The sequence below is a fragment of the Dasypus novemcinctus genome, chromosome 11 (genome assembly GCF_030445035.2).
Source record: "Dasypus novemcinctus isolate mDasNov1 chromosome 11, mDasNov1.1.hap2, whole genome shotgun sequence".
NCBI lineage: Eukaryota > Metazoa > Chordata > Mammalia > Cingulata > Dasypodidae > Dasypus > Dasypus novemcinctus.
Window position 1 is genome coordinate 1,993,828 of NC_080683.1, and position 72,089 is coordinate 2,065,916.

Sequence of the window (72,089 nt, forward strand, 5' to 3'; positions counted from 1 at the left end):
CAATTGGCATTTATATAACTAGACTACCATTTTCAGTCACATTCCCATTTATAAACTAGCTGTTACTGTGTGTTACCATCCACTCTATACATTTCCACAATTTTACCGTAAAGCTAATTAAAACTTCTGTATACCTTAAACATCAGTAGTCCACTCATTCCTTCTCTTATCTCCTTTAAGAATCCACCACCTACCACCACTACTTAAAGATATTTTCCAATAATTTCTTCCAGAAGTTTTAAGGTTCTTGTTTTTATTTTCAGTTTTTTGATCCATTTTGAGTTAATTTTTGGATAAGGTGTGAGATAGGGGTCCTCTTTCCTTCTTTCAGCTATGAATGTCCAATTCTTTCAGCACCATTTGTTGAATGGATTGTTCTGCCCGAGCTGTGTGAGTTTGACAGGCTAGCCAAAAATCACTTGACCATATCTGAGAGGGTTTGTTTCTGAACCTTAAATTTGGTTCCATTGGTCTATGGTTTCTGTCTTTAGGCCAGTACCATGCTGTTTTTACCACTATAGGTAGGTATTATGGTTTAAAGTCTAGAGATGAGGGTTCACTTTTCCTTTTCATGAAGTTTATGGCTATACAGGACTCCTTACCCCTCCAAATAAATTTAATGATCGTGTTTTCAATTTTTTCTTTAATGCTCGTGGAATTTTTATCAGGATTGCATTAAATCTGTATATCAATTTGAGTAGGATTGACATCTCAATTATATTTATTCTTCAAATCCATGAGCATGGAATGTTCTTCCAGTTATTTAGGTCTACTTTGATTTGTTTTAACATTGAGTTGCAGTTTTATGAATACAAGTGCTTTAACATCATTATTTAAGTTTATTCCTGACTATTTGAGTTTGGTCTGTCCTATTTTATTTTCACCACTCTTTTGACACTTTTAATGATATAATCTTCACTTGTAGACTCTCTTCCAGGCCCCTCTCTCCTGTCTTTTCAGGCTCTAGCATGCCCTTTAGTATTTCCTGAAAATTTGCTCTCTTGCTTAGAAATTCTCTCAGTTTCTGTTTATCTGTGAATATTCTAATTTTGCCCTCATTTTTTAAAGAAAGTCTTGTTGGATATAAGATTCTTAGCTGGAAGTTTTTCTCTTGTAGAATCTTAAATATATAAGATCACTGTCTTCTTGTCTCCATGGTTTCTGGTGTGAAATCAGTACTTAATCTTATTGAATATCCCTTATATGTTATACATTGCTTTTCTCTTGCTGCTCTCAGAATTCTCTTTGTCTTTGGCCTTTGACATTCTGATAAATATGTGTCTTGGAGTTGGTCTATTTGGATTTTTTTAGATGGGAGTATGTTGTGCTTCTTGGACAGGGATATCTATGTCCTTCAATAGTGCTGGGAAATTTTCTACCATTATTTCTTCAAATATTCCTTCTGCCCCTTTTCCCTTCTCTTCCTCTTCTGGGACACTCATGACATGTATGTTTGAATGTCTTTTCCTGTCATTTAGTTCCCTGAGACCTTGTTCAATTTTTTTCATTCTTTTCTTCATCTCTTCTTTTGTATGTTCACCTTTAGAGGCCATTTCTTCAAGCTCACCAATCCTTTCTTCTGCCTCCTCAAATCTGCTATTTAATGATTCCAGTGTTTTTTTAATTTCCTTTATTGCACCTTTCATTCCCATAAGATCTGCTATTTTTCTATGTATGCTTTCAAATTCTTCTTTGTGCTCATCCAATGTCTTCTTAATATCCTTAATCTCTTTATCCATCTCATTGAATTTATTAAGATTTGTTTGAACACTTTTAATTAGTTGTCTCAACTCCTTATGTCATCTGGAGGCTTATCTTGTTCCTTAAACTGGGCCATAGCTTCCTGTTTCTTGGTGTGGATTGTAATTTTTGGTTGGTGTCTTTGCATCTGGTTTACTAGAGTATTTTTTCTGGATGTAGTTTTTCTCTTTAGTTTAGGGCTTCCTATCCTTTCCCCCTTGCTGGTTGTGCAGTTGGAGCCAAGCATGTAGTTGGTGCTATAAGCTGTGGAGGCTCAAGTTGCCCTCTTTGCACCAGGGACCAATGAAATGTCTTCCAATCTTCTCCTTTGCCTGGGGTAGGGTTACAGCTATGTGGAATAATCCAAGTGCAGGCCTAGGCTGTATTTGCCCAGAGAGACTGATGAAACTTCACATCCCTTTCTCCCCTGCCTGGGGTGGGGATGGAGCTGCAGGTGTAGGCAGCAATCTATGCAGATGCCCACAGTTGTCCTGGTAGATTTCTGATTTTCAGTTTGTGCCAAAGTTACCTCCAGTTACCTGTATAGGCTGGTGCAGGGCTCCTCAGCCTCCTCCCCACCAGAGGTGGGGCTGAAGCCTAGGCAGGCTGCAGGCTGGTCTGGGTGAAAGAAACTGGTTCCTGCCAACACTGAGAGTTTCAGTCAGCCTGACTTCCCCTCAGGCTGAGGGCAGAGTCAGAATGGCAGCTACCGGTCTCTTTCTGACTTGGCCTGGTTCACACTACAGCTGTTCCCAGGGTTATCTCTTAGCCAGCCAAGTCTACCAATCAGTAGCTGAAATCGACAGCCAACCATCTCCTCCTCCCCTGTTGCTGGGAAATGGAGCTTCCAATTCCAGCCACAGAACAGCTCCTGGGGTGGCTCATGCTGCCAGAGTAGGATAATCACCAGCCTCCGTGGCTTGGCCATTAATTTCTTAAGAGGTTGGCGCAGGTCACCACAGCTTCCTCCCTGCTGGAGGTGGCACTGGGGCCTAGGCTAGAACTGCAATCTGACCTGGATGGGAAGAAGCTAGTCCCCACCAGCACTGGGATTTTCAGTCTGCCCCGTTTCCCCTCATGCCAGGCATGGAGTTAAGATGGCAGCTCCTGGCCTCTTTCTGACCTGGACAGGCTCAAACTTTAGCTGTTCTTAGGATTATACTGTCGCCTGCTGAATTTACTCATCAGTAGCTGATATTGGTGCCCAACTCTCTCTTCCTTGCCCATTTTGGGGAAATGAAGCTTTCAATTCCAGCCACGGAACAGCTCCCAATGTGGCTTGTGGAGGATGGGCACCGGCCTCTGTGGCATGGAGCACCTCTACTTATGAGTCTTCTCTGCAGATGGGCAGTCTCCTCCTTCTACTCCTTCAAGTTGTAGGATGCTCTTCTGGTCTCCTGGAGCCCCCAAACAGGTGCTTCAGCTAGCTCCAGAGAGCTCTGGGTGTTTGCTAACTACCTGGCAGCAGGAGCTGACTCTAGGAGCTCCTTACTCTGCCACCATCTTGCTGGTTCTTATTTATATAAATTTTTAAAGATTTATTTTCATACCAATAGTCATTTTGGCATTATTCACAAATGGACAAATGAACTAGGCAACCAAGTTTTCATCAAACAATGAAAACCAGAAGTTAGACTTAAGAAATTTAAACATTCAAGAGGGAAGTTTATGTAAATGTATTTTCATTTCTTGAGGAACCCAAATAGGAAAGGAAGAAATAAAACTATTGCTATCTGCTGATGATATGATCCTATATCTAGAAAACCCTGAAAACTGCATGATAAAGCTATTAGAACTAATAGGCATATTCAGCAAAGTGATGGGGTACAAGATTAATTGTAATAATCACTAGCATTTCTATAATGTGCTAATGAGCAACCTTAGGAGAAATCAGAAAAAAAGGCCATTTAAAATGGGGACTAAAATAATCAAATATTTAGGAATAAATTTAACCAGGGACATAAAGGGCCCATATATCCAAAACCTACAACTAACATTGTATTCAAGGGTGGCAGACCAAAAGTTTTCCCTTTGAGAACAGAAGCAAGGCAAGGATGCCACTGTCATGACTGTTATTCAACATTGTGCTAGTTCTAGGTAGAGCTTATTAGACTAGATTTAAAAAATTAAAGGATCCATATGCAGAAAATTAAAAAACAAAAACAAACAAACAAAAGAAACATTGCTGAAAGAAACCAAAGAAGACGTTAAAGAAATGGAAGGACATTACATGTTTCTAGATTAGAAGTCCAAATATAGTTAATATGTCAATTCTATGCAAAGAGATTTATAGGTTCAGCACAATCTCAATAAAAATTCCACAAGACTTTTTTGCAGAAATGGAAACGCCAATAAAATTTAGTTGAAAGGGGACAACCAGCAAGATGGTAGCAGACTAAGGAGCTCTTAAGTCAGCTCCTGCTACATGGCAGTTAGTAATCACACGGCAGTATCTAAAGCACCTATTTGGGGGCTCCAGGAGACCAAAACAGCATCCTGCAACATCCTTGAAAAAATGGAAGTAGGAGACTGCCAAACTGCAGAGACGATTTATAGGTAGAGCATTCCACATGCCAGAGGCTGCTGCCCATCTTCCACTGGCAGTAAAGCTGCCTTGGGAGCTATTCCATAAGTGGAATTGGAAGCTCCAGTTCCCATAAATATGGGGGAAGGAAACAGTTGGGCACCAACTTCATCTACTGATTAGGAAATTCAGCTAGGTAAAGTATAATCCTAAGAAGTTAAAGTTTGAACCTGCCAAAGTCAGAAAGAGGCTCGTAGCTGCCATTTTACCTCTGCCTCTGGCATGAGGTGAAGCTGGATGGGTAAAAATCACAGTGCATATAGGGACCAGCTTCTTTCCATCCAGATCTGATTGCAGTTCTAGCCTAAGCCCCAGCCCTACTTCTGGCCTGGCAGGGAGGAAACTGGGGGAACCTGCAACAGCCTCTTCAGAAAACTACAGACCATACCTTGGAGACCAGTGATCATCCTCTTCTCATGGCACAAGTTGCCTCAGGAGCTATACTGTGACTGGAATTGGAAGCTACATTTCCCTAAAATGGGAGATAGTTGGGCACCAATTCCAGCTATTGATTAGTAAACTTGGCTAAAGTATAACCCTAAAAACAGCTAAAGTTTGAACCTGTCTATCGGAGGAGGCTGGTAGATGCCATTTTGACTCTGTCCCTGGCATGAGGGGAAGCTGGGTTGATTGAAAATCACGGTGACAGTAGGGACAAGTTTCTTTCCACCAAGATTGGACTGCAGCCATAGCCTAGGCTTCAGCCCCACCTCTGACAGGGAGGAAGCTGGCAGGACCTACACCAACCCCTCAGGGTAACTGCAGGTACATTTGACTGGGACAGACTAAATAGTCTGAAGTCTACTGGGGCACATGTAGTCATTCTGGATGTGCACAGCATGGTTTGCTGCCCACACCTGCAGCTCCATCCCACTACAGGTAGGAGAGGAAAGGTGTACCTTCATCAGTCTTTCAGGGCAGCTATAGTCTATATCTGCAAGATTTTGTTTATTTCATATGGCTGTGACTCTGTCCCTACTCCTGGCAAAGAAGAAAGATGGGAAAAGCCTCATGTCGGCAGCTTTAGCCACCACAGCTTATAGCACCAACTACATGCTCTGCTCCTACGATACAACAAACAGAGAAAAAGCTGGAAAGCCCTAAACTAAAGAGAAAAACTGCACCCAAAATAAATATTAGTAAGCCAGATGCCAAGCCACCAACAAAAAATTACAAACCATATCAAGAAACAGGAAGGAAGGGTTGGGGCAAGATGGCGGCTGAGTGAACTTCCCTGTTAGGGTCTTCTGCAGGGAATCAGCTGGGCGGCGTTGGAGACTCTTTGGGACCGGGTTGTTTCGGGATTTTCGCTGGTCCAGAGGTGTCTGGACATCGATTTGGAGGGAAAGTAACAGAGAGGATCCTTCTGTGAAATATACACGGAGATCCCAGCTACGTGTGGAGAATTCCCTCCTTGGGTAGGCGGAGCCGAGGCATCTAGCCCCGCAGCGGCGGGCCTGAGCCAGGCCGGGCCGCAGCGGCGGACGTCGGAGCCAGCCGGGCCGCGGCCGAGGCGGCAAGCGGAGCCAGGCGGAGCCGGGCCGGGCCGTGGCGGAGTACAGAGCCAGGCGGAGCCAGGCCATGGCGGCGGGTGGCGGACGCCGGAGCCAGGCCGGTCCGCAGCGGCGAGCGGAGCCGGGCCGCGGCAGCGTACGGAGCTGGGCGGAGCGGAGCCGGCCCGCAGCGGCGTACGGAGCCGGGCGGAGCCAGTCCAGGCCGCGGCGGCGGGCAGCGGACGCCGGACGCCGGAGCCGGGCTGGGCCACTGCAGCGAGCAGAGCCAGGCGGAGCCGGTCTGGGCCCCGGTGGCGGGCGGTGGACACCGGGACCGGGCCGGGCCGAGGCGGCGTACGGAGGCGGGCGGAGCCAGGCCGGGCCGCGGTGGCGGGCGGAGTCAGGCCGAGCCGCGGCGAGCAGTATCGCGGGGTTTCTGTTCTTAGTTTTTTGTTTGTTTGTTTGTTTTTTGTTTTTGGAGCCTCTGCAGTACTGGGGAGTTCGTGGGCCCTGGGCGGCCTATTGGGGGTTGGTGGGAAAAGGGAGGTGCTTGCAGACCCATTTGGGCAGACAGACGTGGTTTTTAGGGCAAAGCGGGGGGAATTTGTGATTGCGGACACAAATAATAGCATTTCCCTCTAGAGCCACACCCCCCCTCCCCAAGCCGGGCTGCTGACCTACAGCAGTCTCAAAGTGATAGCAACAAAGAGACGCTACCAGGGTCTCATGGGGTGGCAGATGTTTGGAACCTGATTAGGGGAATATTTTGCGAAGCGTGGGAATTTCGGGTTTGGACTCTGTTATTAGCGTTTCTGGCTGGAGCCCCTCCCCCGGACCTGGATATTTGATCTGAGTCATTAAATTGGCTGCAGCCTAGAGGAGCCCCCAGGTGGACGTTCCTGGGGACCACAGGGTGGGAGGGTTCCTGAAGTCAATTGGTGATATATCCACACAATAGACCCTAGTAAGTGAGTGAATTGTAGGACACAGAACACGAGATAGAGCTTGTGAATGAGACATCACCCATATGGCTGGCACCCAACTGCGGGGATCCCTGAAGGCTGTGATGCACTGTGGTGCTCCCAGGATTCCCGTTAACTAGACTTGAGGTTGCCAGGTCTGAGTTCCCTGGACTCTGGCGTCCCACACGCCAGAGACTCACACCTCTTGAGGCATCAATACCTCAGACTGTCCATCCCTGAATCCACCACGCCCTAAGGTTCATCTGAGGCCCTTGAATATCCTAGCCCTCAACGTTTGCATTTTTTCTTCCTTATTTTGTTTTGCTTTTATTTTTATTCTATTTTTTTTCTATTCCAGTTTTTTAATGTTCTGATTCCTGGCATTGCATTATCCCCTAGTCTTTTCTCCCAGCATATACCCCAAAGTCTCTTTTTCCTTTTTTTTTTTTTTAATCCTCTCTTTTTTGTCCCCGATCTTCTTCTTATTCTATTTTATCTTAACAATACAATAGCTCCTGCAGGAAACACCTCACATTTGCTGGGTTTCCTCATCCTCCACTGCCTCATTTCTCTGTGAATAGATTTAGGCTATCTATACTATCCCCTTTCCCCTACAACTTGATATCCTCCACCATCTGCTATCTCTCCTACATTCCACCTCCCTTTCTTTGATCCACTAAGCATCTAACTCTTAATTTCTAAACCTTTGTTTAGTTTTCCATCTGGTATCTGCCCTTGAAATGATTACCTTTTCTTTTCTCTTTCTCTCTCTCACGAAAAAAATAGCTTCTTAGTACGTACCATATTCCTCCCATATTCAGTCATCTACCTCATTATAGGTACTTTCCTACTACTATAACTCCACACAATTTACATGATCTAAACTCCATCCTCCAAGAACTCATATTGATGCTTTGTTAACATATATCACAAATACTACTTTACACTTATTCCCTCCTTACACAATTGCCTTTCCCCAGCACTAATACTTTCCTTTAAAGTGAACTTAACCAGCAATAAGAAATTTGAATAGGAAGAACAAAGTGACAAAGAGAAGATATAACACTTATGCAAAAAAAACAACAGCTAATTAATCTCCAAGACTAGACAAAGAAGATACGGATCTGATTAAACCCGTCAAGGAAAAATGATGACGAGACAGCAACAAAAATCTACAAACCAAACCAGTAATCAGGAAAACATGACTGAATCCAATCAACAAACTAAAAATCAGGAAGGGGAGCAGAACTTCGCACAAGCAATGAAAAATCTCAGAACATTTATCACCGACAAATTTGATGAAGCAATGAAAGAGGTTAACAACATGAAGACAACACTTGGAGGGGAAATTGCAGACATGCGCAAAAAAATAACAGATATGATGGAAATGAACACCACAATTTGAGAAATCAAAAATACACTTGCAGCAAATGTCAGCAGATTAGAAGAGGCAGAGCAGAGAATTAGTGATGTGGAAGACAGTGCATTGGAAATCAAACAGATAGTAGAAGTGGTCAATAAAAAGGTAGAAAAAATCCAGATAGGACTTAGGGACCTGAGAGATAATGCAAAATGCTCAAACATACATATTATAGGCATTCCAGAAGGAGAAGAGAAGGGAAAGGGGTCAGAAGGAGTGTTGCAGGAAATAATGACTGAAAACTTCCCAAATCTACTGAAAGAGACAGATGTACATATCCAAGAAGAACAGCGCACTCCACTGGTCATAAACCCCAACAGGCCCACCCCAAGACATATACTTGTCAAATTATCCAATGCTCAAGACAAAGAGAAAATTCTAAAAGCAGCAAGAGAAAAGAAAACCATCACATACAAGGGAAGCTCCGTAAGATTAAGTGCTGATTTCTCATCTGAAACGATGGAGGCAAGAAGGCAGTGGTATGATATAGTCAAGGTACTAAAGGAAAAAAATTTCCAACCAAGAATACTCTACCCAGCTAAACTAGCATTCAAAAATGATGGAGAGTTCAAAATATTCACAGATAAACAGAAACTGAAAAAATATATCATCAAGAAACCTCCCCTTCAAGAAATTCTAAAGGGAGTTCAGCAGGAAGAAAGGAAAAAACAGGACAGTCAGAGATGGAGGAGAGTGTAAGAGCAACAAAAAAGACAAAAATAGAAGGGGAAAATATAATAATACAAACAAAATATAACAAACACAAATCCAACCAAAAATGGCTACCACAAATAATTCTCTGAACGTAATAACACTGAATGTCAATGGATTAAACTCACCTATCAAAAGATTCAGACTGGGATACTGGATAAGGAAATATGACCCATCTATATGCTGTCTACAAGAGACACATCTTAGACCCAGAGACGCATGGAGGTTGAAAGTGAATGGCTGGAAAACAATCATACAAGCAAACAACAACCAAAAAAAGGCAGGAGTAGCTATATTAATATCAGACAAAATAGACTTTAAATGTGAAACAATTGTGAGAGACAAAGAAGGATACTACATTTTAGTGGAAGGGACAATCTGTCAAGAAGATCAAATGATCATAAATATTTATGCTCCTAACAAGGGTGCCTCTAAACACGTGAGACAAATGCTGGAAAAACTAAGTGAAAAAATAGATGCATCTACAATTATAGTGGGGGATTTTAATACACCACTATCAACTCTGGACAGAACATCTCCAAAGAGAATCACTAAAGAAACAAAACATTTGAACAGTATATTAGAAGGGCTGGATCTAATAGACATATATAGATCATTACACCCAAACACAGCAGGATATACATTTTTCTCAAGCACAATGGAACATTCTCCAAGATAGACCATATGCTAGGCCACAAAGAGAGGCTTAATGAATTCAGAAAGATCAAAATCATACAAAACAATATCTCTGACCACAGTGGAGTCAAGCTGGAAATTTGCAAGGGACGGAGGCCCAGACTTCACACCACGATTTGGAAATTAAACAGCACACTCTTAGAAAAACAGTGGGTCAAAGAGGAAATCTCAAAAGAAATCAATGACTACCTTGAAACAAACGATAATGATAACACAACATACCAAAATTTATGGGATGCAGCAAAAGCAGTACTGAGAGGGAAATTTATAGCCATAAATTCACATATCAAAAAAGAAGAAAGAGCAAAAATTGAAGAACTAACTGCACTTTTGACGGAATTAGGAAAACAACAACAAAGTAACCCAACAGGAAGAAGAAGGAAGGAAATAACAAAGATAAGAGCAGAACTAAATGAAATAGAAAATAAGAAAGCACTTGAAAAAATAAACAAGACCAAGAGCTGGTTTCTTGAGAAGATCAACAAAATTGACAAACCTTTAGCAAGACTAACAAAGAAAAAAAGAGAGAAGATGCAAATACACAAAATAAGAAATGAGAAAGGCGATATCACCACTGACCCCACAGAAATAAAGACTGTCATAAGAGGATACTTTGAAAAACTATATTCCAACAAAAATGACAATCTAGAGGAAATGGACAAATTCCTAGAAACACATAAGCAGCCCATATTCATGAAAGAAGAAATTGATGATCTTAACAAACCAATCACAAGCAAAGAGATAGAATCAGTCATTAAAAATCTCCCAACTAAAAAGAGCCCAGGGCCAGACAGCTTCACAGGTGAATTCTACAAAACATTCCGGAAAGAACTAACACCAATCCTTTTGAAACTATTCCAAAAAATCGAAACAGAAGGAACATTGCCTAACTCCTTCTATGAGGCCAACATTATCCTAGTACCAAAGCCAAACAAAGACACCACAAGAAAGGAAAATTACAGACCAATTTCTCTAATGAACCTAGACGCAAAAATACTCAACAAAATACTTGCTAATCGTATTCAACAACACATTAAACAAATTATACACCATGACTAAGTGGGATTTATTCCAGGTATGCAAGGATGGTTCAACATAAGAAAATCAATCAATGTGATACACCATATAAACAGATTGAAGGAAAAAAATCACATGATTATATCTATAGATGCAGAAAAGGCATTTGACAAAATACAGCACCCCTTCTTGATAAAAACACTCCAAAAGATCGGAATACAAGGAAACTTTTTGAACATGATAAAGAGTATATATGAAAAACCTACAGCCAACATTGTTTACAATGGCGAAATCTTGAATCCTTCCCTCTAAACTCAGGAACAAGACAAGGATGCCCATTGTCTCTGCTCCTATTTAACATTGTCTTGGAAGTACTTGCTCAAGCACTGAGGCAAGAACCAGATATAAAAGGCATTCAAATTGGAAGGGAAGAAGTCAAAATTTCATTATTTGCAGATGACATGATCCTATACATAGAAAACCCTGAGAGATCTACAACAAAGCTTCTAGAACTCATCAATGAGTTCAGCAAAGTCGCAGGTTATAAAATCAATGCGCAAAAATCAGTAGCATTTCTGTACACCAATAATGAGCAAGATCAGGAGGAAATCAAGAAACAAATACCATTCACAATAGTAAATAAAAAAATCAAATACTCAGGAATAAATTTAACTAAAGAGGTAAAAAACCTATACACTGAGAACTATACAAGACTGTTCAAGGAAATCAAAGAAGACCTAAATAAATGGAAGAATATTCCTTGTTCATGGATAGGAAGACTGAATATTATTAAGATGTCTATCCTACCAAAACTGATCTACACATTTAATGCAATCCCAATAAAAATCAACACAGCCTTCTTTAAGGAACTAGAAAAACTAACTATGAAATTTATTTGGAAAGGAAAGAGGCCCCGAATAGCCAAAGACATACTGAAAAAGAAAAATGAAATAGGAGGAATCACACTTCCTGACTTCAAAATATACTACAAAGCTACAGTAGTGAAAACAGCATGGTATTGGCATAAGGAGAGACACACAGACCAATGGAATCAAATTGAAAGTTCAGATATAGAACCTCATGTATATAGCCATATAATATTCGATAAAGCCATCAAACCCTCTCAACTGGGAGAGAATGGCCTATTCAACAAATGGTGCCTGGAGAACTGGATAGCCATATGTAGAAGAATGAAAGAGGATTACCATCTCACACCTTATACAAAGATCAACTCAAGATGGATCAAAGACCTAAATGTAAGAGCCAAGACCATAAAGACCTTGGAAAGCAGTGAAGGGAAACATCTACAGGGCCTTGTAATAGGAAATGGCTTCATGAATATCACACCAAAAGCACGAGCCACAAAAGAACAAATAGATAAATGGGACTTCCTCAAAATTAAAGCCTTCTGCACCTCAAAGGAGTTTGTCAAGAAAGTAAAAAGGGAACCCACACAATGGGAGAAAATATTTGGCAACCATATATCTGATAAGAGACTTATAACTTGCATATATAAAGAACTCATATATCTTGAAAACAAAAAGATAAACAACCCATTTAAAAAATGGGAAAAAGATTTAAACAGACACTTCTCCAAAGAAGAAATACAAATGGCTAAAAAGCACATGAAAAAATGCTCCAAATCTCTAGCTATCAGGGAAATGCAAATCAAAACTACAATGAGATACCATCTTACTCCCATAAGATTGGCAGCTATGAAAAAAACAGAAGAATACAAATGCTGGAGAGGATGTGAAGAAAGGGGAACACTCATCCACTGCTGGTGGGAATGCAGAAGGATCCAACCATTCTGGAGGACAGTTTGGTGGTTTCTCAAAAACCTAACCATAGATTTGCCATATGACCCAGCAATACCACTGCTGGGTATATACCCATCAGACCTGAAAACAAGGACACAAACCGATATATGTACACCAATGTTCATAGCAGCATTGTTCACTATCGCCAAAAGTTGGAATCAATCCAAATGCCCATCAACAGACGAGTGGATCAATAAAATGTGGTATATACACACAATGGAATACTACTCGGCTGTAAGAACAAATACAGTACAATCACAAGTGATAACATGGATGAATCTTGAGAATCTTATGTTGAGTGAAGCAACCCAGGCATTGAAGGACAAATATTACATGACCTCAATGATATGAAATAAGCAAACTGCCTCAGAGAGCTAGAGTCTATAAAAGAGGCTTACAGGAAATCCGGGGGTGGAGGAAGGATATGAGTTAACATCTGCAGGGGTGGAATCTGTGATGAGCTGGCGGTAAGTATGAGCACAAAGAAGGGACAAAATGGGGGCAAGGGGTTGCCTTCGGGTGGGGCTTTGTGGGTTTGAGTGGGGCTGGGGATGGGAAGAGGGGTAATATTGTCCAAAAATTCGGGGGGAGGAGGGGCAACATACAAACATGGGAGAGTGTCAGGTGTCCATTGAGAACAAAATGTTGAGAAAATCCTATCAAAGTATAAGTAGGAGGGACACCTGGTTAGGATGCTCAGGGAGTATGGTCTGATGCGGGATGGACTCCGGGGGAATAGCTGAAGGCTCATTTTGCCAAGGTGGGTTGTACCATTGGGAAGAGACCCAAGAAGTGAGAGTTGGGGTGGACCCACAATCTGGGGAGGACTAATGCTGTCAAATAGAGAGAACTGTATCTCTCGTGAGAAAGGATGGCTCCCAGGGCATTAGGGCAGTTGAGAAAGTCAGGTCCTGAATACTGCTGCAAGTATCTCTGGACATGGCTTCTTGGGAAATGGAGATTGGCTGGCGTTGTGGGCCTCAAGGGGAGGGGGAAAATGGATGTGGAATGGATGGAACCAAGGTAAATATGGGGGCAAGAGAGGAGTTCTGTGAGAGTACACGAGGATGAATATAAAACATGTAATATTACACCAGAAACATATAGGGGATGACAGACTAATAATGTAAACCATAAGGCAAAAAATGGGATAACTAAAAAATTTAGAAAACTGTACAATCTAAAGTATGGACCACATAGTAAGCACAGATGTCACCTTGTTTGAAAGCTATTGTCCCGGAATCTGTACATCAGTATCAGGAAATATGATATGAATAAGCTAAAAGATTATCGCTGTGGAAGGGAAAAGGTTTTATGGTGGATCTGGGGAAGTACTGCATATTGTATATATGAATTTCGGTGATCTAAGACTCTTGTGAAGGTGACATTATGTTGGGGTTCACTTTACAGGAAGTTTTGGATCACAGAGTGGTTCAACAATGGCAGCGGAGGAATACTGATATAGGATGTTATTGACAGGATATATATGGCTGACAGGGAGTTATACAGGGCATATGCCCAGGCTATATAGTAATGTCTAGATATACTCATGGTGGAAACAATTAAAAACAACAACTGGGGCGGGTACTGGGCGCCTGGCCGGAGGGTCATGGTCATGGACCCTGGGGAGCAGCAGCAGTCCCCCAGGGGCAACGGCAAGAACCAGGAAGGAAGGAGGGCCCAACAGTGGGTTCCTGATACCAATGGCTTTGCTTTTGAGCCTATACATCTGCAATAAGAACAAGGCCTAGAGTAACACTGTGCCTGGGAGTTTCCTCCTGACAACCTTCATGTTACTCAAATGTGGCCACTCTCACAGCCAAACTCAGCATGTAGATGCTATGCATTCCCCCCAACGTGGGACATGACACCCAGGGATGAGCCTCCCTGGCACCGAGGGATCACTACCACATACCAGCTGAAGATGCAACTAGAAAATGACCTTGAATTAAAGGTTCAATACGGATCAGCAGAATATCCCTGTCTACATATAATAACATTACTTCAAAATGCTGTTTGACCTAATATAAGGGGGAAATGGAAAGGAGAAATGAGAATATAAGGCTATGAGTCTCTAAAAAAGAGTCTGGAGGTTGTCAGAAGGAATGCCCTTATGCACAACTGAGCAGAGTCTAAGAGAAAAATAAAGTAGATACAACCCCAGGTATTGGTTCTTTTGAGGGATAAAAAGACCCACAGGTTCTGTGGTCATGGCAGATGGGGTTCACTGCCATGGCAGATGGCCCTTCTTTGGAGCTAGTGTTTCTACATGATGGAATTGGACTCGGAGGGGATCTCTTCCCACAAGACTTGCATGCTACTTTATTGGAATTGTAGTTGGTGCTGGGGTTTAAGATATATTTAGGGAATTTGAATCTCTGGACTGATAATATGACACCCAGGCCCAGAGCCTCAACAGACTTCAGCTCCTACACTTTGATCTAGTGGACTGACCCCACTCAGCTAACATGGAGTTGAAGAAGGTCAACCACCACACCATGGAGCCTAGAGTGTCTACAACTGAAAGCAGGAGGAGTGCATCCATTATCCATGTGGAATCTAAGCCCCCACTTGACATAGATGTGCAACGGACACAACCAATCCAATGTCCACAGAGAAAATGCGGAATGGGTGTGGGAAGGGTAGCCATGGTGGCTGCTGGGTTTGGGGAATGGGAGGAAGAGATGAGATGTGGAGGCGTTTTCGGGACGTGGAGTTGTCCTGGGTGGGGCTTCACGTACAATTACAGGACATTGGAGATCCCCCCAGGGCCCACTGGATGGAACGTGGGAGAGTGTGGGCTATGATGTGGACCATTGACTACGGGGTGCAGTGATGTTCAGAGATGTACTTACTGGGTGCAATGGATGTGTCGTGATGGTCAGGGGGAGTGTTGCGGTGGGGGGAGTGGGGGGTGGGGGCGGTGGGGTTATTGGGACCTGGTATTTTTTGAATGTAATTTGTAAAAATAAATAATTTTAATAAAAAAAAAAAGATCAGTTAACATTCAAAAAAAAAAAAAAAAGAAACAGGAAGGCATGACACAGCTAAAAGAACAAGATAAGCTTCCAGATGATATAAAAGAGTTGAGACAACTAATTATAGATGTTTAAATATTCTTAATAAATTCAATGAGATGGCTAAAGAGATTAAGGATATAAAGAAAACATTGGATAAGAGCAAACAAAATTTTGAAAGCATACATAGAAAATTAGCAGATCTTATGGGAATGAAAGGTGCAAAAATGAAATTAAAAAAAACCACTGGAGTCATATAACAGCAGATTTGAAGAGCCAAAAGAAAGAATTGGTAAGCTTGAAGACATAGCCTCTGAAAGTGAACATAAAAAAGAAGAGATGAAGAAAAAAATGGGAAAAAATAGATCAAGGATTCAGGGAACTAAACAACAGTAAGAGACATGCAAATATATGTGCCAAGGATGTCCCAAAAGGAGTAGAGAAGCAAAAAGGGGCAGAAGGAATATTTGAAGAAATAATGGTAGAAAATTCCCAAACACTATTGAAGGACATAGGTATCCATGTCCAAGAAGCACAACATACTCCCATCTGAATAAATCTGAATAGACCAACTCCAAGACACTTACTAATCAGAATGTCAAATGCCAAAGACGAAGAGAGAATTCTGAGAACACAAGAGTAAAGCAATGGATAATATATAAGGGAAACCCATAAGATTAAGTGCCAATTTCTCATCAGAAATCATGAAGACAAGGAAACAGTGGTATGATATATTTAAGGTACTGCAAGAGAAAAACTTCCAGCCAAGAACCTTATATCTCGCAAGATTGTCTTTAAAAAATGTTGGGGAGTTTAGAATATTCACAGATAAACAGAAACCGAGAGGGTTTATAACAAAGTTCCTTGCAGGAATTATTAAAGGGTATGCTGTAGTCTGAAAAGACAAGACAGGAGAGAGGGGCTTGGAAGAGAATCTAGAAATAAAGATTATATGAATATAAGTAACAAAAATTCTGAAAGAGTGGTGAAAATAAAATATGACAGGTAAAACACAAATGTAAAAATGGAAGAATGAGAACTGCCTTTACAGTAATTACATTGAATGTTAATGAATTAAACTCACCAATCAAAAACACAAACTGGGAGAAGGGATAAGAAAATATGAGCAATCTATGTGATTTCTGCAAGAGACTCACCTTAAACCCAAGGATGCCAATACATTGAAAGTGAAAAACTGAAAAAAGATACTCCACGAATGCAGTAACAAAATGGAAAAAAAAAAAAAAGCCAGAGTAACTATACTTATATCAGATGAAATAGACTTCAAAATCCACTAGGAATATGATATCTGAAGAGGAAGTCAGGGAAGAAATCTATTTACAATAGCAATTAAAATAATCAAATAAGTAGGAATAAGCTTAACCAAAGATGGAAAGCACTTATTTTCAGAAAACTACAATGCATAGTCAAAAGAAGTAAAAAAAAAGACCTAAATAATTGGAATAACTTTCCATGCTCATGGTTTGGAAGACTAAATATCATTAAGATGTCAATTCTACCCAAATTGATATACAGACTCAATGCAGTCCTGATAAAAATTCCACTAGAATTTTTAAAATAAATGGGAAACACAATTATCAAATTTATTTGGAAAAGTAATGGGTCTCAAATAGCCAGAAACATAAAAAGGAAAGGCAAAGTTGGAGAACTCTCACTTCCAGATTTTAAATCATATTACCTAGCTGCAGTGTAAAAATAGCATGGTATTGGCATCAAGACAGACATGTAGACCAATGGCACAAAACTGATGGTTCATTAACAGACTCTTACTTCTATGGTTAAGTGATTTTTGACAAGCCTCTCAAACCCACTTGCTTGTGCAGAATAGTCCATTCAACAAATGGTGCTGAGAGAACTGGGTATCCATAGCCAAAAGAAAGAAAAAGGACCCCTATCTCACACCTTATACAATATTTAACTCAAAATATATTTAAAACCTAAATATGAAAGCAAGAACTGTAAAACTTCTAGAAGAAAATGTAGGAAAAATCATCAAGACCTGGTGGTAGTTGGTGGATTCTTAAAGGAGGTAAGAGATGGACTACTCATGCTTAATGTATGCAGAAGTTTTAATTAACTTTACTGTAAAACTGTGGAAATGTATAGAGTTGATGGTAATATAGTATAGTGAGTAACAGCTGGTATATAAATGGGAATGTGCCTGGAAAGTGTAGTCTAGAGATATAAATGTCAATTGAAAGAAGGCTAGAGAATAATCTACTGAATAACAGTAAACCCAGAGGTGGGTGAGAATTGTGATTGATGGTATAGAGGCAAGAGTGTCCTTTGTGAGCTAGAGTAGATGTACATCACTATTGCAGGGTGGTGAGAATGTAGAGAAGGATGGGAAAAATACAACTGGAGTGACCTATGGTCTGTGGTTAACAGGAATACTGCAATATTCATGCAAAAATGCCAAAGATGTACTGTGTTGATAATGGAGGAGTATGGAAAAAGTAACCAAATGTATGCAGTGGACCAAGGTGAGTGGTAATAGTCTGACATTATCTTATAATCTATAATAAATGTTCCACCATGGTGTGGTGTGTTGATAGAGGGGTGTTGTATGGGAATTCTGCACATGTACGTGATTGTGTTGTAAGTTCAAAACTTCTGTAATAATAATATAAAAAAATAACAATTTGGGGAAAAATACACCAAAGGTAAAATATAGACTATGGTAGTACTAAGATTTTGACAATATTCTTTCATAATTTGTAACAAATATCTCACAACAATGCAAGGTGTTAGTGGTGGGTTGATGTATGGGACCCCTGTATGATGTTATGCATGTTTGTTTTATAAGTTCACAATTTTCCTACACCTTTATTGTCTATGTTTGTTCATATATAAATGATATAAATAATAATAATACAGTGGGTTGGGGGAAAAATACACCAAATGTAAGATACTTTGGTTAGTAGTAATATTTTGAGGATGCTCTTTAATAATTATTTAAAGATGTTTCACAACCATGTAAGGTATTGGTGGTAGGGTGAGTTATGAGAACACTGAATGATGTTATGTATGTTTGTTTTGGAAATTCAATTACTATAGATTTATTGTTTATGTATGAGTGATATTCCTCCATAGATTTTTCAAAAATGTAAAGTAGTTAGGTTTACTTAATATATTGAGAGTTGCATGGGATGTGCTGGCAAATTAATAGGAATTTTCTAACCTTCTGTTGTTAAATTTGAGTGAATAAAAAGTTATTTATAGAAGTGTTTCAGAACTTATATGATGTTCTTAGAGAGCTGTCAAAGTCTCTACTCTCCATTATGTAACCTAGTACTGATCTTCATGATCTTAGACAGCAGTAAAATATTACTGGTTATAATTTTGGTTATTTTTTTTTAATGTTGGATGCCACATAAACAACAAAGTTTCTTGATCAGTTAAATTGTATTACTCTGGTGTTTCTCTGGAAGGACTGGCAATCAGCTACATATCAGTGCTTTGTCTTCAGCAAATAAATGACTTTAAATGAGAAGCAAGGCTAGTGTATAAACCTTGCTCCATGGGTCAATTTCACAACCCTAGTAAAATTGAAAATGTAACAGGGTCAAATACCTTGCAAACAAAGCCATTTAAATAGCTTCAGTCTCGAAGCCAAACTCAGCATGTAAATGTGTTGTCTTCCCCTCAGCATGGGACATGACTCCTGGGGATGAGCCTCCCTGGTGCTAAGGGATTACTACCAGGTACCAGCTGATGGTGTAACTAGAAAATGACCTTGAATAAAAGGGTCAACTCGGACCAGAGAATATCTCAGTCTACATATAATACCAGGAGTTAAAAATGTTTTTTGACCCGAATAAAAGGGGGTAATGGAAAGGACAAATGAGTTTATATGGCTATGAGTCTCCAAAAAGAGCTGGGAGGTTATCAGAGGGGTTGCCCTTATGCACACCTGAGCAGAGTCCTAGAGACAGATAAAGTAGATACAAGCCCAGGTATTGGTTCTTCTGAGGGCTACAGAGACCCACAGGTTCTATGGTCATGGCAGATTGAGTTCAGTGCCATGTCAGTTGGTCCTACTTTGGAGGTTGTGTTTCTGTGTGATGGAGCTGGACTCAGATGTGATCTTGGTCCATAAGTCTCTCCTGTTACTTTTACGGAGCTGGACTCAGATGTGATCTTGGTCCATAAGTCTCTCCTGTTACTTTTACCAGAACTGTAGTTGGTGCTGGGGTTTATTTAATGTATACCCAGGGGACCTGAATCTCTGGACTGACCATGTGATAGCCAGGCCCTGAGCCTCAACAGACTTGCAACCCCTACACTCTGGTTTACCCCACTCAGCTAACATGGAGGTAAAAAAGATTAACCACCACACCAGGGAGTCAAGAGTGCCTATGACTGAAAGCAGGAGGATTGCATCCAGCATCCATGTGGAATCTAAGCCCTCTCTTGATATAGATGTGGAGTGGACACAACCATTCTAAGGTCCACAGGATGGAGGAATAGAGTATGGATTAGAGTGGACTTACTGATATTCTATTCATGAACTATTGTGATTAGTAATCGAAGAAAATGTGGCATTGGTGTGGAGAAAGTGGCCATGGTGGCTCCTGGGGGTAGGGAGTGGGAGGAAGAGATGTGATGTGGGAGCATTTTTGGGGGTTGGAGTTGTCCTGGGTGGTGCTGCAGGGACAGTTACCAGACATTGTATGTCCTCCCATGGCCCACTGGATGGAACATGGGAGAGTGTGGGCTATGATGTGGACCACTGACCATGATGTGTAGCAGTGCTCAGAGATGTATTCACCAAATGCAATTAATGTCTCATGATGATGGAGGAGGTTGTTGTTATGGGGGGGGGGAGTGGGGTGAGGGGAGTGGGGGGTATATGGGGATCTCATATTTTTTGAATCTATCATTAAATAGATAAAGACAAAAAATAGAAATAAAAATAAATAAATAAATAATTAGCTTCAGATGTAGTTAATATAGTCTGTACAAACTCTCAACCAAGCTTATACCCAATTACAATTAAACTTGCATTGTATATTTATGAAAAACAAAATCCAACTTTAAGAGTCCTCATGGGAAGACATGGGTGTCAATAGAGACCCATAGCGTAGTCCAGTCTACAACTGGATGTGGTGCCTATAGCATTCCCAGCTGGCTAAAGGTAGTAGTTTCCTGCCAAATTAGTTGAGGTGTCAGCTGATTTGGCCCAAGGTCACTCTTTATTGTTAAAAGAGCCAAGCACTGTTTGCTAGTATCTAATCCTAAGAAAATCCCAGCATGTGTCAGCTAGAACGCTGACCTTTTATGAAATCCAATTGGTTTCTCTTTCTTATATGCAAATTCTCCACTGTAATACTTTAAACCCAATCATCCTTGTCTGAAGCAGGTGTGCCTCAATATTGTGAGGTTGTGGATTCTCAGTTCTCATCCCTAGGTCCAGACTTATTAAAAAACAAAACACACACACACACCTTATTACTGGAAAACTGGTCACCAGATAAAAATGCAGCCGACTGTACCCAAGATCCAACATTGATGTCACTGGCTTTTAATGCTGCTACAGTCTGACAGACCTTTTTTTCCAACCACTTTAGTGTCTTCTCTTTGCTGTATTTGTAATATTTCTTGCTGTCTATTTCTTTTCCCTTTGTCACATGGTGAAGTAACTTCTCCATTTGGGGAAGTTTCAGCAATAATGTGCAATTTGAAAACATGTCATCCACCACCACATGATCTAGGGGCTGAAACTTGCCCTCTTTATCAGTCTTTTTAATATAGTGGAGAACCAGAAATAAGGGACCCATTGGTGTGGAAAAGTGAAGATGACCTTCTGATTGAACTGACTGGTTTATAAACCAAGAATGGCATTTTTTCTTAAAAACTTTTATTTCAAACAGCTACTGTAGACACATATTGAACAAGTAAATAGCTCCTTCCCTTGTACATGGGTTAACTAATTTTACAAACATGAGCCCACTTTTGATCTTCTTTAGAGCATTTTTAAAATAATCTGGGAGCAGGAGCATGTGCTGCAGGGCGCATGCCTCGCCCCCTGGCTCCCCACGGACCACCATGCTCTCCCTGGCTGGGAGCCCAGCTGACCACGGCCAAGCAGGGCCCATTCCCGCGGAGCGCAAGGGGCCTGGAGGGCCAGGGGGCGGGCGGCCTGGGCATGCATTTTTAACAAGAAAATAATTTTTGTTATTGTTCACTACTGAGATTAGGGTCATAAATTAATTCAGCATTTAAAGACAAAAAGGTGATTAAATATGGAAAAGAAATAAGGTTATTTCTACATATTCTATTTAATCCTTAAAAAAATTGGATCACTTCGTCTTTTAATATTCCCAAGACTGTAGCTTTATATCGTGTACAGTGTAGAATTAATATGCATCAATGTTATACTTCCGCAACAAGGTTCGACCTTCCTAACTGCTCAGTATTTAAGAGCCAGCTTCTTTTTTTTGTCTTTATTTATTGTTTTTTTAATGCTACATTCAAAAAATATGAGGTCCCCATATACCCCCCACCCCACCCCTCCCCCCATAGCAACAATCTCCTCCATCATCACGAGACATTCACTGCATTTGGTGAATACATCTCTAAGCAGCACTGCACCTCATGGTCAATGGTCCACATTATAGCCCACACTCTCCCACAGTCCACCCAGTGGGCCATGGGAGGACATACAATGTCCAGTAACTGTCCCTGCAGCATCACCTAGGACAACTTCAAGTCCCAAAAACGCCTCCACATCTCATCTCTTCCTCCCATTCCCCACCCACAGCAGCCACTATGGCCACTTTCTCCACACCAATGCCACATTTTCTTCGATTACTAATCACAATAGTTCATGAATAGAATATCAGTAAGTCCACTCTAATCCATAGTCTATTCCTCCATCCTGTGGACCTTGGAATGGTTGTGTCCACTCCACATCTATATCAAGAGGGGGCTTAGATTCCACATGGATGCTGGATGCAATCTTCCTGCTTTCAGTTGTAGGCACTCTTGGAAGAGCCAGCTTCTTGTGAGCGCTTGGCCCTACTGAAGACTTAATGCCCAACCATGTTATAGAAAGTGACTACCATGCCAGAGATGTCCTCATGATTGAGTTCGATGTATCCATTACTTCACCAATGGATTTTGTGCTTTCTACTCTAAAAAATTTTACCTTTACATCTCCTAATTTCCAGAAGAATGGGTGAATGTTATATTTCTAACCTGGGAAACAGATATCAACCAAACCTGAACTGATGACTGTAACATGGTAATGTAGGGAAAAGTGGGAAAATAAGGACTTTGTGACAAGTGAATGTTGTGGAATTCTCAATACTAGGCCCGGCACTGTTCTGAGGATGAAATAACTGATATCTAAACATATTCCATTCATTTTCTTTTCTGTCACCATTAAAAATATTATTTTTGGTATGTAATGTAAGCATCTTTATTTAGTATATTTCCTTAAAATCTTCAAAATTCTTTCAATCCAAGATAAATGCATTCATCTCTTATCCTGAAAATACAATAGAAATTATAGTGAAGAAAACTTTAAAATGTTATGAACATCCATGGTGAAGACAATGTAAATGCACTCAGGAATTAATCCGAATACATTTCTTGAAGGCAGCCGGTCGGCTGCACCACGGGGGAGCAGCGCAGCAAGGTGGCTCATGGACCGGTTCCGCCGGGGGAGAGGGCCTTCCTCATGCTGCTGGCGTGGATACAGGTTGTCAGGGCGATGCTCTGCCTCACTCAGGGAACCGCCGCCGGGCCGCAAACTAGCTGCGGCGATGAGGACCACGCTACAACCTCACGTGGACACTGGCCAGAAGAAGCAGGAGACTTTATTGACAGAGGCTGGAGAGCCAGGGTGCACGAGCTCCTGCGTGATCTGTGGGCGAGTTCGGGGAAGAGGAGGGGAAGGGGGGTTATATAGGGATATGGTAATTTAGGGGCTTGCCAGTCAGGCTGGCGAGGTGCATGCGCCTTGGCCTTGCCCCATGACTCAGCATCCATGACTCAGCATGACTCAGCACCTATGACTCAGCACTGTGACTCAGCACTGTGACGGCACCCAGGCCCACAACACGGCCTAGGCTCCCTTCAATTTCTGAATACATTTTGGAAGACAATATCCAAAATGTATTCACCAAATGCAATGAATGTGCCATGATGATAAAAGAGGTTGTTGATGTGGGAGGAGTGGGGTGAGGGGGGTGGGAGGTATGTGGGGACCTCTTATATTTTTTTAATGTAACATTAAAAAAAAACAAGGGAAAAAAACTGGCTTTGATTGAATGAGAAAGGAAGACTTAAGTGATATTATATAGAAAAGCACTAAGAGTGGTTGAGGTTGGGCAATTTAAAAATCAGAAATGTGGAGCTTAAAGTTGAGGGAAAGAACATGTGATTCAGAAACCTTGTACAGTGTCTTATCCTTTCATTAAAGAAACCTTAACTCTGTGAGCTTTATCATTTAACACAAGGAGTACTCAGCAGGCATCCATGTGCATGTCTGAAAATACCTATTTAAGGTTGCTTCTCTATTGAACTAGAAAATTATGTTGTCAGGGAAACCAGGGACAGCTTTTGTGGATTGTAAACATATTTTAGATGATGCAAATATAATCAGGCAATTAATGAGACAGTGGAACATTTAAGACATCTTGTAAATATACTTAAAGTGAAGAAGGATGTTTTGAGCTGTTTTGCTATAAGAAAAAGAAATCTCAGATTAAATATAGTTAGATTGCTAATGCTACTAATGTAAATTACATATATATAATTTCAAGTATTTGAAAGTATATTTGAAGAACATTTATTATAATACAGAATTAAAACAAAAATATTGTGTATATGAATGAAATAAATAATATCTATTCTGAGATAGAAATCAAATTGATGATAATACTCATTTTCTAAATCTAGGAAAAATTCTTGAGGAAAACACTTAAGTCTCAAGAATAATAGCCTACCTCATTCCAACAAAATAAATAAAATACACACTCAGAAATATCAATACTAAATATTAAAAATCTGTAAAATTAATATCATATAGTAGAGTGAAAATTGAACAAAAATAAAACCCCAAACCCATATCTGGATATCTGGAAAGGTGCTGAAATGTATCTCCTGGCTTCCTAAGTGTGGCACTTGGCCTGTTACGTTGGCAGTGATGTCTTTTCCCAGGGAACAGCTATGCAGAAGACCCAGGTCTGAACAAACCAATTAAAAAACCTGCATTATGGAGTTCTCAATTATTACAATATTGAAAACTAAATGTAAGGTTATATTTTAGAAATTGGAGGACTATTAAAAAATCAGGCCTTTACTAGGATTATTATTTTTGGAAAACTTAAGACTTGTATTAATAGAATATTTGCTTCTATAATGAATAAAAGGTACTGAGACATATTAAGCTTGGCAAGTTCTTTGTAACAACTGCAGATAAAAGATTGAATAAGGGTAATTTCATTAAGGATGAACATTCTCTAGATAAGGATTTTAAAGTAGAAAGCCAGCCTTACAGTTATTGAATAACAAAATATTAAAAGGTTAATATGTTTTAACTTCAAATTCTAGCTCAGACTTTGGGAAAGAATGACAAACTCCACCTTGAGAGGATATGTTTGAAAATCTTATTTGTGGGAAAAGTGTATCAAGGGTACAAGCAATGTGGTGTACTCAGAGAAAAATTGCATACCATTTATTGCTCCATCTCACCCCACTCTGAGTATTGATTCCCTGTACTTCATCATGAAGAAAGCTTAAATGAACTGAGCATGGCATGCATCTGTTCATCAAGAGCTCAGGAAGAGACAAAAAGATTTCTGATAATAACTGAGTTGAAGGGCAGGCAGGTCTTTAAGAGTATATCTTTCCAATGAGGGAAGCAGCTCTTCCTGTTTTTCAACTTTAACTTTTCCTCATTGCACAGTTGTGACTCCTTTCTATTATTTTATTAAATAGCTGCTACCCCTGTACAAGAATGAATGCAAAAAAAAGAAAAAAAAAGAAATTTAAACAGTAGATTTCTCTAATCCAAAGCACTCAATATTTTCTTCTAGGATGGCAGTATCCAGGAACTTAAAGTTCTTTCAAAGATATAGGCACCTGTTAAGATATTCATATAAAGACATAGTATTCTCCACATGATGGCATTCTTTATTTTTAGTTTAAAATTATCTCAAATATTGAAAGACATATTACAATGTGAGATTTATTTTAAGAAGAATGCATGAACTTAACTAAGGTGGTATTGGGTATGAAAAACTTTCACACAGGTATATAAAATCACTAGCTTACCTGTAGCCAACACACAAAAAAATACAAATGGACAAAAAAACTACTTAAACTAGGCAATTTTAAGAAAACATCAAGTATAAATAAACTTCTTTGGAATTCATTTTTAAGAATTTTTTAATCTGTAAATTCCCTGCTTGGGAACTAAATACATTTATTGAAAATTCTGTCTGGATAATGTAAAACTCTCTTTCACAGTCTATAGATGATAGGGTTTATTAATGCAGCACCATGGAGGAAAACACGGTGTGAGGAGTTTTAGGAGAAGCTTTCTTTGCAATGGGACCTAAGACAGCAGTCACCCCAGAAGTTACAAACAAAATGAGAGTCGACAACTCAGGGGGACATGTGGATAAGACTTTGTTCTAGAATTAGCTACAGGCTTCCACAGAATTCTTCCTAAGCACCTTTGAAAATGTATAAATATGTGACATAAACAAAAATGCAGAATATACTAAGACAATGCAAGCACTCACAGGACAAAAGCCTCAGAAAATCTAACATTTGAAGAGGATATCTGAAAAATTTTAGGTGAATCACAGAAATATTGGTGGATCACATCTGATTCTGTGAAGGGAAGCCTGAACATTGTCCCAGCATGATGGACAGGCATATAATAAATAAATAATGATCAACAGACATCTAATAAAGCCATGTCTCTTTAATTCCATGGGAATAGAACTCAAAGGAGGATTTTGGTGGGCAAAAAATGCCAAAAATATACTACCTGAGGTTTTCTGGTCTTTTGAAAATATAATTTAATGGAATTTATATACTATCACTTCTCAATTTTTTGCGCATTTTTTGCTATCCTTTGCACTCTTAAAAGTAATGAAGACACAATGAAATTTCCATTAAGTGGCATATATATTTACCATATTAGATATTAAAAGGTGTACAAGTGTAAATACTTATTTAATTTATTAAACAAATGAATCCTGTATACATTAATATATTAACACATTTTGTCTAAAATATGTTTGTTTTTAAAACCAAAGCATAGTGAGACATTGTTTTGTACTTATGAAAATCTCTTTAAATGTACCGTGTTAAGAGAGAGCTGGAATTTCCTAGCTGTGTCTTTATTCATTCTTTGGAGTAAAGACAGCCTCACACAGATATATTGCCAAAAAATGGAAACAGTATTTGATTAGCACTTTCAGATAATCATTAATACATCTTCACAATATTGAAATTCTACAAAAACTTCAACAAGTGGTTACTTATAAAGAATACTTGCAGTTTATAATCTGAAAACATGCAAAGAACTTTCATATTGTGTTAAATTTAAATTTGTTGAAATTAAAACATTGAATGTTTTCACGCCCATGCATGATTTTGTAACACTATATATTGCTCATCTAGAAAATACTGGTTTATGTATTTGGTGAACTTTCAGATAATGGAATTGTGATCAATTTTATTGCGTTTTGTATAACTCAAATATTTTATTTTGAATTCATTTCTACAGAGGAAATTTGTAGTTGCTTTGCAGTATTTCCCTTCAGTTATGGAATGAAACATATCCCACACAAAGATATGTTCATGTCCTAACTCTTGTTCTAGTGAGAACTCATTTGTAAATAGCACCTTCCAAAATCCTCCTTACTTAAAATAAAGCAAAAATAAATCATAATTGGCCCCAACCAATGTGACTGGAGATCTTTAAAGAAGAGATCTGGACACAAGATGAGCAGATGGAGAGGAAGATGGTCATGTGACAGAGGTAGAGACTGAGTCATGGAATTCTGGTAAGTCAATAATGTATAAGTCTACAGTTTTCAGAGAATGTATGATCTGCTGACACCTTCACTTGAACTTCCAGCCTCTAAATACATTTCTGTTGATTAAGCCAACCTGTTAGTGATCCTTTGTTACTAAAGTGCTGGCAAATTAAAACATCATTCTTCTCTTTTGGACTATGGCTAGAATATTGCAAATTTATTTTCTAAAATAAAATTGAGCTGCCCTGTGGGCCATTTTGCTAGGAGGCTTCTTTCCATGCCTCTGCACTCTCCTGGTTCCAGACTTTGGGACCTCCCTCGGCCAGCCTTTGGGATTCTGTCTTCCTGCTGTCCTCTCTCTCTCTCATGGCAGTATCAATACGGTGACTTCTTTTTCCTCTCTCTCTGTTTATATCAGCTCTAGTAAGAAGTTGGAGATTCAACCTGACACAAGCTTAACTAATGTAGTCCAATGAAAAGGCCTCACACCCACACTACTGGATTCATTCAAAAACATAATATTCTCTTTTTGGGATCCATAAAAGAACTCCAAACTGTCACACTCTATCTTCTGGATCTCAGAAACACATGTTGTTTCCATGTGCAAGACACAATCATTGTATCACAATATTTCAGAATTTCATATCATTTCAGTACACATTAAAATCAGTTATTTTGGGAGCCCAGGGAAGATGATCAGCCGCCAGTAGCTGGTCAGGGCTTCCCCTTTCTTGTGCCACCAGCTGCATGCAGCTCCTGCCCCTTGAGAGGCCACAGGGTCTCAAACAAGGACCCCACCCCCATCCCAGCAAGTAGATGCCCTAGAAATAATGCAATGATCTTCACAATGAAGACTCTGGAAAATTCTCACTGGGAACTGTGGAAATTGAAGGAAAGATTTTCAGAAGGAAATAGTTTTGTTTTATTTGTTTGTTTTTTATGTACTTTTTTTTGAAGATACATAGATCACAAAAATGTATTAAAAAAATATGAGGCCTCCATATACCCCACACACACCCTCACCCCACTCCTCCCACATCAACAATCTCCATCCTCATTGTGGCACATTCATTGCATTTGGGGAATACATTTTGGAACACTGCTGCACCACATGGACAATAGTTTACATTGTAGTTTATGCTCTCCCCCAGTACATTCAGTGGGTTATGGTAGGATATACAATGTCCAGCAACCATCCATGCATTATCATCGAGGACAAATCCAAGTGCTGAAATGCCCCCACATCACATCCCTTCTTCCCTCTCCCTGCCATCGCCAGGGACCATAGTCACTTTCTCCACATCAAAGCTACAATTTCTTCCATTATTAATTAAAATAGTTCCACAGTAGAATATCAGCAAGTCCACTCCAATCCATATTCCATTCCTCCATTCTGTGGACCCTGGGATGGTGATGTCCACTACACCTCTACATTGAGAGGGGGCCCAGACTCCACATGGACAACAGATGCAATTCTCCTGCTTGCAGTTGTAGGCACCCTCAACTCCCTGATGTGATGGTTGGCTATGTCCACTTCCCTGTTAGCTGACCTGATAAGTCCAATGAAACAAAGGGCAGAAGTTGCAACTCCTCTGAGGCCCAAGGCACAGCTGGCACATGGCAAGTCCAGAGATTCAAGTCTCCTGAGTACACACCAATCCCAGCACCAACCACAGGCTCAGTAAAAGTGACAGAAGAGACATGTGTAGAAAGGTCACATGTGAGTCCAACTACATCAAATTCAGGAAAAAAAACTCCAAAGTAGGACCAACTGACATGGCACCAAATCCCAGAGCCATCTGCCATGACTATAGAACCTGTGGGTCTCTGTAGCTCTCATGAGAACCAGTTCCCAGGGTTGTATCTACTTTGGCTGTCTCTGGGGTCCTGCTGAGGCATGTGTAAATGTGACCCCTCCAGTGACCTCCTGACTCTTTTTTGAAGACTGTTAGCCATATAAACTCATTTGTTTTTGCCATTTACCCCTTTTATTCAAGGTCAAAAAGCAGGTTTTAACACATGATCCTACATGTAGGCTGAGATATTCTGCTGGTCTGAGGTGACCCTTTTATTCAAGGTATTTTTCTAGTTACATCACCAGGTGGTGCTTGGTAGTAATCTCTCAGCACCAGGGAGGCTTATCCCTGGGAGTCATGTCCCATGCTGGGGGGAAGGTAATGCATCTACATGCTGAGTTTGGCTTAGAGTGTGGCCACATTTGAGCAACATGGAGGCTCTTAGTCACCCTGCAGCTCTAGGTCTATTTCATATTTCAGGCACACAGGCTCATAAGCATGGTCATCAGTATCAAGGGCTCATCACTGGACCATCCTTCTTCAATAGTCTATGCCATTGCACTTGGAGGATTGTTGCTGTTCCACTGGGGAATGTCATAGAGCTCCCCTGGCTAGGAACTCAGCACTCCCTCAGTTGTCCTTTGTAACTATAACTACTATGAAAATACCCAACATATACCCAAACATTTCTATGAACCCTATATACATGCCATAGAGAACTCCCTCCCAACCATGTGCCCCCCATCAATAACACCCCACACCAGTGTTCCTCCCCTGCCATAGTTGAACTTCTCTGTCATCCAAAACTTCTTCAATATGAAGCCTAATACATTGCCAAATTCAATTAATAGGAAAATGAAATATAGTGATGGGTTTAAAGATTAGAAGTAGAATCCACGCTAATTTAGAAAAACTAAAATAAAGTAAAAATAAATTGAGGTATTAAAAAATGGAAAGTATTATAAAGCTTTGTTTTTGGTGTTTTGCCTTTCATCACTGCAGTAAGTGTTGCCCTGTATGAACAGTGGCAAGACAATTTCTTTCATTTCTTCCTCAGTGTCTACATCTTTTTTTTTTTCTAATTTTTAATTTTGCCTTCGAAAAAGTTTTAGACAATAGTAGTTCACATATACAACATAGAGGACTCCATATATCCAATATAAACCCTTTTCCCTCTTCCCTAGCAATGACTTTTTTACATGTTCATGCTATATTTTCTGAAGCTGATGTAGAGGTATTGAAACATATCTACCATACATGGTTCCATTTTGGTTTACATTATCATTTATATTTTAGACTGTACAATTTTCTAAATTTTTAGTTACTTTATGTTTTACATTATGGTTTACATTTTAACCTATAGACTTTTATACATTTTTGGTGTAATTTAACATGTCCTATATCCATCATTGCACAGTCTGGTGGAACACTTCTATTGCCCCCCACCCCCAGTTACCCTGATTCCATCTATTCTATACCTCTCTCTCCCTCCCCTTAGGGCCCACAGTGACATTCAATCTTCCCTGCTTGAATGACCAGATTCATAGATACTTGAAATAATGCTGAAGGCTTGACATAGTAGACTGCCCTAACCCATTGGGAGCCACCAATTCTCTCTAGAGACACAATTCCCTCTGTTTGAGAACATCAGGCTTCCCCATGGTTTGGGTACACTTTCACACTCATTGTATGGGTCTCCACCCAATGATATAACCCACTATGACAAAATGAGCACCCACACACTCCCTAGAAGCCTGCCCCTGTGCCACACGCCCCTCCTTAAGCACCTTAAACAGGTAATCTTTCCTTATTATATTATCTAAAGAGTTTTCTCAACATTATAATTTCAACCACATACTTGACAATCTCTCATGTTCAAATGTTCCCCCCACCCTTCCCCTCAATTCCTTGGGACATCTGACCCATCTTCCCAACCCTAGCCCCCCTCAAACCTGCAAGACCCCACCAAAGGTATCCTTATGCTCCCATTTTATCCTTTCCCTGTACAAATGCTTACCTCCAGCTTATCATAGATTTCACCCATGTAGGTGTCAGCTCACAACCTTCCTCTCCCCAAGTGCCTTTAATCCTATCATCCAGTCTCTAGCTCTCTGAGACAGCTTGTTTTGAAAGTATTTACAACTAATATGTTGTATACAGTTTTTATGAGTTTTTTTTTTTATTATTACTAAAACACTTTAAGAAGATTGTAGTGATGGTCAAAGGAAACTGTACTAACAATGAGGCAAAAGACTTTTCCTGCCACGACGTGTCTGGAAATAGGTATTGATTGCAGGAAGGGTTAAAGCAGTCATCCAAGTCTTCAGTGCAGGGGTTACCTGTGGGACCAAACAATGATGCTTCTCTGGACACCAAGATTTCGTGGGGCAAGGATGCTGCCAGACAGCAACAGCTGAGATCTAACTCAAAGACTGGACCTTATCAGAAAGCTTTGAGGGAAATCAGATATTCTCTGCTGCCTTTTGCTAATGGGTCGGGCACTTCCGCAGCTGCAGAAAAACTGACAGATGCTGCAGGAACTGGCGAATGCAGGTATGGCCGTCTGAGCCCTCAAGCGACATGCAGCAGGAGCATCAAGGTCGCTCTGGAGTGCACAGGCAAGATGGGCTATTTAGGTCAGAGAAATCAACAGATTTTGCAAGTCATCAAGCAGACTTCCCCAGGAAAGGGCATCGTGCTGGCCAGCCTGACTCAGAGGCTATGTTTTGACGAGACTGACGATTCCTTCCCCTCTTATCATTTGCTGAGTGGGGCAGCCTAGGAGGGACCCAGCTTTGGCATAGAGGGCATGGCCAGGCTGGAGGAGGTCTCCCACTAATATATGGACTACGGGTTCTCTGGGCACCAGCCCCTGCTCTGATCCCTGCTAGACAGCTGCCTCTTGGGCTTGGCACTCCCACCCTGTCCAGTGGCCTACAGCATCACCCAAAGCATGTGCTGTGGGCATGGAGGCCACCGTGATGGGCTACCCTGTGGTCCCTGAAGCCAAGCCCTCCAGCTCCAGGGCCCCCATTATGGAACCACATCTGCTCCTGCTTGGGGAGCCGACGGGCTACTGTGTCAGGCACAGCCCCTCCTTCCAGAGCAAGCTGCAGCTGGAGGAGGGTGAGTATGCTGAGCTCCCAGCCAAGGACCTGGACAGCCAGCCAAAGGCATGGCACAGGTTCCAGCAGGCAGGCACAGAAGAGGACTGTAAGTGCTGCCTCCCCACGACAAACGGGTCAGTTCTGCCTCCCACCAGATGCAGGGGATGGGCTCTCAGGGGAAGCATTCACCAGTGACAGCTCCCTGCAGAGCCTCCTCACCCAGTCCTGAAACAGCCTGAACCTGGACTTGTATGAAGTGAGCGGTTCCCCTGTCCAACTCTGGCAGTCCACACACTCCCACAGGGCCTCGCTTAAAAACCCAGGACCGGAAGCGCCCCACCCCCAATCCGTGTCCGTCCAGCCTGACGGTCCCATCCCCAGCAGGACTAACTCTTTCAACAGCCACCAGCAGCCAACAGCTGAGCTCATGAGGCCAGAAGCCCTCAGCAAATCGAAGTGCTCCCTGCCTTCCCCCAACACAATCACTGTGGTCACTTCATCTCACATCCTGCATCAGGTCAAGAATGTGAGGGTGATGAGACCAGAGCCCCAGACGGCTGTGGGGCCTTCCCATCCGACCTAGATGCCAGAAGTCACTCCAGCAGTGGAAGGTCCTGACTCTAAAGAGGAGCACCCTCTGCCCCTGGGGAGCTCCAGTGCATACCCGCTGGACATGGAGATGAGGTGTCCGCCCCTGCCTTACCCCAACCATTACCTGCTTCAGAGTAAATTGGAGTAGTATGACATCACCAGATGTGGACATGGAGCAGGGTGTTCGAGGGCCGCCTCCTCTAGCCCACCTACAGGAACCACAAGAGCCACAAGGTCACCAAAAGGGAGAAAGTCGGGAAGGATAAAAAGCAAATCCAGTGTGTGGAAGAACAGCAGAGACTAAAAGAAGAGAGAATCAGGCATCAAGAGCTGCTAGCCTTTGGCGTTCAAGTTCTTCATGGAGCAGAATGTGGAAAATGTCATCAATACCTACCAGCCAAAGGTCAACTGGAGGCTTCACCTGGAGCAAGAAATGACAAAAGCTGGAATCTGTGAAACTGAACAGGACAGGTAAGGAAGATCTTTCAGGAGTCCAATTGCAATAGGCTGAAGAGGGCTAAAATGGACATCTATGTTTGTGAATATCAAAAGCCTGGAAATTGGACCCTGGCCTGTAAGGTTGATATCCAGTCTCTGTATGCCATGAAGACCCTGAGGAAGAAGGTCATGCTGAAGAAGAACCAGGGGGCCCACGTCAAGGCCAAGAGGGATGCTTGGCCAAGGCAAACAATGAATGGGGGGATTAAACTCTACTATTCCTTCCAAAAAAAGACAGCTGTTGTTGCAGTGCCATCCAGTGGCTCCACTCCCGAAGAGGTAAGGACGAACAGAGCAAGACAACACACAGTAACCGCTCTGGAGACGCAGGCTGGTGGCGCAGGTCTGATTTATTGAGGAAGTGTAGTAGCTTTTATAGACTGCGAGGCAATGTGCAAGCAGCTTACTGGCTATGCTAATTTAGCGAGGCTGATTGGTTCATGTGCTCTAGTTGCTGGAGGGAAGGCAGATTTCCGAGGGACATGCCCGGGCATGCCTGGGCATGTCTGCCGCATGCCTCGGTGCCATCTTTTGGGTGGAACTCCAAAGGCCTTATAGTTAGAGGGGTTTTCCTACGTCTAACAAGGCGTCGGCCGCTTGCCCACAGCTTGTACTTCATGATGGACTACATCCTGGGGGTGACATAATGACCCTGCTGATCCTCATGGAGCTCTTTCCTAGCACGTGGCCCTCTTCTACATTGCAGAGCTGATGCTGGCCATGGAGAGTATCCACAAGATGGACTTCATCTACTGGGACATCAACCAGACAACATTTTGATAGATCTTGATGGCCACATCGAGCTGACTGATTTTGGCCTCTGCACTTGATTCAGGTGGACTCACAATTCCAAGTACTATCAGAAAGGGAACCACATCAGAGAGGACAGCATGGAGCCCAGCAACTCCTGGGATTGCATGTCCAATTGTTGGTGTGGGGACAAGCTGAAGACCCTGGAGCAGAGAGTGAGAAAGCAGCATCAGAGGTTTCTGGCACATTCCCTGGTTGGGACTCCAAATTACATCACTCCTGAAGTGCTTCTTCATGAAGGACACACTTAGCTGTGTGACTGGTGGAGTGTTAGAATAATTTTCTTTGAGATGCTAGTGGCACAATCCCTCTTTTTGGCATCTACTCCCACAGAAACCCAACTGAAGGTGATTAACTGGGAAAATACACTCCACATTGCAGCATGCCAATATGAACTCTGAGGCCAGAGAACTCATCACCAAACTGTGTTGTGTCACTGAAGACCTGCTGGGGAGAAATGGGTCGATGACTTCAAGGTCCATCCATTCTTTGGCTCCATTGACTTCTCCAGTGACATCCAGAAACAGCCAGCTCCCCACATTACCAAGATTAGCCAATCCCATGGACACCTCAAATTTGACCCTGTAGATGAAGAAAGCCCTTGGAACAATGGTAGGTAGGAGAGCACTAAGGCTTGGGACATGCTCATCTCCACAAATAAACACTCTGAGAATATCTTTTATGAATTTACTTTCTGAAAGTTCTTTGATGACAACAACTATCTCTTTAGGTGCCCAAAGCCCTCAGAAGAAGAAGTTTCACAGTCTGAGGACACAGACTTAGAAAACTCAGATCTGGGGGATCAAACTGAAGGCTGCCAACCAGTGTGTGTATAGGCAACAATTCAACAGAGTCCCGGGAAACTCCTCCTCTTTTGACATACAGGTGCCCATAAATGATCTCTGAATGGTAAGATGGAAAAGCTGACATCAGCTTTGTTGTAAATTGGCCCATTGATTACTGCACTTGATATCTTGACATTCTGGTCTGCATCAAAAACAAACAAAAAACACATCTTTTTTAAAAAAACACTAAAGTTTAGCAAATCTTCATTTCTAGATTCTGCTTGATGGGAAAGAGGGATTCACATTACCTTCAACATTGCCTTTGAATTGGTTTTTGAGGCCCTTCAACACATTAAAACAACATTTTTTAAAAAATCATTACCAGTGAGAAAGAGCACTAACTTTGTTTATGTTCATTTTTTCTTAATTAACTTTGACAGATCATGCTGTTATTTTCTACATTTGCCTTCTATACATAGCACTTACTCACATTTAGGAGAAGACATAAAAACTGAAGAACATGTGATAAGAAATCTCTGTGCAATAATGTTAAAAAGAAAGACAAAGCTAACATTCTGCTTTGATATTGCTGATATTCATGCGATGGTTTTTGTTTCATACTTTTTCCCACATTTGAAAATTATGATATAACATTAAACGCTGCTTTTTGTTTGCTATTTGCATATTAGAGTATACTAGGAAGTGTGAGCAAGGTATTTATGTGGGTGTGGTTTCAGATATCTGGTGTGTGCAGAAAGCTGCATGAGCAGCATTTTTCTGTTATGAAGTTACCAAGAATCACCATTGTCAGCAGGTCCTGTGAATAAGTTTTTAATATCTTTAAATGAGGTAATCTAGATGGTGTGTTAATAATGAATCCTTCCTACAATTGTATCTTATTGTTTTGTTAAAGAAATGCAGATATGAAAATGAGAAGTGATTGTTTTGCAGGTGTTTTGGGATAATTGGATTCTTTTGGATAAATTTATCATCTGTCATATAATAAACTTCTATACATCAAAAGAGATTAATTTAGCTATGCCAAAAATTTTTCAGTTAATCATGGATGTTTCTCTATTCAGTAAGATGTTGCATTTGCCAGATAAGTAACATATGGAATTCAATAGCTATGACCCAAGTACTTAATTTATTCACTGACATATGCCCACACTGAAAGGTCCAACTAAAGTAATATTCTTCATCTGTCATCCCCCCCCCCCCCACACACACACAATTTGTGATAGCCTTTATTGCTTTAGGGACACAGAGAAGTCTTAAATTTTTAAGTTAAAATATGCATGTATCTTTATCTGAATGGCCTGTATGACTTTAGTTGTGCTTAGATTGTCCTTCCCAAACCTGTATTCTCTTCTAACTCATTTAAAATTTGTAATCATCTGAAATAAATTTTAGAGTATCGTATGAGGTACAGACATACCATTTTTCCTTCCAAATGAAGTTCAGTTGTCCCTATGCTATTTTTCATATAAGCACCTTTTTCTGCACTGATTTTTCCAGGCCTCATTTTCATATACTAAACATTGTTTGATGTTTTCCTAGATTTTTCATTCTGTTTCAGTGATCTGTTACCTATTCTTCAGCAAACACCATCAGGTTAGTTTAACTATTGCAGCTTCATGGTACATTTTAATACATTAGGGGAGAGTCTTGCCTTATTCCCTTTATTTTCTAGCTTTTCTTGGCTATTTTTGCTCATTTTTAATTCCTGAAAGACTTTAGAATCATTTTATTAGATTCTGTGTCTGGGATTATGTTACAGTTTTGGATTATGTTGGAGAGGATTAACATTGTTACAACATACTCTGTCCTAAAACAAGAGTATGCTATTTTGCTGGCAAAGATAGCAGTGCCCGCCATTTATTCCACTGCTTACCTACATTTCCTGGACATCCTTGCATTCCAGTTACATTGGGGTCATGTGATCAGTTCTGACCAATGAGCAGTGAGTATAAGGGACACTTGCCACTTGTGGTTAGAGGATTTAAAAGCAAGCATGAGACTTTTACACTTTCTCTTCCCCTGAGGTGATAACTACAGAGGCCATATGAGAATGGCAGAAAGCAGCCTGCAAATACAACGTTAAGAAGGAAAAATTAAAGGTCAAGAAATCGACAGAGAAGAAGAATGAAAGAATCATATTCTTCATTCAAGAAAGAAGGCTGGGTATGCTACAATCGTCTGTGAGATCACTAAAAGCATACCTAAGGAGAATATGGAATATGTAAACCAAATTCAGAAATGTTCTTTCCAGAATGAATAATAGTATGATAATGCCAGGTCATTTTTAAATGGATGCATTTGTGCATATAATACACTTTTGTAATGTAAGCTTCTATAATTTAAGTACTCTACCTTCTTGTCTGTAGTAATTCCTTATACTTTCTGAATTACTGCCATAAGCAGGTATTGATAGCTTGTGTCAGTTGGGTCCTCTGGAAAGCGGATCCTGAGACAAAATAAGGGGGCAGGAGGGATGAGTTGTTTATTGGAGAGGGATGGGATGTCAGGATTTTCCAGAGAAACAGACACATACACACACACACACAAGAAAGAGTGAGAGAGAGAAAGAGAGATTTATTACAAGGAATTTGTTCATGCAACTACACGACATGGGAAGTTTGAACTCCACAGGATAGGCTGCAAGCTGGAAACTTAGATAAAGATAATGCCAAAGTCCCTAGCCCGTAATTCCCCAGGGGAAGTGGCTGGCTGAAAGTTCTGGCAAAAGCCAATGACAAGTTTGAGGCAGAAATTCTTCTTCCCACCCCAGTTCTGGACTTGAAGACCTTCAACTGACTGGATGAGGACCTTTCACATTGCTGAGGGCAATCTCCTTTGTTGTCTATAGATGCCATCGATCGACTGTAGATGCAAATCCCATCTCACAGCAACAAGTAGGCGAATGCTTGACCAAACAATTGGATGTCATAACCTAACCAAGTTGATACATAGAATTAACCCTCACTTCTGTGAGCAATAAAAGAGGAAGGAAACAGAATTGGGCAGGGATCTCTTTCAGACCGTGATGCTGACCTGACACCCATAAAGGAAAGAAGGGAAGGAAGACGGATTCAGTAGGGGAAACCTCAGCCTGTGAGGAAGCCCTGACAACACTTAGTCCAATCCAGTGAGGAGCCCTAGAGCAAAGACTGTCCATTGGAGGAGTTGCACGTTGGGCAGAAATGGTCAGGCCCTAGCTTTTGCATCATGTGCAGTCAGTGGTTGGGCCTTCCCAGGAAGAACATGGCCTTGGGTTGGATGGTGAAGGCACTGCAGCTGGGAGGTCCTGGCCAGCTGCATTGCTTGCAGGTGAATGGCAGGTTCTTCCTTGAAGGAGATCTGAGCAGCACACCTCTGTGACTGCCACAAGCTCAGTTTCTAATAGATGGACTCTTCCTCATGGTAAGCAAGCCCATTTCTCAAAGCCGAGTTTGAGAAGAAGCATCCGTATTAGGGCAGAGTGACTTGCCCTAGGTCAGAAATTAATTGAGATGTACTATTAACAAATTAATTGATCTCTTAAAAAATGCATCACTCTTTTGTTTTTGAGATGGAAAGTATCCCAGAGTTCCCACAGACCCCTATCAGAAAAGAATACATGTTGGACTTTATGCACAGTGTTCCTCATTTCCTGGGTCGCTGATTTTTCTTCCTATTCAGCACCCACTATCCCAGGTGAATCCTGTGCTCATATTTTCCCATAGCTGCTCAAACTCTTCCCTCCAGCACCCTCACCAACCCCCTTTCACTCTGTAATTCAAAACATGCTGCAAAGAAGTTCCTCAAGCTTCATATCTTCCCTGACACTCTTATTTCCCTTAAAACTCTACCTGCCCTGTTTTCCACTTCCTTCATAAATGGATGACAAGTGAGGCTGAAAAGTGAATCGACTGCAGCTATAGAATTTAACCCAAATACATGACTGGCTAATTGGAGAATTTTTAAAAATTTGAGTGTGTCAATCATGGTGAAAGTTAAGACAGAAAGATATATATTTGGCATTTAGACTGGGAAGACAGCAGCTCACAGTAATTAGATAATAGTCAGTTGCAGCTTTTACTTTCAAAACAAACTTATTCCTCAGCAAATGAGCAACTAATATTAATCAGCACATTTGGACATTTTAATATTCTCTCCTGTTGTCTAATACAGCTGAAGTGTTATCATAATGAAATTCAGTAATCTTAGATTTCTTTCACTATTTTTTCTGGTGTGCTTTCTGAGTGCCAATTTTTTTTCCAAATTGAAGACCTTGTTTGTGGGAAGAAAGCTCAACTAATGAGCTGCATTGGCTCTCCTTAGGTGGTTTTTTCTTTGTTCATTGTTTTTTGTTTTGTTTTGTTTTTAGGAGGCACCAGGAACTAAACGCAGGATCTCCCATATGGGAAGCAGACACTCAACTACATGATCCATATCAGCTTCCTTGAATGTTTAGTTTTAACTCGACTTTTAAAGATTCATTTATCTAATCTTTGTAAGGAAAAAAAGTGAGGATTATTCAATGTGGCATTGGGATATGAAAGTAATAAAGCCATACATATTTTCCTAGAGGTACATGTATATATAAAACTACATAAATAAACATAAAAAATATTTGAGCCCTATTTAAAGTGATTTATATTTGAGTAAAAAGGTCAATGCCTTTTTGCTTTTTAAAAATATTATGCATCACATTTTTCATTATTCCACATATTTTCCTTGAAGTTTTTAGAATAATGTACCCATTATTTAGTATATATCTAGGCAACCACTCTTATAAATTTATCAATGTCTGAACTAAATAAAATGATTCCCGTGTACTTGTTTACATTGTTAATGAATGGCATATTCTGAAGTCTGCTGTGCTTGTTCAGTGACTGTCGGTATTTTTCACTATTTTGTAATTTACAGCAAGCTGACATAGTGTCTGGTGGTAGGTTCTTTCTTGGGAACTCAATTTAACTATTATTGATTGATATATCATTGCCTTTGAAAACCTTCTACTGCCACAATTTATTATTAAAAATTTTGATTGAAAAAAAATCTGTTATAGGCAGGCAGTTTGTCCTTATACAAAGTTCTTCTGCAGCTGTAGACCTGTGAAGCTTAGAAAACAAACTATCTAGTTCCAATAAGCAAAGGAGGAACAGTTACAGGATAGACATTTGCATTATTCTAAAGAGAAATCAGAAGGAAAACAGGTGTCATGGATCCCAAAGACTTCTGAAAACTTCCAGGACATACTCCATTTGATTTCAAAGTCTGAGAATCATCTCTAGAATGATGTCTTCTTCTCCTCAGGGTCTTGTGGAGGTTCACCCTTTCCATGTACTTCCCCAATGATCATCTTCTTGACTCCACCCTCATCAAGAATGTGGGTGGGGACATTGTAAATCCTCCCAGGGTCCACTGGATGGAATGGGGGAGAGTGTGGGCCATGATGTGGACCAATGACCATGAGGTGCAGAGATGCCCAGAGATGTACTTACCAAATGCAATGGATGTGTCATGATGATGGGAGTGAGTGTTGCTGGGGGGGGGAGGGGTGCGGTGGGGGTGGTGGGGTTGAATGGGACCTCATATTTTTTTAATGTAATATTTTTACAAAATCAATTAAAAAATAAATAAATAAATAAAAGAATGTGGGTGGCTGCTGAGCTCCTGACCTCACCCTCCAAGAACACTGAGGTGATAGCCAAACTTTCCCCAGTCTCTGGGGGACAGTCTCAATCCCATTAGTACAAGTGGGGTGGTGGCAACATTCTCCCTGATGTCCAGCATACAGGCCTATTCCCCTCAGTACAGTGGTGTGGTGAGCTAATTATCCCTAACCTATGGGGAAAAGAGCCAAACCCTTAGAACAGTGGGGTGGTGACCTAATTTCCCCAACCAATGAGGAATATGTTATGTTTCACCATCTCTGTAGCCTGGGGCAACCAAACTCTCTCTGAACAATGGGGTGAAAGATCAACCTTCTTTAAATGCTGGACAAATTCACACTTTCCATACACATGGGTGCAGTCCTTCTCCTGGCCTGAGAAGATATCCCAAGTCCAGACCTCAGTGTCCACAGTTTTCCTCCTGAAGCCATTTTTCAGTCAATTTCTCCCTTCTCTGTCCCTTTTACTCCAAGTTGACAGTAGTTTAGTTCATACAGATCTCATAAATTAGTTATGTAGTTCATAGGGTTCCAAACTGCCAGAGAATAAGATTTTCCACAAGTCCTTCCTGGTTAATTACATTTCCAATCTTGACTTACAAGTTCCAAGTTTAGTTAAGTCCTCACCTGGGGCATTATCCTCTGGGGACTTGTTTTCCAGGATCTTGGAATTTACCAAATCATCAGTCTCTTGTTTCTTCATGCCCAGTTTTCAGTTTAGCTTTTTTCATCTTGAATTTTGCTATAAACTGCAAAGAGAAGCCAGGATGAATTTTTGACATTTACTTTGGAAATCTCCTCAGCTCAATATCCAAGCTTATCATTTTCAAATTTTGCCTTTTACCTAACATCAAGAGTCAATTTTGCCATGTTCTCTGAAACTTTAAAGCAAGGATCACTTAATTTCCAGCCATCATTTCTGTCTAAGTGTTTATCAGAACTATCTTTATCATTCATATTTTTGCCAACAATCTCTTCAAAGCTATCTAGGCCTTTTCTACCAAACATCGCATAGCTCCTCCAAAAATTACCCTTTACCCATTTGTAAAACTGTTCCAACATTTTTGCTAATTGTTGGTAGCATGAACTCCATTCTTCTGGTATTAATTTCTGTCTTCTTTTGCCACAGGGATGCTGATGCAAAGTACTAGAAAAGGGGTGGCTTTTATAATGGGAATTTTATTTAGGGTAAAATCTTATATTCTGAAGCTGTAAAATTTCCAAATCAAGGCACTATCAGAGATATTTTCTCACCAAAATCAGCTGCCATCTCCTACATGGGAGAGAAGCACTCAATCACTTGAGCCATCTCTGTTCCCTGGTTTGTTGTGTCTCTCATTGTCTTTCCTGAGTCTCTTTTTTGTTACATCATCTTGTTTTGTCAGCTCCCCATATGGGCCAGCTCTCTACATGGGCCAGCTCTCCATGCTGCATGGGCCAGCCAGCTCTCTGTGTGGGCCAGCTCATGCTGAAGCAAGATGGGTGGTTTCTGCCGAGGTCTCTGCCTTCTGCTCCAGGCTCAGTCTCTCACAGCCCAGCTCCCAGAGCTCAGCTGTGAAAACTCGGCATTGAGTTTGTTTCTTTCTGGTCTCCTTTCTCAGTCTTGGCTGCTCCACTTTCTTCCTGAGTTAGCTGTGAGCTCTCAGGCATATGACACAGCTTGTTTCCTGAGCCTTGAGCTGTTCCATGTGCCCAGCTGCTTGGGGGCTGCTTTCTGTGCCTCTGTGTTATGCTGGCTCCAGACTCTGGGATCTTTTTTGGTACTCAAGTCTTCTCTAATTCCTTCAGTCCTCCCTCTCACATGACATGATCAATATCAAGAGTTCCTTTACCTCAGTGTATATTCCTCTCTGTGCCTGCATTTCTACCAGCTTGAGTAAGAGGACAGAGACTCAACTTGACTCACCTCATATCTCACTGACATAACCCTATCAAAAGGTCTCATACCCACAGGAATTAATTAGCTCAAAAACATAAGCATTATTTTTGAAATTCATAAAAAATCTTCAAACTGTCATAGAGACTAACTTGCTGTCCAAAGTGGATGCTAATGATTGTGATGGTTTCACTCTGTGAAGATATTGTCAGTGGGGTGTATTTGTGCACCATGTATATGGAAATAGCTGGGAAATATTTGGAACATGCAGAAGCTAGTGATATTTTGTGACTTCAATGATCCTGAATGCTCATGGTTTTTTTTTTGTTTTGTTTTGTTTGCTTTGCCTGGTTTCCTTGCATAAGAGAATATGCATTATGAATCCCATGAGGCAAACAGGAGTTTCAAAATTTTAAGAAAGATATTTTTTCCCTGATGAAGCAAAAAGAAATGATTGGTTTTTTTGCAAGTCTCTGTCAGAGATGATCTTCAGTATTGCTTCTTAGACTGTTTAGTAAAAGCTTTCTGGTAGTTTAGTGATAAGCAAAAATCTCATAGGTTTCTGGATTATTAAATCATGAATTTCTCCATCCATGTTTTCCTGGAAAAGTTGTTAGCAGCAATATAGCAAAAGGAAATGCGATATTGCAGCATAAAATATTAAGTGTTTTTTAAAATGAAAAAAGTTTTTTTAATCAAGAAAACAATAAAATCTGATGAAAAATATAAAAGACATTTAGAATACTCTAGGGAAAATGATGAATTTTCTTAATATCTTTAAATAGTTGAAATTGTTACTGAATATTGTTATCATCGTTTGTTCCTATGGTGCAGTTTTATCTAACACATGAAAAACATAAGTAATGATTCTTTAACAGGATAAGGTGGTTCTTGTGCCGTGCAATATTTGAGATATAAATTATATATACATTATAATATATATAATATATAAATTATATATACATTATAATAGAAAATTAAGGGATTACTCAGTAATTGATGCTGGATAGTTATATACTTAGGGAACAGTGAAAGATAAACACTTCATTATATAGAAGCCCACTAAATTTCAGAGGATTAAATTAAAAATGTGATGTATTAATTTAGAGTACAATGAGAAGAAATCAAATAATGACATTTTACTCATTTTATTACAAGAATAGATTTCTAGAAAAATATTAAGTAACAGCAAAGACAGGACTATACATTTCACATCATATAAAAATATCTATACATGTAAACTATAAACAAAATGAAAGAAAAATGACCTACTAGGAAAATATTTGTAATATATTGATCATATTCTCATATTCCTAATAAAACTAATAATATGGTAATAGCTAACAGCAATGAGCATTGTCTTATGAGCTCACTGTCACTCACAAGTCTGTGGGAAATTTCAGAGAAGTTGAGATGAGGGTGAAAAATACTCAGGAAAATGTGAACCAAAGCAATGTTGTGATTTTAGGCAAAATTAAAATAAAACTCCTTTTTTTCTCCTTGTTTCAAACATTTATAAATCACTTCTAAAATCAGATGTATGGAGAAAAAAATAACTTTAATAATGAAGAAGTAAAAAGTGAGGAAACATAGGTTGCCTGTGATCATTTGGTACCACCTATGAACTATCCCAAATTCTAGTATAGATTTGGGAAAACTCAGTGAGAAAATGCCTGGATCTGTAAGGCAGACAGACAAACCCAGTATTACTGTGAAGATAGAAGAAAAGAAAGAAAATAGTGGCATTAAATTACTAGGACTGGTCTAACAAAGTACCACAAATAAGATGATTTTAACTAATGGGAACATTCTCCCATAGTTCTTGAGGCACAAGTCTAAAATGAAGGTGTTGGCAAGGCCATGCTCTCTTTGAAGGTCTAGGAGAGAATCCTGCCTGACCTTTTCCTACCTGAGAGAGTCAACTGCAATCTTTCTTTACCTTGACTTGTGGAAGCACAATTCTAACATTTGCCTCTCTCTTCACATAACTGTCTTCCTTCTATACCTATGTTTAAACCTTACCTTCTTCTAATAAGAAGACCTTTCATATTGAACTTTTGCCTGTGCTAATCCATTATGACCTCATCTTAACTTGATTTATTTCTTTTATATACTTTTTTATTTTTTAAAAAGAAACTTAAATTACATAAAAATTATAAGGGATTTCCATATGCCCTGCTCCTTAGCTCTACCACATTTTCCCACATCAACAACATCCTTCATTAGTGTGGTACATTTGCTACAACTGATGAACACATCTTGGAGCATTGCCACTAAGCATGGATTATATTATAGTTTATATTTTAGTTTATACACTCTTCCACACATTTTTGTAAGTTATTACAAGATTTGCAATGGCCAGGATCTGTCATTGCAATGTCATTCAGGACAATTCCCCAGTCCCAAAAATGCCCCCAAATTAACCTATTTTTCCCTCTCCCTCCCCTCATAACCTCCAGTGGCCACTGTCAAGTTCTTCCATTGCTAGGATCATATATAGTCTATAGTAGAATACCAGTAAGTCTGCTCTAGCCCATTGTTTATTCCCCAATTGGAAAATTCTGGGATGGTAATGCCCACTCCACCTCTAATTGAGAGGGGGCTTAGATCTCAGGGGAAAGATGGATGGAACTATCTTGCTTGCAGTTGTAGACTCTCTCTGTTCCTTGGGATGGCATTGGCAATCATCATCTCCTTGTTAGTTGTCCTTGGTGAGTCCAATGAACTGGAAAGTAGGTGTTGCAATGCTATTGAGATTCAGGACCCAACTGATAGATGGAAATCCCAAAGACTTAAATTTCTTGGGCATAAATCTATCAACTCTAGTACTAACTATAGATTCAAATAGAAGGGGCAGAAGAGCTACATGTAGGGAACCCACAACTGAGTCCAACTCTGTCACACTAGGGAGCATAAATTCCAAAGCAGAACCCACTGGCAGGGCACCTTATTCCTGAGCTGTCTGCTCTGCCCATACTGTCTGAATATCTCCAGAACCCTCACCTGATTTAATCTGCAATTACCCTGTTTCCAAACATCATCACATTCATATGTGCTGCAGTTAAGATATCAACATACATATTTTGAGGCTCATAGATCAATCAATAATGCTCCCTTACTCCTTACAGTTCCTTTTATACTTCAGCTGCACAAAAATAAAATGCTTATGAGGTAATGCATTCTTCCTTCTAGGAGAAAACGAACTGGTCAAGAAACAATTTGTGGCATGAGACTTCCAGGAAGATGGAATATTAGAAAGGAACAAAAATGACTTTTCTTCCAGAAAAATAGCTAAAAGACAGGCAGAAACTGCCTAAAAAACTGTTCTAAGTGTTTGGACACCAAGAGAAAGCTGGACACCAGCAAGAAGAGAGAAGGGCATACAAAAGGAGTCTCAGTGGGGAAAATCTAAGAGTAAGGATGCAGTATCAGCTGCTGGTGCCCATCCTCCTATGCTCAGAGAAGGCAGCCATGGCTTCTACTGTCCCTGGCCAGTGGCTACAAATGGAAGAGGTCACAGGGATCTACTCCCCCAGGAAAATGGAGAGAGGGACAACTCAGCTTCTGACTGATTCAGGTTTTGTCCAGTGAACTTGGTTTGTCCTTTGGAAATCCCAAGCATCCCAAGGGTCATATCCTTCCACACTTAGTGGGAGTGCAACATAGTTTTCCCTGGGAGCCCACAAGGAATCAAAAAGAATCTGCATTCTCAAATACCCTCCCTGCTAACTTGGACTGATGAACTAGATGCAGTGTGAAAATTTAATTCCTCAGTGGGAAAAGGGAGAATGAAGCCAATAGAAGGCTTCTGAGCAAGTTTGATTTGTAAGGCTTCGAATAGCCCACCATGAGGGGAATTTTTCACAATATTGACCTAATACTGCCCACCCAGATAGGGTTCCAGTGGACATATTCTCCTCTGGGTCTGAGGGGAGAGTTCTGTTTAAAATCACCATCTGTTCTCAGGCCAATAAAAGTACACTGAAAAAAATAATAAAAAATAAAAGAAGCTTTTGAGTACCTTTATTGCCCCCTTCATCAAAGCCACTGGAAAGTGGTCTGCAGCACATTACTTACTCCATGACCCTGATCTGAGCAGTTGAGCAAGGGGCAATACTAATAACCTAGAAAAAGTTAAACCAAGAATAAAAGAACAGCAGCAACTCACAATACTAAAGCCTGGGGGAAAAAAGAGAAACTATCAGAGTAAAATCACTATCTTAATCAGATTGCTAGACATAAACATATACGTATACATACATACATATACATATACATGTCTTACTAAGAAATAGGAAAATATGTCTCAGGCAAAGAAACAAATCAAAACTCCAGATGAGACACAGGATATGAAGCAACTAATCAGTGACATTCATATAAATCTCTTAAATCAAATGAAAGAGTTGTAAGATAATATGGATAGATAAAAGACTTTTAGAAGATACTAGGTTAACATAAAGGAGAATTTGAAAGCTTGACTAGAAAAATAAGAGAGTTTATGACAATGAAAGACACATTAGATGAGATTTTAAATATGTTAGAGGCATACAGTAGCAGATTTAAAATCACAGAAGAGAGAATCAGCTACATAGAACACAGAACAACTGAAATTTAAAATGGCAGAAGAACAGAGAAAAGAATTGAAAAGTTGATCAAGGGCTCAGGAATTTGAATGATATTATGAAGTATACCAACATATGTGTCATCAGAGTTCCAGAAGGAGGAGAGGAAAGGGGGCAGAAAAGGTATCTGAGGAAATAATGACCAGAAATTTCCAAACTCTCATGAAAGAAATGAATGTAAAAGGCCAAGAAGCACAGCAGACTCCAATCAGAATAAATCCAAACAGACTCACTACAAGATACAGAATATTCAGAATTTCAAATACCAAAATAAAGAGAAAATTCTGAAAGCAGCAGGGGAGAAGCAAATCATCAGATAAAAAGATGCCAGTGAAGTCTTTATTTAATGATTTCTCATAAAAAACCATGGAGGTGAGAAGACAGAGGTATGATAACATTAACATATTGCAAGAGAAAACTGTTACCAATAATTCTTTATCTAGCAAAATTGTCCTTCAATTTGAAGGCAAAAATACTCTAAATGCAAAAAGTTATGAGATGGAGAAAGCCATTATATACTAATAAAAAGGATAATTCATCAGGAAAGAGGAACAGTCATAAATATCTATGCACCTAACAAAGTTGCTAAAATTACATAAGGCAGTCTCCGGCAAAAATTAAAGAGAAACTGCAAGCAGGAGGATTGCATCCATCATCCAAGTGGAATCTAAGCCCCCTCTCAATATAGAGGTGGAGTGGACATAACCATCCCAGGGTCCACAGAATGGAGGAATAGAGTAGGGATTAGAGTGGACTTACTGATATTCTATTCTGGAACTACTGTCATTAGTAATGGAAATAAATGTAGCATTAATGTGGAGAAAATGGCCACGGTAGCTGCTGAGGGTAGGAAATGGGAAGAAGAGATGTGACGTGGGGGCATTTTCAGGACTTGGAGTGGTACTGCAGGGACAGTTACTGGATATTGTATGTCCTTCCATGGCCCACTGGGTGGACTGGGGGAGAGTGTAAATTATAATGTGGACCAATGACCATGTGGTACAGCCGTGCTTAGAGATGCATTCACCAAGTGCAATGAATGTCCCATGATGATGGAGGAGGTTGTTGTTATGGGAGGAGTGGGGTGAGGGAGGTGGGGGGGTATATGGGGATCTCATTTTTTTAAATGTAACATTAAAAAAAAAATAAAGAGAAAAACAAAAAAATAAAAGAAAAAAGAAAAATAGACATCACTACAATAATAGTTGGAGGCTTCAACATGCCACTTATGTCAATAGATAGAAAGACTAGACAGGATCAAAAAGGAAACAAATAATCTAACAATATGATAAATGGTATTATGAAGAACGTTTCACCCCAAATGAGCTATTTATACATTCTTCTCAAGTGCCCATGGATCTTTCTCAAGGATAGAACAATTTTTCAGGCCCAAATAAAAATATTGAAATTATACAAATTATCTACCATGACCATAATGAAATGAAGTTGGAAAGAAATAATAGGTTGGAAAAGGGGGAAATTCACAAATATATTCACACACTCATAAGCAAACTGTTGGTTAAAGAAGAAATTCCAAAAGAAATTAGTAAATATCTTGAGATGAATGAAAATGAAAGCAAGGCTTATCAAAACATATGAGATAGAGCAAAAGTAGTTTTGAGAGGGAAAATGAAAACCTTGAGCACATATATTAAAAAAGAAGAAAAAGCAAAATCACAGACCTATCTGGTCAACTGGAATCACTAGAAAAAGAGTCATTTCCAAAGCAAAGAGAAATAATGATTAGAGCAGAAATCAATGAACTTGAGAACAAAAAAGCTATTAGACACCAAAAAAATTAAAAGCTGTTTCTTTTAAATAAGATCAATAAAATCAACAAGTCCTTAACTAGAATAACATAAAGAGAAGTTGCAAATAAATATTATCAGGAATGAAAGTGGGGATATTAGACTGACCCCACAAAAATAAAAAAGATAAAAAGAGGATTTTATGGAAAACAGTATGCCAACAAATTAGAAAGTCTAGATGAAATGTACAAATTCCTAGAAACACATAAACAACCTACATTGACGCTACAAGAAATTCAATAACTCAACAAACTAGTCACTAGTAAAAAGATTGAACCAGGTACCAAAAATCTTCCAACAAAGAAAAAGTGCAGGACATGATGGCTTTAGAGGTGAATGCTATCAAACATTTTAAGAAGAATTAATAACTATCCATTTAAACTCTTCAAAAAATTGAGGAGGCAAAAGTTCCCTACACATTTTATGAAGCAATATCACCCTAACACCAAAGACAGATAAATACTACAGAAGAAGAAAATTATAGACCAATCTCTTTAATGAACGTGGATATAAAAATTCTCAACAAAATACTTTCCAAAAGAATCCAACAACTTATTAAAATAATCATACATCATGATCTGCTGTGTTTTGTTCCTGGTATGCAAGGGTGGTTCAGCACAAGAAAGTCAATTAATGTAATACACCTCATTAACAATTCAAGAAAAAAAATCTTGATTGACATGGAAAAGGCATTTGACAGTATCTAGCATCCTTTCTTGGTAAAAAAAATTCGTTAAAGATAGGGATAGAAGGAATGTTCCTCAGCATGATCAAGAGCATTTATGAAAACCCTACAGCCAGTGTAGTACACAATGGGGAAAGATTTAAAGCTTTACCACTATGTTTGAGAACAAGACAAGTGTGAATCTGTCAATACTGTTATTCAACCTTGTACTAGAATTTTTATCTAGAGCTATTAGGCAAGATAAAGAAATAAAAAGCACCTAAATTGGAAAAGAGGAAATAATCACTACAATTCACAGATTGCATGATCTTACTCTTAGAAAATTCTTAAATATCCGCCATAAAGCTACTAGAGCTAATAAATTAAATCAGAAATGTGGCAGCATACAAGATCAATGTGAAAAATCAATAATGATTTTATACACCAGTAATTAACAATCTGAAGAGAAAAATCAAGAAAAAATCCCATTTACAATAGCAACACAGAGACTCAAATATCAAGGAATGAATTTAATCATGGATATAAAGGAATTGTATTCCAAAAACTATAATGCACTGCAAAAAATCAAAGAAGACCTAAACAAATGGAAGGATATTCCATGTCCATGGATTGGAAGACTAAACATCATGATGATGTCAATTTTACCCAAACTGATTTATAGATTCAAAACAATCCCAATCAAAATTCCAACAGTCTACTTTACAAAATTAGAAAAGTCAATTTACCAGATTTATTTGGAAGTAAAATGGACCCCAAATAGCCAAAAAACATCCTTAAAAAGGAGAGCAAAGTTGTACTACTAATGCTTCCTGATCTTGAAGTGCATAATAAATCTACAGTGGTAAAAGCAACACACTATTGGCATTAAGATAGGTACACTGAGCAAGGGAATAAAATTGAGAGTTCAGAAATAGACCCTCACCTCTATGGTCAACTGATTTTTGATAAGCCTACCAAATCCACTTTTCTGGGATAGAACACTCTCTTCAACAAATGGTGCTGGACGAACTGGATATCCAGAACCAAAAGAATAAATAGGGAGTATAGCAGTTTGATATTATTGTTGAATTCCAAAAAAGAAATATTGACTTATGTTTGTAAGCTGATCTTTTCCTCTGGGCATATTAGATTTTTTTTGGATTCAGAGGTTTACTTGATTAAGTAATTTTGTAAACCTCTTGTGCCAGTAGGGCATTGGGTCCCCACCCTTTGGTGGGTGGGGTCTCACAGATAAAAGGTATGACAAAGGACAGAGTTGGGGGTTCTTAACATTGGAGTTTTGATGTTGGAGTTGGGTGCCGAAGACTTAAGCTGGAAACCCAGGAAGTAAGTTCACAGAGGAATGAGAAGCCAAGCCTCAGGAAGAAAGGAAACTTGAACCCAGAAAGAAGCAAGACCATGGAAGGGAGGAATCCAGGAAGCCTGAACCCTCACAGCTGTCAGCAGCCATCTTGCTCCAACAAGTGAAAATAGACTTTGGTGAGGGAAGTAACTTATACTTTGTGGCCTGGTATCTGTAAGCTTTTATCCCAAATAAAAACTCTTTATAAATACCAACCAATTTTTGGTATTTTGCATCAGCACTCCTTGGGCCGACTAATACAGGGAGTTATAAAATCTATGAGCTGTGGTTCTTGGAGAACATGCACTCTTTCAGCAATCTTCCCAATATCCCTTCCCAATTGAGATATTCACTTCCAGGACTTTTTTTCCTCATTTTTCTAACATCTATACCAGGATTCTCTTGCCTTTCTTATCCTTTTTGCCTTTTCTTTTCTGAACTTTTCATAAGAGATTTTAATCTGTTCATTTTTGGTTTGTTTTCCTACCATTAAGGTAATACTTTGCCCAGCTATTATTGTCATATCATCTTGAAACTCATTCAGTATTTCATTGAGTATTTTATATGATCCAAAATTGCTGAGATTACCTGTAAACATTCGGGTCACCAATCACAGTCTTTATAGAGAGGATCCCAACTGGACTTACTCCTCTCAATCCTCTTTAGGACCCTTCTACACACAGGGAAGTTAAGGCAGTTGATTTTCTTCAACTGTTGACTCAATTTAGATAGTCTTTTTAAAAATTTGGTGGTTTGGGAGAATATACACAAAATGTAAGATAGGGACTATAGTTAGTAGTAACATTTTAATGATGCTATGGCATTGTTTGTAGCAAATGTTTCACAACAGTGCAAGGTGTTGGTGGAGGGTTTGATATTATGCATGTTTATTTTCTAAGTTCACAACCTTTATCATACACTAATTGTTTATGCATGTTCATGTATGAATGATATACTTCAATAAAAATATATCAAAACAAACAAACAATGGAACAAAGGCCTTAATGCAAATATTGCTATAACTCAATAGAAAACAAAAGGTAAATCTTTCTTATCTCAGATTTTAAGAAGCAAAACTTCTGTGGGTTATTTAGAGTTTATCCTTGGGTGGGTACTAAAAATACTTCTATAACTATTATGGCATTGTAAGTAAAGATTCTCTACATCTTCTGTAATGTCGACTATACAAAAGATTCATGATGGGAAATTAATAGGCTTTTTAGGTGAATGAAAGTGAGACCTAGAAAATAATTTGTGCATTATATCCTTTGTCTCTGACACAAACTCAGACATCACTCAATGTTCACATTGAAAATAAATTAATTTTAAAATAATTAGTGCATTTAGCATAAAGAAAAATTCAAAATTCCATAAAGGGCTATTTGGAGATAATATGCTAACTCATAGTAAAACTAAATATTATTATTTTTTAACCTAAGTGTCATCTTTTTTTTTTTTAAGATTTATTTATTTATTTTTCTCGCCCCCACCGCCCCAGTTGTCTGTTCTCTGTGTCTATTTGCTGCATCTTCTTTATCTGCTTCGGTTGTTGTCAGTGGCCCAGGAATCTGTGTTTCTTTTTGTTGCATCATCTTGCTGTGTCAGCTTTCTGTGTGTGCAGCATCATTCCTGGGCAGGCTGCACTTTCTTTCGTGCTGGGCAGCTCTCCTTACAGGGCACACTCCTTGGGCGTGGGCTCCCCTATGCAGGAGTGTCCCCGCATGGCACGACACTCCTTGCGTGCATCAGCACTGCGCATGGGCCAGCTCCACATGAGTCAAGGAGGCCCAGGCTTTGAACCATGGACCTCCCATGTGGTAGACGGATGCCCTAACCACTGGGCCAAGTCTGCTTCCCTGAAGGGACTTCTCATATCTCTGTAATTAACAACTTGAATGTGTTTAACTATGAATGATTTTGTAACATCAAGCAGTGCTCATCTGGGGAGAAAATGCAGGACTTTAAATATTGATCATCTTTGAATTCTTTTAGTTGTTTGAATTGTTATTTGTTTTAGACTTTGAGGTGGTTTCACTGAAAGAAGAAGGTATAAGTTATGCTTAGTTTCATAGTTAGGATATATCATCCTAAAATTGGGGTGTCAAACAATTCCAAATTTTTTAGCTAATTTTTTAATGTCCTGCTTTCACATTGAAGGGCAAAGTGTGCATAATATTGTATATTTTAAATGACAAAAAAGAAGCAGCAGAAATATCTTGTTCTCTAATTCATAGGTAAGTTTAGTATGTTATGGAAATTGGTATTTTTTTATTTTTTATTTTTTATTGATTTTGTAAAAATATTACATTAAAAAATATGAGGTCCCCGTTTGTGGAATACTAATCCCTATACGTTGCCTTCACGCCACATTTAGTCCTTCTGAGCACTTTATCAAGAGTTGGACCATTATCGTCCTTGTAAGAAATATTTAAACATATATTTGGTGTTTTTTTTTAAGCCATTATTTCTTCCCTTCCTTGCTGTGGCTTAGGGTAGAAAGGACAGTTTGGTTAGGTAGTGTTAATACTTTGATCTTAGTATTTGAGTTAAACTGCTTTTTGCTAATAAGTGTGCTGGTTTGTAGCAGGTTTATTTTCCTGCTGATTGTTGCTATTGGTATATTGGTATTAATTTTTAGAGTATAGCTGGTGAGATTAATTTATTTTAATATCACAGCTACAGATATGGCCTTTAACTGACCTCAAGATATTTGTTCTGATTTACTGTTATTTTTTTCTCCTATTTTTCTTTGGTAAACCCAGTTTTTGTCAACATTGTTAAAAACCGAGTTCATGTCCTTAAAATTCAGGACCCCTAATTAAGTCTGAAGCAGGTGCTTTCTCTTGGACATATTAAAAAGAACTTAAAGAAAGTTTAGATGGACTTGTGGTACACACACATACATGCATTTAATGTCAGCTAATTCCCTGCAAGTCACAAAACCTGTGGCTACTGAGGGTTTAATTATATAGGACATAATATCCAGGCAGTATTTTTGAGAACAAAACTGTGCTATTGCTTATCTGTTGGTGAACATCCTAAATTTTATTGTATTCTGTGCCTACAATGTAGGGGTTAAGGATTTGGAGGATTGTTAAACATATTGCTTCTATTCTTGGAAAAGTAGAAGTCTAGAAGTGTTAATAATGCACATGTTATTGTGACCTCCTCTACAGACCGAAATGATTTATGCCCGAACATTTTCTGGCAAATTAACAAGAGACCTTAATAGGTTGATAAAATTTTGCAGTATGGGAAACCTCCAAAATTTTCTTGTTTTTCTCCTTTAGTACCATTTAACCATAGTTAAATGTTTAAAAATTTAAACATTTTTAAATTGCCAATTCTGATGCCCCAATACAATGTCTCATTAGATTTTTAAAATTTTATTGATCATTCATACATGAACATACATAAAGTTTATAGTAAAAGTTGTGAACTTACAAAACAAAACAAATATACATAATATCATACAGGTGTCCCATACATCAGTCCATCAACAACACCCTGTATTGTTGTGAAACATTTGTTCCAAAATTTGGAAGAATATCATCAAAATATTACTACTAACTATAGTCCATATATTACATTTGGTGACTTTTTCACCCAAACCACCCTATTATTATTATTTTTTAAATATATTTTTATTACAAAAGATGTGCTCTCACAAAACAGTCATGCCTATGTGTAGAATTCCCATATAACACCTCTTCACCAACACACCACACTGGTTAAACATTGTTACAGATTATGAGATAATATCATTAGACTATTACCACCAACCATGGTCTCTAGTGTACACTTGGCAATTTTTTCCATACACTACCATTATCAAAACAATACATCTTAGGCATGGGTACAAGAATATTACAGTGCTGCTGTTAATTACAGTCCATAGGTCACACCAATTGTATTTTTCCCATGATTCTCCACATTCCCACCATCCTGCAATAGTGATGCACATCTGTTCTAGTTCACAGAAGAACACTCTTACATCTGTACCATCAACCACATTTCTCATTCACTTCTGGGTTCATTGGGTTATTCAATCCCTAGATTATTCTCTAGCTCTCTTTCAATGGACATTTACACCCCTAGACTATCCTTTTCATCCACAATCCTATTTATAAACCAGCTGTTACTCACTATAATGTGTTACCATCAACTCTATCCATTTCCACACTTTTACAGTCAAGTTAAGTAAAACTTGTATATCATTATGCATCAGTAGTCATTCTCAGCCCTTCTTTTATCTCTTAATAATTTATACTCTAAGTTTTAACTCCATGCATTTATTCTTCACATTTAGATCATATTAATGAGGCCATGCAATATTTGTTCTTTTGTGTCTGGCTTACTTCACTTAACAATAATCTTTATATTATCATATAGTCTTGCTAGATTTTAAAACACTGCATACAGCTTGAGGTTTCTGTTGTTTGACTTTAAAAGGAAATCTGATTCATAATGTCTATCCTCTTACATAAAATTCTGGTATGAAAGTCTCATCTCTCCAGATATGCTATTTAGAAAATGTTTATGCACACTTTATAATCCTAAATTTTTATTTGAGAATGTGAAAGTATAATAGACTTAAACAATCTTATTGACTGTGAAGAATAATACAGAAAATGAAGGTGGTTGTTGAATGAAAATATATGGGTCTAACACTAGGGGATCTACTATATAGGTGTCTAAATTAGTAAAAATTTAGAATGACCCCACTGTTTCTTAAGCAGTAATTTCTTCAGCAGTCCAAATCTAAATTTAGAAGAAAGGTTTCACATGAAGCACTTTTAACCTTTATGGATAAACTTCACCTTGCTTTTTTCAAGAGAACAAGAAAAGTGTGCTCCAGTTATAGAGGCATTAGTTTGAAGAATTCACTCTTTTTGTACTCTTCCAGATACCAAAATAGATTTTGATAGTTAAATGAGTTTTCTGAGATGACACGGCCTCTATTTCTATAAAATTTGCCTGGACTATCTAATCAGTCCTATTAATTTTTGTATCCATAAATATGGTAGTTGAAAACAGAAAAGCTGTCTCATGACAATTAAGTGCATGTTATTTAAGGAAGGAAAAATAAATCATAGTTTCTTTTCCACATTAGTCAATGATTTAACCCTAAATACAAATGTTCGTGAAGGGTTAATCTTTCTGCATCAAAGTTGTGTTAAATAATTCCATCCACTTACAGAAAAGGAGAATGTGGAGGACTTAGAAGCTGGGCACTCATTCATATGCCTGTGAATCAGTAATGACTGAATGATGTCCCATGTGGAGTTGGTAGTTTTGATATATAACAAAAATTATCTTTGAGGTAAAACAAATAATTCTAGTAACTGGAAAACTTGTTTCAGAGTAATTCAGATCTTACAAATATGTCATATTTCATCTTACAGTAACAAAATGAAAAACACATTTATTAAATATTGGAAAGCTGTGCAGTTCATGTGGAAGAAACAAGTGTTTCTTAATTTCTAATTTTCACTTGAAATTAAAATTTTATCATTAATAATTGTGCTCATTGTAGTCATTATATTGATTTTATGATTAAACTTCTCTAGGTTTGAGGATTATTTTTTCCTTTGGTAACATGTACATAGCCTAAAATTTATCAGATTAAACACATTAAATCTTGCATTTCAATGGAGCTAATTATATTCACAATAATATGTTACCATCACCACCATCAAATGCCAAATTTTGCATTTCCATGATAGAAAATGTCCCAAGTGAGGATTAATACCCCATTCTCTACCCTGAATAAGCCCCCTGTTATCCTATATTCTATTTCTAACTTTATGAGATTGCACATTCTAATTATTACGTAACAGTGAATCTATACAATATTTGCATGTTTTTGCCTGGCTTGTTCCCTAAATATGATGTCATCAATGTGCATTCATGTTGCAGCATAAATCAGAACTTCACTCCTTTATATTCATTTATGAATATCACACATTTTAGTTATTATCTTTCAGTTAATGGACCCTTGGGTTGCTTCCATGTTTTATCCATTGTGAATAATATGATGGAAATATTGTTGTAGATTAGCTGTGCAATTCCTTGCATACAGGTATATGGTACATACCTGGAAATGATACTGCCAGGACAGATGCTAAATTATTTTACACAGCGGCACATCAATTTTACTTTCACAAATACAATAAACTAGAGATCCAAAACCTCAATATCTTCTCCAAAACTTGCTATTTTCCATTTGAAGTTTTCATGTGCAATAATTAAATCCTAGGATAGATGTATTTCTAAATATTTGATTTCTTTTGTTTGCTAGCATAAATTTATTTATTTAAAATTGTATTACTTTTCAGATTGTTTGTTACTAGTATGTAGATACGCACTGTATTCTGTGTATTAATCCTGTATCTTGTCAATTTGCTGAATTCATTTATTTGCTCTAAAAGGTTAGTTACAGATTTTCAGGATATACTGCATATGGGACCATGTCACTTGCAGATACAGAATGCTTAACTTTTTCCTTTCCATTTTGGTTGGCTTTTATTTTTTTGGCTTGCCTAATTGTCCTGGCAATAACTAATGGAAAATGTTAAATAACTGTGGTGATACTGGGCATTCTTGTCTTATTTCTTATCTTAGGGGGAAATCTTCCAGTCTTGAAAAATGAGTGTTACTGTTTCTTCTTACAACCTTCTCTAATCTACTGTTGAAACCCTCTGAAATGTTTTTAATTTAGTTATTCTGATTTTCTTTTCCTGTTTTTCTGTTTGATTCCTCTTTATAAACTTCCCCTCTCTTTGTTGGGATACACATTTTGTTCATTTATAATTTCTCTGGTATCCTTTCATTCTTTCTTCCATGTTTCTGAATATTATTTTCAAAAGGAACTTTTGGTATGTACAACAGTGTGTCTTCTTTGACTTCTTCCTTTTCTTATTTTCTTTTTGATGGGCTCTACGTCATTTAATTTTCTTATCTTTAACCTTGATTCACACTGTACATTTAAATATTTTAATGTATTTCTGTGGAATTTAGTGCCTGATTTGTCTATCCTTTTAGTTTGCATACAGCTCATATGACACAGATTTCCTTGAGTACCAAAACCAAAGCAAACCGATGGAGAGAAAACAAATAAACAAAACAAAAAGCACTACCTTTCATAGCTTTTGCAAATTGCCTCTGTGTTGACAGTTATCCTTCAGAGTTTATCACTCCTCTCCTGATCAGCCTATGGCAAATACATGGGATTCTTTCAGGCTTTTCTGGTCCATTTTCTTGTCCTGGGCATGTCAGGCAGCCCTTTGGATTTTCCTGTTTACACAGGAATCTGAATGTCCTAACTTTTCTCCATGGAATAGAGCCCACCCACTCTTTTCCACACATCTAATATATATACTGAAAGGGTAATCCTTTCCCCATTCTTTTCAATTTGATTGATTCTTCTACTATTTAGCTGTGTATAAACTGCTTCTTCCTACAGAAAAAATTTGGGGAGGTGAGTCAGACGTAAGTGTCCTGGTTCGGTGTGTCACCCTGCTGCCCCATAAATTGGCACAAACTTATATGCACATCTATCTGTACATAGGAGATTTAATATTTTTATTTAATATTCATACTTTTACTGTAAATATTACAAATAAAGAAATAGTAATATATTCAGATAAATACCAGTTAATTGTTTACATCTTGAAATGTTTCTGATAAAAAATATTGATATTCAAAAATTATGTTGAAATAGGTATATGTATAAAAATAAAAAGAATAATGGTTGTCATAAAGAAGAATGGATTGGTGAATAGATATATCCTGAAATAAAAATAGCAAAATGTTCACAATACATGAGTTAAAGCAATTTCTATCAGTGTTCACTCTATAATTCTTTTGTATTTAGTATATCTAAATTTTTCTTCTTGAAATAAGCTGTACAAATAGATAGAAATTAAACTTGTTAAAGAAATATGATGCCTACAAAATTTTAGGAAATTCACAGTAATTTTCAAGGGAATGAACAGCAGATTTCATAAGGTGCCTCGTTAAGGTACACAAAAAAAATTCTGCTTAACATGCACGCCTAATTTCTCTTTGGAATATTGTAGCATTTAAAAAAATGTCCTTATTGTTATTTTTAAGGCAGGGGAGTAATAAATATTTTCATTAAAACATATTTAAAAGGGAAAATAATAAATTTTAAAATACTGCATTTTTCAATGGCATAAGTAAAAAATGTCTAATGAAAATTTCTTTCAAAAATATATAATTACTTGCCAAATTTCTCATTTGATGGTGGCAATAAAGTGTCCTTAGTAAGGAATGACAATATTTGAAACTAGAAAAATAGAGAAAATGTAGAGAAGAATGGTAGGGAGATGGAAGAAGAGATATGGTGTGGGGACATTTTCAGGATTTGGAGTAGTTTTGGGTGGTGCTGCAGGGACGGATGCTGAAAGAGGCCTGCTATGTGGCATTGAGAGGACCCCTGCAAATTGATGCCAGTTTCATACTAAGTACCTCCTAATTAGCTCCAAAGTACAGAAATCCTAAGAAAATTTTAATTGGCTCATTCACAAATGAACAGAAATCTCAGGAATACATTGCAGTGTCAAATCTAGATTTTGACTGAGTAAGAACAGAATACATATTTTAAGTGACTTCAAAAATACTGAGACAATTGAGGGAACTATGGGACATTTTTAAACTTCTCTTAAATACACACAAAGAAAAGGGATGAATTTGCACCTATATTTCACTGTGACAAAAATCTCTTGAGGAACAAAGAGACATGAATTTTGAGTGAAATTATTTACGTGTATGTACATGATTTTAAGCACAAAATGATCATTTGGGGTATCTAAAAGTTATGAAGAACATTTTTCAGTAAATGTAAATAAAACACACATATGTATTTTGGAAAATATGGAAGAAATATATAATCATGCTAATAATGAGAATAAAATAATTATTTTTATACTTCTATCTTACTATAATATAGTCTGGCTAGGTATCTTCCACTCCACACATTTATTAAATGTTTATAATGAAATGGGCTAAATGTGGTTTCAGAGGCCTGGGAAAAAATTGTGTTCATCAACATGTTGTCAGATGATGGAAAAGTAAATGTTTCTTCTAGTTCCCTCTGGGAATCCAAAAATTACAAAATAAACTCCTGTGAACAATTCTTCAGGGAAACCAAAGATAAGTTTCATGACTAATAGAGCCTATCTCATGCCATGTACATTAATTTAAAACACAGACTTAGGAATATCAAAGTAGAACATCGGAAATCCATAAAATGAAATATAAAATTGTATAGAGAAAATATGAAGAAAAATAAGAATTACTGTAAGTTTTTACCAGGAATCTGGAGATTAGAAACTGAGGAACATACATATTCAAATATCTGCAGAAGACCTTTCGCAATAATACTCTATATGGTATACATTTAAATATAAATCTAGAGGCATGGCAAGATGGCATTCGAGTGAGTGCACCCTCGTCATCTCTCCTGCGAAAAACCAGCTGAATGGGGACTGAGTCCTGCCCAAGTGGGGAACCTACAAATCAGGTTTCTGGTCATCAATCTGGAGAGAGTGTGGAAAAAGGAGTGCTTTCTGACACTAATGCCTGAAGCTGTGGAAAAGCTACGCTCTTCCCCTAGGGCTGATAGCCACAGCATTACCTGATCACTGCGGGCCACATAGTGGCATTCCCAAGCACTTTGTTCCCCAAACCTGCAATCCCCAAACGTGCATTCCCTGAAACACACATTCACCAAACCCCGCATACCCTGAACCGCGTTTTCCTTGTACTCATGTTTCCAGAACCTGCATTCCCTGAGACCGTGATACCTGAGCCTTGGTTCCCTGAACCCAGTGCACACCAAACTCTGGCATTCCCCTAGTCTGCTGGTCTCAGACAAACTCCAAAAGTGGAAGGGTTCTGGTGAAGGGTACAGAGGGCCTGAGGAGGGCAGGTTCAATTGTCTGGTCTTCCTTTTTTGAGCTTGGAGGACCATGCTGGCTGGCTTGGAGAGAGACTAGGAAGACAGTAGAGGTGAATATGCTGAGGCAGCCTAATTTACCTAACTGCCTTGGGATAGGGAAAATTGGTCTGGGAGAAGGTGGAGACAGGCAATTAACTAGTCCTGTGCAACACACCTAAGGGAGGGGGACAGTAGGACATGCTTGGTAGACTTCCAATAGCATATTTAGGGTTCCCAGAAAGGTAAAAGTGCTAGCTCTCAAAGAGACTGAGAGTCATTACTTTCTGTGGTAAGTTGGTTCACCAGGATCCCATTTGAATGTTGGAGGGAAACTCTCACATGGGCTTCCTGCTGCCCTGGAAGAGAGAGAAGTGAGGAAGGGAGTAAACGGGAAGGACAGATTCCTAAGCAATTTATTCAATTGCAAAGAGGACTGCTTGCTTGAGGGCATGTCTGGTTTTTTGTTTGTTTGTTTTCTTGTCTTTCCTTCCTTTTTATCCCCCACCACCCCCTTTTTTTTCTTCTTTTTTTCTATTAGGTGCTGCAGGCAGTGTTTCTTGTTTGTTGTGCTTCCTCAATCTTGATTTCCTCTTTTCTGTGTGTACTGATTTTGACTACCAAGGCTTTGCTATCCCTTTCCTTTATATCTTTCTATCTTCCATCTTCTGTTGTTGCATTCACACTCCACCTCTCTTTGCTTAGCCCCCAATTTTTCTGGCTTTTTATTTCTAACACCTCTATTCTGTTTCTATCTTTTATTTACTCTCTATATTCTTGTCCTTTCTTTTCTCTTTCCCTCTCTTCTGATCATGCTGGACTTTTAACACATACTGTATTCTTTTCCATGTTCAGTTTCCATCTTATTATATATACTCCCCTTTTATTTGTTATAACTCTACATAGCTGACATGAGTTTAATATTCATTCTTCTAGGTCTTACATGGTTCTTCTGCTCACATTTATATCAACACTACTATTATACCTTCTCTTATATTACCTCTTTTGGTTCCCAGGTCCTAATCTTTTTCCTTCAAGGGAACTTAGACAACAACAAGGAAATAGAATAAGAAGAAAAAAGTGGCAAAGAGAAGACTTAATATACACAAAAAGACAGCATGTAATAAACCCCGAGACTAGATGGAGGAGCTGAGGAATTGAACAAACCCATCAAGATAAAATGATGACCAGATAGCAAAAAAAATTACAAGCCTGATAATCAGGAAGACATGGTCCAATCCAATGAACAAACTAAGGAAGAGGAGCAGAACATCAAACAACTAATCAAAGTTTACCAAACAGGAGGCAGGGCAAGATGGCATCTGAGTGAGTGCACCTTATAATCTCTCCTGCAAAGAAGCATCTGAGTAGGGTTGGAGTCCTGCTGGACCAGGCTTTCAGGTGTTTGCAGGACAGGAGGTGTCTGGACATTGATTTAGTGGGACGGTGACAGAGAAGATTCTTGTAAAAGGTAGAATTTGGGTCTCTTTTACGGAGATCGGGGCTGCGCACGAAATGCTTCCCCCTGGGGCTGGCGGCCCAGCAGCAGCAATTCTTGGAGGCTTTGCTGTGCTGGAGAGTTCCCAAGCCCTGAGCAGGCTATTCAGGGGCTTGCAGGGTGGGAGGTGTCTGGAGTTGTCTGGAAGTCAATTTGGTGGGATAGTGCCAGAGGAGATTCTTGCAAGAGGTAGAATTTTGGGTTTCTGACTCGGACGTCAGAGATTCCAGGTGAACCCCCTCCTCCTAGGGCTGGCAGCCAGGCTGCAGAGATCCCTGGGATCTTCATTGTGTGGGGAGCTCCCAAACCCTGAGTGGGCTGTTTCGGGGGCTTACAGGGCAGGAGGTGTTTGGATGTCGATTTGGTGAGACAGTGACAGAAGAGATTCTTGCAAGAGGTGGAACTTTCGGTTTCTGACAAGGAGGTCAGAGGTCCTAGGAGAAACCCTTCCACTTTGGGCTGGCAGCCCATCCGTGGTGGTCCCGTACTATTTGTAGTACAGCAGTGCCCCCCAGCAGGCTGTTTCGGGGGTTTGCAGGACGGGAGGTGTCCTGAAGTCGATTTGGTGAGACAGTGACAGAGGAGACTCTTGTGAGAGGTGGAATTTTGGGTTTCTGACACAGAGGTCAGAGTTTGCAGGCATGACCCCTCGCCCTAGGGCTGGCGCCCAGCTGTGGAGATCCCTGAAGGCTGTGTTGCACTGTGGTGCTCCCAGGGTTCCTGTTAACTGGATTCGTGGTTCCCAGGTCTGTGTCCCCTAAACCCTGGTGGCCCACACCCCAGAGACTCACACCTCTTGAGTCTGCAATGTCACAGACTTCCCATCCCTGAATCCACCATGCCCTGAGATTCATCTGAGGTTCTTGATTGTCCCAGCCCTTGGTGTTTTTGTTTTTGTTTTTGTTTTCTTTTTCTCTTTTTTCTTTTTTTTATTACCTTGGTTGCTAATATTGCATTATCTCCTGGTCTTTTCTCCCATTGTATCCGCTAAGGTCACTTTTTGTTTGTTTAGGTTTTTTTCTTTCTTTCTTTTTTTCTTTTTCTTGCTTGTTTCCCTCCCTTTTCTTTGCCCACCCCCCTTTTTTTCTTCTCTTTTTTTCTTTTCTCTCTTTTTCTTCTTATTTTATTTTATTTTATTTATACAATAGGTGCTGCAGGGAGTGCCTCACATTTGCTGTGTTTCCTCATCCTCCATTTCCTCTTTTCTGTGTGTATTGGATTTTGGCCACCTACACTATCCCCTTTCCCCACATCTTGCTATCCTCCATCATCTAATGTCTCTCTTACATTCCACCTCCCTTTCTTTGGTCCCCAAATTGTCTAACATTTAATTTCTAATACCTTTGTTCTGTTTTCTGTCTTTTATCCACACTTGATATTATTGTCATTCTTTTCTTTTTCCCTCTCTCATGAAAATATTGGCTTTTTAATTCATACTATATTCTTCCCCATATTCAATTGACTATCTCATTATAGGTACTCTACTTACTGTTATAACTCTACACAACTTACATGAGTCTAATATCCATTCTCCCAGATCTCACATTGTTGCTCTGTTAACATTTATTACCAATACTACTTTACACATTTTTTTTCCTTACACAATTTCCTTTCCCTGGTCCTAAAATTTTCCTTCAAAGTGAACTCAGCCAGCAAAAAGAAATTAGAATAAGAAGAATAAAGTGACAAAGAGAAGACATAACACTTACACAAGAACAAAAATGAATTAATCCCCAAGACTAGACAAAGAAGCTAAGGAACTGATTAAACCCGTCAAGATAAAATGATGACCAGACAGCAACAAAAAACTACAAACCAAACCAATAATCAGGAAAACATGGCTGAATCCAATGAACAAATTAAAACCAGGAAGGGGAGTAGAACATCAGACAAGTAATTAAAGATCTCAGAACACATATTACAGACAAACTTAATGAAGTAAAGGAAGAGTTTAACAATATGAAGAAAACACTTGGAGAGGAAATTGCACACATACACAAAAAGATAATAGATATGATGGGAATGAACACCACAGTTCAAGAAATCAAAAATACACTCACAGCAAATAGCAGCAGATTAGAAGAGGCAGAGGAGAGAATTAGCAACGTGGAAGGCAGTACATCGGAAATCAAACAGATAGTAGAACTGATTGATAAAAAGATAGGTAAAAATCCAGCTAGGACTTAGGGACTTGAATGACAATGCAAAATGCACAAACATATGTATTATAGGCATCCCAGAAGGAGAAGAGAAGGGAAAGGGGACAGAAGGGATGTTGCAGGAAATAATGGCTGAAAACTTCCCAAATCTACTGAGAGTGACAGATGTACATATCCGGGAAGCACAATGCACCCCAAACATCATAAACCAAATAGGCCCACCCCAAGACATATACTTGTCAAATTATCCAATGCTCAAGACAAAGAGAAAATTCTAAAAGCAGCAAGAGAAAAGAAAACCATCACATACAAGGGAGGCTCCATAAGATTAAGTGCTGATTTCTTATCTGAAACCATGGAGGCAAGAAGGCAGTGGTATGATATACTCAAGGTACTAAAAGAAAAAAATTTCCAACCAAGAATACTCTACCCAGCTAAACTAGCATTCAAAAATGATGGAGAATTCAAAATATTCACAGATAAACAGAAACTGAAAGAGTATGCCAACAAGAGCCCTGCCCTTCAAGAAATACCAAAGGGAGTTCTGCAGGAAGAAAGGAAAAAACAGGAGAGGCAGAGTTGGAGGAGAGTGTAAAAGCAAGACAAAAAGAGAAGGAAAAACAAACAAACAAAATATGACAAACACAAGTCCAATCAAAATATGGCTAACATAAATAATTCCTTGAAATTAATAACACTGAATGTCAATGGATTAAACTCACCTATCAAAAGATTCAGACTGGGACATTGGATAAGGAAATATGACCCATCTATATGCTGTCTACAAGAAATACATCATAGACCCAGGGATTCATGGAGGCTGAAAGTGAATGGTTGGAAAACAATCTTACAAGCAAACAATAAACAAAATAAGGCAGGAGTAGCTATATTAATATCAGATAAAATGGACTTTATATGCAAAAAAATTGTGAGAGACAAAGAAGGATACTACACATTAGTGAAAGGGACAATCTCTCAAGAAAAATGAACAATCATAAATATTTATGCTCCTAACAAGGGCACCTCCAAATACATGAGGCAAACACTGGAAAAAAATAAAAGAAAGAATATATGCCTCTGCAATTATAGTGGGAGATTTTAATACATCACTATCAACTTTGGACAGAACATCTCAAAAGAGAGTCACTAAAGAAACAAAATATTTGAAAAGTATATTAGAGGAGATGGATCTAATAGACATATACAGATAATTACACTTGAATACAGCAGGATATACATTTTTCTCAAGTGCACATGGATCATTCTCCAAGATAGACCATATGCTAGGCCACAAAGAAAGGCTTAATGAATTCAGAAAGATCGAAATCATACAAAATAATATCTCTGACCACAGTGGAGTGAGGATGGAAATCTGCAAGGGCCAGAGGCCCAGATTTCACACCAAGATACGGAAATTAAACAGCACACTCTTAGAAAAACAGTGAGTCAAAGAGGAGATCTCAAAAGAAATTAATAACTACCTTGAAACTAATAATAATGATAACACAACATACCAAAACTTATGGGATGCAGCAAAAGCAGTACTGAGAGGGAAATTTATAGCCATAAATTCATACATCAAAAAAGAAGAAAGAGCAAAAATTGAAGAACTAACTGCACATTTGGAGGGACTAGTAAAAAGACAACAAAGTAATCCCACAGGAAGAAGAAAGAAAGAAAGAACAAAGATAAGAGCAGAATTAAATGAAATAGAAAATAAGAAAGCACTTGAAAAGAGAAACAAAACCAAGAGCTGGTTCCTTCAGAAGATCAATAAAATTGACAAACCCTTAGCTAGACTAACAAAGAAAAAAGGTGAGAAGATGCAAATACACAAAATAAGAAATGAGAAAGGAGATATTACCACTGACCCCACAGAAATAAAGACTGTCATAAGAGGATACTTTGAAAAACTATATTCCAACAAAAATGACAATTCAGAGGAAATGGACAAATTCCTAGGAATACGTAAGCAGCCTATATCAATGAAAGAAGAAATTGATGATCTCGACAAACAATCACAAATAAAGAGATAGAATCAGTCATTAAAAACCTCCCAGTTAAGAAGAGCCCCAGGCCAGACAGCTTCACAGGTGAACTCCACAAAACATTCTGGAAAGAACTAATGCCATTCTTGCTGAAACTCTTCCAAAAAATTGAAACAGAAGGAACATTATCTAACTCATTCTATGATGCCAACATTACCCTAGTACCAAAGCCAAGCAAAGACACCACAAGAAAGGGAAATTACAGACCAATTTCTCTAATGAACCTAGACGCAAAAATCCTCAACAAAATACTTGCTAACCGTATTCAACAACACATTAAACGAATTATACACCATGACCAAGTGGGATTCATTCCAGGTATGCAAGGATGGTTCAACATAAGAAAATCAATCAATGTAATACACCATATAAACAAACTGAAGGAAAAAATCACATGATTATATCTACAGATGCAGAAAAAGCATTTGACAAAATACAGCACCCTTTCTTGATAAAAACACTCCAAAAGATTGGAATACAAGGAAATTTTCTGAACATGATAAAGAGTATATATGAAAAACCCACAGTCAACATCATTTACAGTGGTGAAATTCTAAAATCCTTCCCTCTAAGATCAGGAACAAGACAAGGATGCCAACTCTCTCCCCTTCTATTTAATATTGTCTTAGAAGTACTTGCTCGAGTACTGAGGCAAGAACCAGATATAAAAGGCATTCAAATTGGAAAGGAAGAAGTCAAAATTTCTTTATTTGCAGATGACATGATCCTATACGTAGAAAACCCTGAGAGGACTACAACAAAGCTTCTAGAACTCATAAATGAGTTTAGTAAAGTCGCAGGTTATAAGATCAATGCGCAAAAATCAGTAGCATTTCTGTACACCAATAATGAGCAAGCTCAGGAGGAAATCAAGAAACAAATACCATTTACAATAGTAAATAAAAAAATCAAATACCTAGGAATAAATTTAACTAAAGATGTAAAAAACTTATACACAGAGAACTTCACAAGACTGTTCAAGGAAATCCAAGGAGATCTAAATAAATAGAAGAATATTCCCTATTTATGGAAAGGAAGAGCAAATATTATTGAGATGTCTATCCTACCAAAACTGATCTACACATTCAATGCAATCGTAATAAAAATCAACACAGCATTCTTTAAGGAACTAGAAAAACTAGCTATGAAATTTATTTGTAAAGGAAAGAGGCCCCGAATATCCAAAGACATATTGAAAAAGAAAAACGAAATTGTCTAAGATTTACCTTGTTAGTCCTTGTTTCTCAAATGTGGCTGCTCTCTAAGTCAAACTTAGCATTTATATGCACTAAATTCCCCCTGGCATGGTACATGACTCCCAATGATGAGCCCCCCAAGCACCGAGGGATTATTACCTAAGCATAAACTAGCTATACATTTGGAAAAAAGAACTTGACCAAAGGGAGAAAATAGTTAATTCAAATGAGTTTTTATGGGTAAGAGATTTCATAGTGAGGCCTGATGTTATTCCAGATGTTATACTTGTGCACATTTCAGGAGGACCTCATTGAGTGCCACAGTAAACAGTGTTGAAAAGAGCAGACCTCCTATGGGCTCTAGAGACATCCAGACACCATAAGTAGGACAGACAGGCTAAGGAATTCAGCACTCTGGCAGTGAGACTTACATTGGAATTTATGCCCCCCAGTGTAACATTTAGATTCTTTTATACTTTCCAGGCACATGTCTCCCCTGCCCCTTTATTTGAACCTATAATTAGCACTATAATATAGTAGCAATGCTTTAACATGTGTTCATCAATTGTAACAAATGTACCACACTAATGAAGAATGTTGTTAATGTAGGGAAAGTGTGTGTGTGGGGGGGAGGATATATGGAAGCCCCTATATTTTTAAGTGTTGTTTATGTAATCTAAACCTTCTTCATAAGTAAATAAAAAGAAATGACCTTATAAAATCGAAGCACATGTTCTGGTTCAAATAGTTTTCAGTGTTTTTTATGGTGATCCAATAAGAAATATATCTTACATGCCAATCCATTACACACATATACAGTTGTGTGAATGTGTGTGCATAACTGAAGCAACAGTCTCACAATATACTATTTATTCTTTTAAAAAATATATATGGGTTTTGATCATGCTTCTATTACTGCAGCAACATCTGTGCTGTGGAGATATTGTGATGCCTGCAGTGCTACTCGTGGTAGTGCACCCAGCTGTGTGTCAGCTATGGAGCCTCTGATGATCATGGTTGGGCCGGCTTACTTATTTGGGATTAGGTGGCTATAGGCTGGTCCACAGTGCACTTGACCGAGGCAATGATATTTTCCCCACATTTCTCTCATTCTACAACATGTGAGCCTGGAGTTGTTCATGAGGCTGAGGTAGAGGTCCGTCCAGTGAGAGCAGCAGAAACTTGCTGAGGCCTCTTGAGGTAAGTTGTCATTTCCACCATACTCTCTTGGCCAAAGCAATTTTAACACTTCAAGTGTAGCTCAGAATCAAAGGTGGATAAATAGACTCCACCTCCTGATTGGGAGAACTGCACATTCGAGTTTAAAAGACATGGATTCTCTCTGGACTGGCAAGGTGATAGCCAGGTCCTGAGCCTCAACAGACTCCAGCACCTACAATCTGATTTATTGGACTTACCACACTCAGCTAAGATGGAGTTGAAGAAGGACAACCACCACACCATGGAGCCTAGAGTGATTACAACTGAAAGTGGGAGGATTGCATCCAGCATCCAGGTGGAATCTGAGCCTCCTCTTGACATAGAGGTGCAATGGACACAACCAATCCAATGTCCACATAGAAGAGGTGGCATTGGATTGGGAAAAGTGGACATGGTGGCTGATGGGTATGGGGAAAGGCAGGAAGAGATGAGAGGTGGAGGCGTCTTTGGGACATGGAGCTGCCCTGGATGGTGCTTCAGAGGCAATCACCAGACATTGTAAATCCTCACAGGGCCCACTGGATGGAATGGAGGAGAGTATGGGCCATGATGTGGACGATTGACTATGAGGTGCAGAGGTGCCCAAAGATGTACTTACCAAATCCAATGGATGTGTCATGATGATGGGAATGAGTGTTGCTGGGGGGGGGGGAGAGGTGGGTTGGGGGGGTGGGGTTGAATGGGACCTCACATATATATTTTTAATGTAATATTATTACAAAGTCAATAAAAAAATTAAAAAATTAAAAAAAAAAGACATGGATTCAGAGGAAGGTGGAAAATGGTTATTTGTTTTCAATCAGACTTCCCCAAGAATCAATTTCAATTCAATTCAAAGTGGAATAAAGTTTTATTCCAAACCTTAAATACTTGAACTTTGAGCAATAATGTCTTTCATTTTTGCCCTCAGCAACTTTGTTACATTTTGGAGAAGAGAGTGAGAGGCAAACTGTACATTTCATAAGCAGTGATGGAATTTCTACTCCAGACCATCACAGCTTCCCCAAATATAGTCTCTACCTGCTCCTTTCCTACAGATCAGCATTTTTATGCTAAGAAGTGATAAAATCTTTCTCCTCTATATAACCTGCTCATGTGGACAGCTTCTTCACTTCCCCCAAAGTTTTTGTAAGAAAAAAGAGCCCTGGAACCTAATCCAATGCCATCTTCTGGGAAAGCCCTTAGAGTTGCTGTCTTTACAATGGCTTTATATATATGTATGTATATATATCCAATATAACAATTGGAGATTTTAAATATGTGTTTTAAATTTTTATAGAAATAAAATAAATACAGATTAGAATGATGACATGATCCTATACCTGGAAAATCCTGAGAAATCAACAACAAAGCTAGTAGAGTTAATAAACGAGATCAACAAAATTGCAGGATGCAAAATTAATAGCAACAACCAGTAGAGTTTCTATGCATTACAAATGAAATATCTGAGGAGGAAGTCATGAAAAAAATTCTACTTATAATAGCAAAATAATAACCAAATATTTAGGAATAAATAAAATTAAACAGAACCTGTATTCAAATAAATTGCAAAACTTTGCTAAAAAAAACAAAGAAACAGCAACAACAAAAAAAACAAACAAACAAAGGAGATGCAAATAAATGGAAATCTTTCATGTTGATTGATTGGAAGAATAAATATTGTTCAGGTGTCAATTCTACCCAAACTGATTTACAGATCCAGAGGAGTCCCAATTACATTTCCAGCAGTCTTTTGTGCAGCAATTATCAAATTTATTTGGAAAGTCAATGGACCATGAATAGCCAAAAATATCTTTAAAAAAGAAGAATGAAGTTGGAGGACTCTCACATTCTGACCTAAAAGCAGACTATTTTGCTTCAGGAGTAAAATCAGTATGTACTGACATAAAGATAAAAATATTAATCAATGGAATTAAATTGAGAGTGCAAAAACAGACCCTTACATCTATGATCAAGTGGTTTTTGGCATGTCTGTCAAACAAGCTGGGTCACAACAAGCATTTAAACAAATGGTGTTGCAGAACTGGATAGCCATATCCAGTAAAATGTAAACAAAGAAAAAAAGAGGATCCCTTGCTCGTACTGTATTCAAAAATTAATTCAAAATGGTTCAAGTACCTAAATCTAAAAGCCAGAACCATAAAAATCCTAGAAGAAAATGTAGAGTAACATGTTCAAGATCTTGTGAGGTAGTGGGTTCTTAAACCTTACACCAGAAGTACAAGCAATGAAAGAAAAATTGAGGTAAATGGGACTACCTCAAAATTAAACACTTCATACCTCAAAGAAATTGTTCAAGTGAGTAGTAAAAAGGCAGCCTACTCAATAGGGAAAAGTATTTGGAAATCACATATCCTATAAGGGTTTCATTTCATTTTGCAGTTAAAGCAAGAAGGGAAAATGGGGTATTCATATTGAAGATATGTACAATGAAGTGAGGGCATTTCATTTTTTTTCCTTAACAAGACACATTTGAGCATATTTATGTGTGGATGAGAAAGTTCAAGTCCATTTGAGTAGATAAGATGCTGTCATATCATATATGATACATATATTTTCCCCTGGAGTATTCATATTGAAAATTATAATTAATTAATTGGAGAAAGTGAAATACTAAAAATGGGCACAGAGATCCTCAATGGCTGGCCATGTTCTCTTTTTAGGTCTGAGTTCTTGTAACATGGACTAAATTCATTTTTATTTATTTATTTTTCAATTCATTGTGTTTATGATATGGTACTTTTCCATATAGATGTTATACTTCACAAAAGGGAATTTTGAAAAAGACCCATCCATCACCTTTCTTTGTACTACATCCCTAAATCTGCTCACAGTCTTTCTCACTATGATGTGCTTTAAGTATCTGGAGATGCAGCTAATCTGTGACCATTAGAGTGAAAAATATATATTGAGAAAACTAAAGGAAGATGGAATTCTTAAC

At 38.8% G+C, this 72,089-nt stretch overlaps 2 pseudogenes; one reads left to right on the top strand and one right to left on the bottom strand.

Moving 5' to 3' along the window:
* Positions 1 to 13,980: 13,980 nt before the first annotated feature.
* Positions 13,981 to 21,531, bottom strand: LOC101440856 (ribonuclease H2 subunit B pseudogene; annotated as a pseudogene).
* A 9,991-nt stretch (positions 21,532 to 31,522) lies between these two features.
* Positions 31,523 to 35,124, top strand: LOC101441293 (serine/threonine-protein kinase LATS2-like; annotated as a pseudogene).
* The last annotated feature ends 36,965 nt before the right edge of the window (positions 35,125 to 72,089 follow it).